We start from the raw sequence: 68,407 nt of genomic DNA on the forward strand, positions 1-68,407 counted from the left end.
CGGAAAAGGAGGATGAGCAAGATTTTCGAGTTTTTCAACGCTTCAAAATCGCTTCCAAAGCCAAACAGGGGACGATTTGAGCGGAGTTCAGTCCCTGCGGTTGACCCCTGGCGGTTTATGATAATAAATTCTGTATTCTTGTTTCTTTTGTTGATCCCAGGAGCAGCTGGAAAAACTCGCCATACTGGACCCGGTGCAATCCAATCAATGAGGGTGGCATTTTATTCCTTTTTATCCGGTGGGTTTATTTAACTTGTGTTTTTTTTTACACGCTAAGATTGCGTAACAATTGTGAAAATTTGGAAGTTAAAAATTAGATTGCATTGGTAGGGTAAAAAAAAACAGAAAATAAAACCGTTTGTCGTAATGAACCTTAGAAATGGTGGCAAACCGTCCGGTGGATTTGAAGAGGTAAAAATGGCACATTTCCACTCGACACAATTTAAGGGATGATTTTCGTACGATGCTTGATCGCATTTCACTTCGTGGAAAAGTTCACAATAAATCAACCACAACGAAAGCACACACGCACACACAATCTGGGTAGAATCACGAGCGGAGAGTTCCAAATTAATCTAACCCAAATCACTTTTTCATTAAGCGGGTAAAAAGGGACGCTGGGTAACTTCATTCCGGACCGATGGCCACTTATGGAAAAAAAACCGACACACACTCACACTCACTATTCGATTTGGTGGAGCATTTTCATTTGTCGTCTTTTTTTTTGGGGTGAGGAGGGGGTGGCCAATCAGTGGCGAAAAAAAAAGCCTCGGGACTTTATCAATCGCCATCCGCTCGAATGTCCAATTTCAAATTCAGCTATTAGCACAGGTATTGGCTTCAAATAGCGAAGAATTGCTGTCCTACCGGTCGGTCCCACATTTCACATCCTTAGCGCACAAGTGATTTTTCCCATTTCGACATTTCCTTTCGACGGGGAAAAACTTCGAACGAAAATCCATCACGCTGAACGTGAATTGAACCGTTTTTCGCTCGTTTCGGGTGAAAGCACAGCTGAGGAGTAGCAGAGTAGCGGGCAGCTAAATAAATTTAACTAACATGGATTTTCCTTTCACATTTTCTTTCTTATTAGAAATTCCATTTCAAGCACCATCCTTCATCAACCGGCACGGCCATGTTCCATTTCCTGCCAGCGAGCACCCGTCGGACGGCATCGCGCTGGCCGTCGTCCTTCCGCAGGTAAGGAGATTTCCACCGAAAATTCCAAACTGATCTAACATATGGGTGGGTATGGGATGGACATTTCTATCCTCCAATTACGACCCTTCAAAAGGGCTGTCCACTCCAACGGGGGAACGAGGAGTTGGTTTTTTATTCCTTGCCGTTCCACCGTGTTGTCTGTAAAGTACACAACATGCACACAACTACAATAGCAAGCAAAGTAAAGAAACACACTCATGGCCATGCTTGCTACACAGGATCACATTTCTAATTTCCTAATTACGGAACCTCTAACCATGTCCTTTAAACCCACCCTGCCACCCTCGCTGATACCTGATGGGCTTCGGCATCCATTTCAGGCTTGTTAAAAATACGGACATTTTGTGCCCCGAGGAGCACCGGTCATTGTGCTATACGGGTGGGTTTTTTTTTTGCTTTTGCGAACACGATTCGCAGTGATGCCAGTTCAAGTGGACTTCCGAAGCACTCTCTAATGTCTCTCGCCCTCTACTATCCTGTTACCGTAGGACGCCGGTGCCATTTTTCCATCACTAAGAAATTCACTATCGGCGATTTGGCTCTGATACGATGCCAATTTGTCCACCTCCTCAAGCTCCGTTTCACCGTTTTTTTTCCACGCTTTCCAATGTGAGAAGTGATGGCTATTTGGCTTTTTTGTTTGAGATTTTCTTCGTCTTTTTATTTATTGAGGGGGTGGAGAGGGAGAAATTTAATTTCGATTTCGAGTGCAAAATTCCTGCTTTACAATGATTACCTTTTTGAATGATCAAAGCTTAATTAAATTCTTGTACGAAATGATACCATCTTGGTGGCAGAATGTCCTTAGGATGTGCTCTTGTTTACCCGAGGAGGTTTTAAACTGAAATGATCACCAATATTCGGTGGCCCTGCCGACACGGCACACCGTAGAGCGCTTTGGAGCAGCTCTTGGCAGCTGTTTTGCATAGAAAACATTCTCAAACATGCGCATTTTGAATGCGGGATGTACACAGTTACAAAGAACATACGCGAAAACCAACTCACCTTCAAAAGTGCCAAACCGTACCGTCGTCTCTACTCGCCGATATCCAATCACTACTCCGGTTCGGACGGAACTAAATCAATCGCTGGGACGGTAGAACGGCCTAACCCCTTCATTCTGGACAGCTTGGGTGATTGTTAAAAAACCTACCACCGGCCAACCCCCTCAACAAGGATACTCGCCGCACGTTATGTACACCCAACGCAGTACACATCGTTCAAAACCTAAAAAAAACACAACAAGGGTAACCCTACCACGGATTCCGTATGTTACAGCTAACCCCTTTAGCAAAGTATGTAAAAGGATTGGAAAGTTTTAGCATAACACAAACACACCCTACGCTGAACCGGGCGAGTGGGAAAAAGGGGGCGAAACGATATAATCGAAAGTGAAAAAAAAGGACACAGCGGGGATTGTGTTTTTATCCCTCGGAAAGCTTCCGGAGAGAGACAAACGTTATCTACTGCTCCGCTTATGTATTTCCCGTACTTATGTAGAGTTCAATTTTTTTTTTCTTTAAAATTCCACCACGTGCACAATTTAAATATGGAATCGCGCCTGTTGAATTCTCCCCTTTCGGTTGAGGAAAAATAGGAAGTCATAGCAGGCATTGCTGGAAATTCAAAACACCACGTGCATCCAACCGTTAAATTGCCTTTCTGTTATTGGGGGAAACGTTGTTACTCCCTTGCTAGTGGAGTAGTTGTGTGTTTTATGGTATTTAATCGTTAACATAAACGATTGTCACCTTCTGATTAGTACGATAAGCAAGCGTTTGACACGCAGAAAAGGTGTGATGAATAGAGTTGTACATTAATTTCCTACACTGTTGATATGCTAATCGTGCCAGAGTGACAATAATTGGGGGCGGTAAACTTCGTTTTAACAGCCCCTCGAAATGTAAATTGGACCGGATGACAATAGCAAAACAAACTTACCAACCCTTATTGCAGGCACGCACCTGATAATATGGTGACGAGGGCGCGAAACGTGAGTGACATCGCGTTTAAAGTTGGAATCAGGTGAATGCAATTGGTGTGTAAATAGCCACGATGCGCACAAAGTTATTCACACTGCTTGACTCATCGTCTCAACAGCTGGACAATTTAAACAATCTCTGTACGCAAACGATGCTCGTATGATTAAGCGCGCGTTCTGTGAAGCGGAGATTAATCATCCACAACCGCACTTCATCGGTTCGCAATCAGTTGGAAATGCCACCTGCCAGCCGTTGTTTTTTTTTGTGATGATGTCATCAGGAAATCACCTTTCGTAAGGCAAATTAAGTTATGTTTTGCCACAATATTTATTAAAGCGACATAAATGCAATATCAACAACATTGTTGCCCTATTACTTTTCTTGTAGAGACGGTCGAAATATCGGGCACACACCAAAACCGGGCAGTGATACGGCACCACTTTTGGCCCAGCTGTGTAGTTGTAACACCCAACGCTAATTTGCTAATCACGAATAAATGCATATCTGGACAACAATGTTACCTGCGGGAATGGTTAGTTTGAATAAGAGTAGTAGAAACATTAGAACTACGGTTACGGTTTAATCCTTTCAATATTGAACCGGTCTGTCTACAATTACGGATCACGCATAGGTTTTTCTTGTTGATATTTTATCCCATAACCCTCCCTAGCCTAGTTTTGCTATTTCTGGTAATGAGCGTGAGAGTGGCTAAACTTGGTTAAAAGAAAACAACAGCAACGTCTAGTGCATCTAGTTCCTAATGGACAGCGAAAACGGTGGCCGTTCTATATATCGCAACTATATAATAAAAGCTATAAATACGAGAGACACGACAAACAGTGGAATGCATTCGTGCTAGTGTGGAATGTGAAAAGTTCATGAACCTGTCGATGATGATGCGCTTTGTGCTAATTCGTTTGGTGTGTACCACCCAAAATTTGACTAAAACGTTCTTCTCGCTTTTGTTTTTCAGTTTTTCGTTGCATCTGTTAACGCACCGGCCTAGTTTCCCCGCGGTTTAACTATCTCTACTTAGCCCTGCTTAAGTACAAAGAGTTTGTTTTTTTTTGCGATGCGACGAGTTCTTCGGTTTTTGCGCGAAGACGCACTTAGCGAACAAGTGTTTTTTGTTGTTATTGTTTGAAATCTGTTCTACAGCTCGGTCGTCATATGGCTGGTGAGGGTTTGCACCCGTTTGGCGTTACAGCTCTTGCAGAGTATGTGATCGTCCAGTGGATAGCAACCGCGGCCTTCCGCCTCGGACGAGAGCACCAACCCACAGTCCTCGCATTTGTAGCAGTTAATGTGGAAGCTGCGATCAAGCGCCACCACCCGTACCGTTTCGTCCTCGCCCGGACCGGGCATGATCGGCAGCTTGCAGACACAGCAACGGGGCGCAAACTTTTTGTGGAAATCATCGATACAGTGTATCTGGTTGGTGGCATCCACCGTGAACGGGATGCCGTCGAGCGATTTACCGCAGACGATGCACGTGAAGCATTGCGGATGGTACGGTTTGCCCGTGGCGCGCAGTATACGCTCCAGTATCGGTTTCAAGCAGACGGAACACTTTTCTAGCGTGTTCAGATAGTCCTCCTTGCAGTACGGTTTCCCATCCAGCCCGTAGAAAGGTTTGCCCTGCAAATTGATCTGACACTGGTGACACGTGAAGCACGTGATGTGATAGATCTTGTCCATCGCGGTACAGCCCGTCTTTTCACCGACGACACGCTCACCGCACTTTACGCACGTGCCGAACGACTCCTGGTCCTGGATCGATTGCACCAGCAGATCGGTGAGCGTGTCCACTTCGGCTCCCTTGGACATCGTGTTACCGCCATGGCCACGGTGTTGTTGCTGGGAGGCGCTCGTTATGATGCTATCGTTCGGGCTGTTGATACCGTGCGAGTTGACGTACGGTGCGTACAGCGAGTAGTTCGATCGACCCGACATCTGACTCGGCGGGCGTGGATTGATCGGTTCGTAGATCGATTCGTAAGTGGTCGAACCCTGCGAACTCATGCCGTACGTACCGTACAGTGACTGATGGTGCATATTGTTGGCGTAAATCTGACTTCCCGGAGCCATATTACTGTACGTTTGGCCTCCCGGTGCACCAACACCCACTGCACCGGGACCCACCAGCGTGTAGGTCGGTTGCGATTGACGGCCCATGTGCGGCAGATCGGTAGCTCGCCTTAGCTCACTGTACGATGAACTGACAGGACTCGGAGGTGGCGGGAACTCATCATCATTATCCTCCAAGTTCAGTGCAGTCAGGGTCAGCTGCAGCGGCATATCCTGTGGTGGCGGTGGTGGCAATTCCTCCGATATTTGTCGCTGAGGAAACGGTTTCGATGGGTTTGTGTTGTGCATTATGTTGCTATAGATCAGTCCTTCGTTGTTCTTCCCTCCCTGTTGGCCGGGATGTGGTGCTCCGGGAAGATTCGAGTACGTTGCTTCCGATGCGTAACTACCTGCGTACGATGCTGGTTGTGTATTTTCGTACACCGTGTTTCCATGCTCCGGACCTTGGCCCTGGAGTGACTTTGAGCGGTTTGCTTCCAGCGTACGTTTGTGATGTTCCAGCGCTTCTTTGACGTGCTGTAGCTCGAGGGCATCATCAAGGGTAACCTTACGGGCAACAAGCTTACCAGTCCGGGCAGTGGTCGCCGCACCATTCGCTGCGTTCGTAACGTTTGTATATGCATGCTCATCAAGGTTGGTGGATTGGCCTTCGAGAACGGTAGAGAACGATGGTTCACAGTATTGCTTCACGTTGGAGCTTTTCGGGACCTGCGGCGGAACTTGCTGTTGGCCATTTTTGCGCGGTTTCGGCGGCACAGCTGGACCACTCTTGCGCCCAATCATTACCATGCCCGGTATGCCCGCCCCGTTGGGTGGACAGTCCGGAAGGCCGGTGCTGTGGTACGGTCTCTGCTGTCCGTTCGATTGTCGCAGCACCGAGTTGTAAGCAGGAAACTGTTCCTTCAAGTCTTCCATCTTCACTTTCTCGTTTGCTTGTGGTGTTTTAATTGCGATAACCACCGATTTTGCACTACGTGCCGCACCCCAAACTTTTTTTTCTCCTCGAACTCTACACTTACGGGGCTGGTGTTTGCTGTTTCATGCACGAAACGGGGGTCCTCTGCCTATCGACAAGCGCTACAAAGTCGTGTGTGACCTCAGCGGATGATTAATGGCACTTCCGCACACGCAGATAAAGCGCTCGGCTTGGACGGCTACGAAGAAAGAAAATGTTTAGCAAAGTTTTTGTCTGTATTTATCAATAAATGTACAATTTGCTTTATTTTTTTTACCTCTGCGTCAAGTGCCAAAATGACACCTGATCTACGTACCGAGGTGATTAGAGTCGGGTGTATTTTTATAGCAACTGGATTCGGGCTGAAATGACAGCAAAGGTGACAACAAACACATGTTTTGGATTGTTGGTACAGCGCATTTCGTAGTCGAACATCGCTCGGTTGGACAAATTTTGCTATTCTTTCGTTTCCTAACTAAAAGAGAAAACAATGGTAAGTATTCTTGTGTTAATTCAATTTCATTCGTTCACTCACAACCAGGGCTGTTTTCAGGGCAATAAGAATCAGGTGAAAAGATTACAGCAGCAACGCTCGGGACTGCTGAGGCGAATGATCAAATCCACGGACAGCCGGCTGAAACCTGCGGACCGTTCCGCAGCGAAACCGAAGAAAAAGCGCGACAGCGATGAACCAAAGCTAATCGAACGTCCACAAGGCAGTTCGGCAATGTTCTTCCAATACAACACACAGCTAGGACCACCGTACCACGTACTGGTTGACACGAATTTCGTCAACTTCAGCATCAAGAACAAGCTGGACATTATCAAAACCATGATGGACTGTCTGTACGCGAAATGTATACCATACATTACGGACTGTGTGGTGGCCGAGTTGGAGAAGCTGGGACAGAAGTACAAGCTAGCTCTCCGGATCATAAAAGATCCACGCTTCGAGCGGCTGCACTGTTTGCACCGGGGTACGTACGCCGATGACTGCCTAGTACAGCGAGTCACCCAGCACAAATGCTACATAGTGGCCACAAACGATAAGGACCTGAAACGTCGCATTCGTAAAATTCCCGGTGTGCCGATCATGAACGTGGCCGTAAATCGGTACGTTATCGAACGAATGCCGGACGCTTTCGAGCCGATGACGTCAAAGAAGTGATCCCGAAACGCTGGTTTTACTTTAAGAGTTTTGTTTATTAAGAGAAAGATGCGAATACGATCATTACAAACAAACGATTAATGTGTGTGTAGGTATTTTAAATGATTCCGAATCGTATCCGAAAGGAAATTGTTCAGCAAGGCGACTTAACAAGCGTGTGTAAGAAGGTGCACAGAAATGCGTGTTGGGTGAGGTTAAGAATGAACGCATTCGTTGGTTAGTGATGCGGGTGGAGTGACCGCGACCTGACGTGTAACTGATAATCACGGTACTGCTGCTGCTTATTGCATGGTGTTCACGATGTCATCTATCTTCAGGATCGAACGCACCGTCTCTGATGCGAGCGTTATCGACGAGATGGACACCAGCAGTGGCTGTACGACGTTCTCCGTCAGGATGTCTGTAATCGCACCCTTGCGCACATTAATGCCTGCATTCTTCTCACCCTGTGCGTGACGATTGCGCAGCTCCGTCACGGTCGCAATCGGGTTCAGTCCAGCATTTTCCGCTAACGTAGAAGGAATCACTTCCAGAGCGTTCGCAAATGCACGGAAACAGTACGCATCGACGCCCTGTAGCGTTTGAGCATAGGCTGCCAACTGTAGAGCCATCTCGATCTCGGGTGCTCCTCCACCAGCGATCAGGGCACGCTTCTTCACCAAACAACGCACCACACACAGCGCATCGTGAAGGGAACGGTCCGCCTCCTCGAGAACCAGTTTGTTCGATCCACGTACAACAATCGACACGGTTTGTCCCATGTTCTGAATACCGGTCACTTTCACGAACTTAGTCGATCCACTGGCCACTTCCTCAACCAAATCGGCGTTCACCATGTTCTCTGCGAGGAAATGATCGAGCGAAGCGATCGGCCGACAACGCAGCGTTTTGCACACAAACTCAATGTCCTCTCGCTCGACATCCTTTACAACCATGACCTTAATTTTGTCCAGGAAATGTTGGGCCAAATCCGAGACGGCATCGCGTAGAATCGATTTCTGCACCAGCAGCACATTGCAGCCAGACTTTTTAATTTGCTTTACAATGTTCAGGATGTACGCTCGTTCCTCCTTCAATACGCGATCCATCGCAGCATAGTCAGACACAATCACGCTATGATCCATCTAAAAAAAGGAGGACAAACGATGATACATTGTTTGTCTACTGTTTTGAACTCATCGCAGTACTTACATCTGTCTTTGGTGCTGAGATACAGAACTGAATCAACCCAATCTTTGCCTTTTCCACGCGCTTCGGTCCATTAATACCCGACGAACGTTGTGTGAACACGAGCCCATCAATCAGCTCCGTGTCCTCAATAGTACCTCCGAGGCTGCGGATGATTTTGATGTTCTTCAAATCTACCGATGCTTGGTCGTGTGATTCGGTCACCTTCAGCACAGCATCGACCGCAATCGGTGCCAACATGCTGCTGTGCTGCGAGACCACCTTCGAGTTCAACGAAGTGGATGCACTCTTGATCAGCGATTCGCGGTCGTTCAGTTCAACTGGGCGGGACATTTCGGTCAAAATTTCCACCGCCTTTGCGGAACAACGCTGGAACGCTTCCGAGATGGCTGTCGGATGGATGCCCATCTGCAGCAGCTTTTCAACCGCTTCTAGCAGGGCACCTGCCACTACGACAACCGACGTCGTACCGTCTCCGGCTTCCACGTCTTGTGCACGGGACAGTTCCACCAACATCTTGGCGGCCGGATGAATGACATTCATCTGTTTCAAGATCGTTGCTCCATCATTTGTGATGGTAACTTCTCCGTTCGATGCTTGGATCTGTAAAACGGATGAATTGTTGACCAATTAATCAATGGAATCTGAACGGCAGGGTGGTCTGGCACGTGCTACTCACCATCTTATCCATACCACGCGGTCCCAAGCTGGTGCGAATAGCATCCGAAACGGCTGCAGGAAGTTGGAAACATTAATGAACGATATGCTACCGGCGCCCCATCGACAATACGTATCATATGACTCACAACATTGAGGTTATGTTGCCATAAAACAGTAAAATAGTTAAAGCAAGCCTTGGTTTCCAGCAATGCCTAGAGACATGGGCCATAGAAGTATTGCCATCCGTAAACTATCCGAAATCTTATTTAATACAATTTTTAAGTGGATTCGACGAATAAATAGCATCGCACTGATGCAATGAACATGCACTATATTAGCGAACAAAGCAAATGTTCTCGAACAAATGTCCAAAAATTAAGATATAGTACTTCTTTAACACTTCCATAAAATCCCAATTTGTTACATTCAATTGTACCTCTCAAAAGAACAGCACGTGAGCATTTGCCGTACTTTCGCAGTGTCCCATTTGCTTATTTCCACAGATTCTCATTACACCCACCTTTGGCAGCATTGATGTTGCTCAGACGGATGTCAGCCGGTTTGCTTTTATCCTTGTAAGCCTGCCCTTGCGGCTTCATCGCGGTCATACCCGGTTTCACAACCATCTTCTTGCAGTTAATTTCCCGTTCAACAGCCAATTACAACACGAAACGCAAGAATTCAGCGATTAATTCACTGATCAAAATGCACTGCTCTACGCCGTCTCGATTCACCAAACGCGTGCGGAACAAAATCTTCCTCGTTTCATTCCCATTGCGTTCCTATAAACGGTCCGGCTGTCATCCAACAATCGAGGCACAGTGTCATTTCCAATCAAAGTGGAAATGAATTGGGTTTAAAAAGATTTTTAATTGATACTGGCATGGCAAGAGCTTTTTCCAAATAAGCAACATTAATAATAAAAATCTAAATTACACAAATAAAACATAAAAATAGTGGGAACTATTCAATTGTCGGATACGATTTCGTGGGAGCTCATTTTTATAGCACAACGTATTGTCATTTCGTTGTCGCTGTCACAACAAAGCAAGGACGCTGTTTGGCCGGAAAAAGTAGTGAAAACGTTCGGTTCTATCTTGTGAAAATTTAGTAATTTAAGCTTAAACAACTAACATGAATACCGCTGCAATAAAACGTCCATCGGACGCGTTAGTTCCGGTGACAAATGCGAAGAAATCACGTACAGATATAGTAGCGTACACGGCCAAAGACAAACAACTACTCGAACAGGTACGGTCGTTCGTCTCGAGTGTTTTGGCCAAATGATTTTCTAATCTAATTGTATTCTCCTCATCCCAGAATGTTGAGCGTACATCCGGATTGTTGGGACCGATTATGCTCCTAGAAGGTCATGGTGGGGAAATATTTTCCACAGAATTTCATCCGGAAGGAGAGCACCTATTGTCTACCGGTTTTGATCGGCAAATCTGTAAGTGTAAGCCGAAATCGGCAGAAAATTATGTTTGTTAACCCGATTGCTACTTCTCTGCCAGTTCTATGGAAAGTGTACGACGAATGCGATAATGTCGGTGTGCTGAGTGGTCACTCGGGAGCAGTAATGGAGGCACATTTTTCACCGGACGGTTCCAACATCTATACGTGTGCCACGGACAAAGTGGTTGGCGTGTGGGACGTACCAACGTGCACCCGTATACGCAAACTGAAGGGCCATACACACTTCGTCAACAGCTGCTGTGGTGCGCGTCGCGGACCGACATTGATCGTTTCTGGATCGGATGATGCGTCGATCAAGATTTGGGATGCACGGAAAAGACACGTCGTCAGCACGTTCGATAACACGTACCAGGTGACCGCGGTGTGTTTCAACGATACAGCCGAGCAGGTTGTTTCGGGTGGGATCGATAATGAGATTAAGGTGTGGGATATTCGCAAAAAGGAGATCGTATATCGTTTGCGGGGTCATACGGACACGGTAACTGGTCTTTCACTATCGCCCGATGGTTCGTACGTGCTTAGCAACTCCATGGACAACACTTTGCGCATCTGGGACATTCGTCCTTATGTACCAGGCGAACGGTGTGTAAAGGTGTTTACGGGCCATCAGCACAACTTCGAGAAGAATTTGCTTCGTTGCGCTTGGTCGCCGGATGGATTGAAAATTAGCGCCGGTTCGGCAGATAGATTCGTGTACATATGGGACACGACATCGCGTCGCATTCTGTACAAATTGCCAGGACATAATGGTAGTGTTAATGATATCGATTTTCATCCCACCGAACCAATCATTGTGTCGGGATCGAGCGATAAAACGTTGTATCTCGGTGAGATAGAAGCCTAATCAGGTGCACACACTAACATGCCGACAATTAAATAAATACGTACGAAGCGTTTTTCTCACTGAAAAATGGATCAGGAGTTGTGGTTGGATTTATTACGATTCTTCCGTACATTGTATTTATATTGAGTAGCTTGCTAGTATCGACGAAGTAGTATAGTACTGAATGATCCAAGGTTGGATTTGCAGGAATCAAAGACGATAGGACATCATAGTAGACACGTTTCGTTGGTAAGCATCCAAGGATTTTAATACGCCCTAACTTATGCACCGAACTACCCGGTACAAGGGATCCCCGAGTAGATGCGCACACCTTACACCTGCTGACTGTTGGGGTACAAAATATCGTAGTGCCCCGGACGGTACAACAGATAGACGTTCGGTTTGATACCGTCCGGAAAATCGTGAGCAATCACCTGATCACCATCGCCCCGATCCATGTACTCGACCCGTACCCCGGCATCCAGTGCGGAGCAGATAGCGATAATGTGAATGTGATCCGATTCCTTGTACATGGGTTCCACCTCCTGGTGGCAAAACTCCACAATCGTGATGTTACCGTCGATAAAGTTCTGGTAAAAGTCGGCCTTCTCCTGCAGGTGGCTCGAGGTAATTAGTCGCAGATACACGACGACATAATCCGAATAGCCTTGCTCGTTGAATAGCTTGTGCAGCTCGTTGAGGGCAGTGGCGGTGTCGTCCCCTTCCGGCTTTACCTTGTTAATCACCTCCATGAACGTTTCATAAAAGTCTTCGATCGTAAATGGCGGAAAGCCGGCTTCGGTTAACCGTTCCCGGGATTTGGACGCATATTCGTAGAACTTTTGAAATTCGTCCTTGTTCCGCACCAAATATTCCAGGTAAGCGTAGGCGAATGCTCGGAAAAAGCAGTTCCCATCTGGACGGCTGCGCCGAATCGCGCGGTACTTGGAGGAGAGATCTTTAATTTTTGATATGTAGACAGGATCGTCCAGGTACTCCTGGTTGAGGCTGGAGATCGGCTGCGACTCACTGACTAGCGGATTGGAATGAGCAATCTAAAAAAACAGTCATAGAAACATTAGCTATCGGCTCAGCATTGGCACCGGGTTGTAGATGTCACATACCTCCTGTTCAATTTCGCGCTGTTGTTTTATAATCAGCTCGTCTTGATTTTCTTCTGATTTCGCATTTTTGCTGCCGCTGCTGCTGCTGCTGCTACTCTCCGAGTTGCTCATGGCGTGTAAAGTCTGTGGGGAATCTCCCCTCGTTTGCACGGAAGCCTAAATAATATTCCTCCTCCGGAATGAACAGCGCTACGTTGCGCTTATCCCCGTGCAGTGGCGAACCAGCAATTACGTGTTACAATACCGGACAATTACACAGATAACAAACTTGCGCAAATATTTCGGGCCTCAAGCGGCGGACATTTTACCAACAAATACACAGTCCCGCAAAATGGTTGTAGAAGAGGTTGGTTGACAGCGAAATTGACAGCACCGGACCGGTTCGGCCATGACGTATGTTTGCCGGCTTTGACCAAGTTGTGTTGAAAATTTAGGACAGTTTCGTCATAACTTACGTTTTGCTATCTTTCGCAAACTCGAGAATAATTCATGAGTGTGAAAATCATAGTTTTATGTTAATTGTATGTCACCGGAGTTGATGAACCCAACGGTAGCAATTATATTTATTCTGTATTCAAAAATGGTATCCTGCACAAGATTCTCTATTGTGTTTTCGAGGTAAACATGCATTTGGAATTCTAATCATGGTCCAAAAGCATAATACGATACTAATGAGACTAAGATAATAGCAACCTACAGCGACTTTTTTAAAAAGTCTGCGTTTTCGAAACGCACACTTTTGACATTTGCAAAATGACCGCCACAGGAAAACAAGCAAACGTCACCGATGCGCAGGGTTGAAGACAGACCGAACTGTCATGTTCTTTTCCGGTTTGATTCTCAAACGTGTAAGTAGTGTTATTGCCGTGTCGGTTGTTACTTTTTAGAAAATATCGTATTAAATAGGTAAACATGACCGGGAATCATCGCTGAAACCAAACTCGCACTTGTTGGCTACGTAATGAAGCTAGAAACGTGATCCGTGTGCTCGAGCAGACGACCGTCGCAGCTGAATCAAAAATCGGTTTACACCACTGAACGCGATAGGTGTTGAAGCAGACGGTGCGAAGGTGACGAGCGGCGAGGCGTACCTGTCAAACCAGGATACCCGGAGTCCCTGGTCGTTGGGTTTGGTTTCAGCGGTGATACTCAATAATGTTACCATTATGAAATATTTTGCGCAAGCTGACAGCTTTCGATCACTAATTGGTTTTGTGGATATGTTTTGCTTTACAGATTAGCTTACAATGAGAACCATCAACTCTAACCAGTCGGTGATCATCCCGAAGGGTGTATCCCTGAAAGTGCATGCCCGTGTTGTGACGGTGAAAGGGCCGCGCGGGCAGCTCATCAAGAACTTCCGCCATCTGCCCATCGATGTCTACAAGGTGCACCGCAAGAAGGTGACGGTGGAAAAGTGGTTCGGTTCCAAGAAAGAGCTGGCCGCTGTCCGCACCGTTTGCTCGCATATCGAGAACATGATCAAGGGTATGTGTGTATAGTGAATGAAAATCCTTACGTAGAAGCGTCGTGTCATTAATGCGTCGTGTTGGTTTCGTTTCGTTCGTTCCCGCTCGCAGGTGTCACCAAGGGATTCCAGTACAAGATGCGTGCTGTACATGCTCACTTCCCGATCAATTGTGTGATCAGTGAGAACAACTCGTTGGTGGAAATCCGTAACTTCCTGGGCGAGAAGCACATCCGTCGCGTGAAGATGCAGTCCGGCGTGACCGTGGTGAACTCCGCCAAGCAGAAGGACGAGCTGATCCTGGAAGGCAATGATATCGAAGCGGTTTCGCTGTCGGCCGCCCTCATTCAGCAGTCGACCACCGTCCACAACAAGGATATCCGTAAGTTCTTGGACGGTCTGTACGTTTCCGAGAAGACCACCGTGGTACAGGACGAGGAATAATTTGTAACATTGTTGTAAGCATACGGAATGAAGCAGAAAACAAAGCGCGTGGTGTGAACGATGGAAACTAATCGTACCGTGTTTGTGATGTTTTTTTTTCTCTCCCTGAGGTTTTGTTTACGTCGAGTGAATTGATCGAAAGATGTCGGTGTGAAATGTGGTTCTTGGTAATATCGATTGATTCTGGTTTAAAGTAGTAGTTTATTGAATTTTAGTGCAGTTTTTACTGGTCCCTTGTTGTCAACATTGACGACGTACAGCTTGCACCTCACCGGAATTATTCGGTTTTAAATTTCAGATCAGCTGGACGTTTGTAAAGCGGGCAGAATATCTAGGAATGGCTAGACGTTTTTGGGTAGAAAGAAAGCAGATGAATTGAAGATCTTTTAAATCAAATCTAACACGAAGAATCAAATAGCGAAATTCGAGATAAAAATATGGCTGTTCAACATAATTCTTCTGAGACAATCCACAGAGGGATTTATTTTTCTCTTCATTTCTTCCTACAGATATCTGAATGCAATGGTACCATAGGAATTAATGATATTTTCCAATGTCTCATTTGTTATAAGAAGGAACAAATATTTTTCGTACCGAATGTCGCTTTTAGCATAAACAGCAGAACATGCCGTCTCGCGCCGTGTGCTTTGAGCTAGACATAAGTCTATCAATATTTTCCTACCCAACAGAACTGTTTTGAGCGCCAATTCATTAAAGGAACCCGGCATTGCTATCAATCTGGTTTTTTTCATATGGCTAGGCGGCACAGTGTGGTGCGTTCATTTTTGAACGGTTCGCTCGAAAGACCAGGCTGGTGTATTTATGCAATTATTCGGCAGCCATATTGAAAACATTGGTTTGACATTTCACAATGCAAAATTTGTTTGTTTTTGTAGCGATAATTCCGAAATATGCTTTTTTCCACAGCCAAATATCGATTCATAATTACTAAATTGATCAAATGCTTCAAACTAACAACGAAATTGGGAAAACATGTCGTCCTTTATCTTCACGTTCGAGCGAAGTAAAATAATCCCGAACATAAACGTCGCCCGTTTGTCACCCTGTACAGCTTGCTAGATGTGTGTATGCGTGTAGGTAGGCGACATTTATCGCTGGACATATTTGACAACTGGCACGCGGCTTCGGCGAAAAATGCTAGGCGGCACAAAATATCGCAATTAGACGCTGTTTGCTGAAAAGTTAACTTTCCGGTGTATGCTGTTCCATCGAAACATATTAGCAGTGGCAAAAACATTGTTTGTGTGACGCAAGAAAATTTAACAAGGGACAAAGCGCGCAGCGCTAAATTAGTGATAATAGCAAACTGTACGAAATAGGGCTTAGTTGAAAAGGCGAAGAATTGCGGCAGGTAAGAATAGTGCAGCGGTGTTATTGTTCCCAATTCATTTACCATTCCCAGAATATGCAAAATGGCTTGCCGCGTACAAATTGCTACCGCTAGCAGTTTCGTACAAGGTGTTTGTAATTCGATGCTTGCTTGCTAGGGTTGATGGCTTTTTGTCAACGTATGAATTAGAATCATTGTGTGTTTGGTTTAACAGGCCGCTAAATATGGCGGATGGCAGACGAGATCCTCCACCGTATGGGCGGGATCGAGTGCGCGGTGCGATCGGTTCACACTCACCGTACGAAGCTGGTCCCGGTCGTGGTGGTGGTCATCCATCCACTCGAGGGGGTTATCCACCCCAAGGTGCAACATATCATACGCAAGAGGTAATTTTCCTATTGAAGCGAGCAATATTTGCGTACTGTGATTAATGTGGATTTTTGTTTGTTTTTAGCGGCGCCCGGCATGGCGCAATCCATCGCCCGGTCCCCCGGATGGACCACCGCTACCAAGCACTTCGGCGGCTGTGTCAACGCCAGCATTTAGTACAAACGTCCACGAACCACCGCCTCAACCGGCAGCAGCAGTAGCACCAAGTACCAGCGGTTTGCCATTGAGTCGAATAAATCGTCCGACCGGCCGGGGACGTCGTCCGCTAGCAGATACACTGCGAACCCGTGGTCCTGATGCACCATCGAAGCATGGTACCACTGGACAACCGCTGTTACTGCAATCGAATTATTTCAAGCTGTTGAAACGGGTCGACTGGACACTGTACCACTATCAGGTGGAGTTTGTACCCAACTGTCCAAGTCCCCGTTTGACACAATCGCTCGTTAACGAGCACAAAAAGCTTCTGGGCGGGTTCGTCTTTGACGGTGTTCAGCTCTTTACCGCCTGCAAGCTGTCGAGCGATGAGCTTGTGCTGCACTCGCAGCACGATCGTACCGGCGATAAGTACGAGCTACACATTCAGCGTGTCGCCGTCGTAGACATGACGGACGAAACCGGTCTCCAGGTGCTGAATCTGATTTTGCGCCGAGCGATGAACGGGTTGAATCTGCAGCTGGTCGGTCGCAATCTGTACGATGCGGCTGCCAAAATACCGATCCGCGAGTACCACATCGAACTGTGGCCCGGCTATATGACAAGCATCCGGCAGCACGAAAACGAAGTGCTGGTGTGCTGCGAAATTGCTCACAAAACGATGCGCATGCAGACTTGTTACGATATTTTGCGTGAATGTCAACGGCATGACCGGAATTTTAAGGATGCTTTTAGGCGGGCCGTACTCGGATGTGTGGTGCTGACTGGTTATAACAACAAAACGTACACGATTCATGATGTGACATTTGAAACGACACCGGAGAGCACGTTCGATACGAAAAATGGCAAGATTTCATTCTTGGATTATTACAAAAACAAGTACAACCTGCGCATTCGCGACGCTTATCAACCGATGTTGCTTTCGCGTGCGAAAAAGAAGGACACACGATCGGGTGATAGCGAACTGATGGCTCTCGTACCGGAACTTTGCCAAATGACTGGACTAACGGATTCAATGCGTTCGGATTTCAAGTAATGTGTTCCTGTGCTCCCCCATATTATTGATTAGAAGAGACTAATGTTTTTTTTTTGTCCTATAGGATGATGCGAGCGATGGCTGATCATACGCGTTTGAATCCGGATCGACGTATTGAGCGGTTGGAAACATTCAATCGACGCCTGCAAACCTCACCCGAAAGCCAGGAAGTGTTAAAAGTTTGGCAGATGGAACTCGACCGTCGTCTCGTCGAGTTGCCAGGGCGGTTGCTTCCACAAGAGATGATATTCTTTTCCACTACCTCCAAGTAAGTGCCGACAGCCGAGCTCTCGAAGATCGTTACTAATTGTTATTTTTTTCTCTATTTCAGTGGTGTACAGGCCGGTGAAAATGCCGACTGGACAGCACACTTCCGCGACAATCCCATGTTTGCAACGGTTCGGTTGAGCCGCTGGTATCTGGTTGTGCCTGGGCGGTGCCAGCGTGAGGCAGGCGATTTCCTGAACTGCATGATAACGGCGGCCCGTGGCATGCGGTTCGAAATCAGTAACTGCGAGATGGTCCCCATGCCGGACGATAATACGAACACATACATACGCACACTGGACGCGATCATCAACAAAGACCCGCAGATGATCATGTGCGTGGTGTCGAACAACAAATCCGATCGGTACACTGCCATAAAGAAGAAGTGTTGCGTTGAACGTGCAATCCCGACGCAAGTGATGGTACAGAAGACGATCACGCCAAAGAGTGGCAATGTGCGCACGCTAATGTCCGTGGCGACAAAGGTGGTCATACAGATGAACTGCAAGCTGGGCGGTGTACCGTGGAAGGTGAAGATTCCGCTGAACGGTTTGATGACGATCGGGTTCGATGTGTGTCACGATTCGAAGGATAAGAGCAAATCGTTCGGTGCGATGGTGGCGACGCTCGATCACGATAACCGTGGTACGCCGAAATTCTTCTCCACCGTAAGCCACCATTCGAATGGGGAGGAAATTTCCAACTACTTACCATTGAACACGGTCAAGGCGCTGAACGAGTATCGGCGCGAGTTCGGCGAGCTGCCGAAGCGTATTATCTTCTACCGTGATGGTGTTAGCGACGGGCAGCTGCAGTACATCTACGATCATGAGGTGCGCTCACTGGTAGAGAAGCTGGGACAAATCTATAAATCGGCCGGTGTCGAACAGGACGTGCTGTTGACGTTCTTCATCGTTAACAAGCGCATCAATACTCGGTTCTTTGACCATCGGCTTAATCCACGTCCTGGTACGGTGGTGGATAATGTTGTGACCCTTCCTCAACGGTAAGTGCTCAAAAGGGGGATGATCCATGTAGGCCGAGTTATACAAGTAAACGTTACCATATCAACAGCATTTTCAAATCGAAACCGAAGGGTTAATTACAATTTGAATTAGTTCGCTAAAGAATTGAAAAATGGTTTTGGTATTTGAAAATGATCTATTAACTGCTGTAGTAAATGCCGTCCTTGCGTTGTGTGACAATTACTAATCATTATTTCTTTGTTTTTCCTTCCAACAGTACCGATTTCTACCTCGTGTCACAGTCGGTTAAACAAGGTACCGTTTCGCCTACTGCGTACAACGTCATCTACGACACATCCGGGTTGAAGATAGACCACCTGCAGATGCTGTCGTACAAACAGTGCCACCTGTACTATAATTGGTCTGGGACGACCCGCGTGCCGGCCGTGTGCCAGTACGCGCACAAGCTATCTTTCCTAGTAGGCCAATATCTGCACCAGTCGCCTTGCAACATGCTAGAAAAGAAATTATACTTCCTGTAACGAACGAATGCGCGCGTTTTTGTTCAGTCAGCTACCTTTGTGCTGCCGAAAAAGAATGTTTATCAGCCAATTGCTTATTTTCAGTTCTTTACTTTCCCAACCCCCGATTTTTTTTTTAAATTTTCCCATCAAGATTGTTTGCTCCCTTTTATACTTATGTTTCATATTCGGAGAAATATCGAACTATCCAATCGAAACCAAGAAAAGTTAGTAATCCTGCTTAGTGTTAGTGAATGCATATTGCTCATTTTTCATATTACAAAATGCTATCGCGTTTTGCAATAGAACTATTATTTTTAAGAATCTATATGCGTAGCACATGTACAGAAGAAATGTTTTGAGACAGTTCGATTAAAATAAAAGTCGAATGATGTGGACAGGTAGTTTAGAATTAGTTAGTTTGCTCGCAAAGGCAAAGGATATTTGACACACATTCGCGCAAATAACGAGAAATACTCCTAAGAGAGAGAGAGATGATTTATTGGATTACAATATTTTTATTTCGCTTTGAATTGATTTCTTATCTTTATTTTGTTTTTTTTTTTCTGTTCGCTTCTCTATCGTTTAACAAATTGGTTTGTTGGCGCCTAAACACGGTGTGTGGTGTATAATTTCCTAAATTGTTGCAAACTTTTTCTTTCTAAATGCGCTACCACCGGTGCACAGTTATAGGCCAACTCTATATTACCATTAGTAGAAGCAACTCTTTATATCAGGTGTGCAGACAATGGTGCGCGGATGCATTTAACGTCCCCCGATTAACGAGTACTGTAAAACAAAACTTTGAACAATGAAAAAAAACCCTGCAGGAAACGGAAATCAAACTTTTTGGTGCCTTTTTTTAACTCTATCTCATCTCGTTGATGGACAAAAAGAAAAAAAAACGGGAAAAGGGACACAATTCAACACTCTCTACTCGTGCGTTACATATGTTCTTCTGTTTCGAGTTCCTCCGGGTGCGTGATGTATATGTATCAGTAAACAGCAGGAATAGGGTGTTTTGGTTCGTACAAAATTTTGCTTTACAGTTTAACTAGTCAATCCGCAGCACACACCGCCATCGCTTCCTCCTTCTCCTCGAGCAGTTCCTTCGCCGTCACGTCCAGCTTGCTGCGCGTGAACTCATCCACCGACAAACCCTGCACGATCTTCCACTGCCGGTTCTGGATCTGGACCGGGAAGGAAAACACAATATCCTTCGGTGCACCGTAGCTACCGTCGGAAATCACACCCATCGACACGTACTCTCCGTCGCGTGTACCCGCAAACCAATCGCGCATGTGATCGCTGGCCGCCTTTGCCGCGGACATTGCCGAAGACATCTTCCGGGCGGCAATGACTGCCGCACCACGCTTCTGCACCGTCTCAAGGAATTGTTGCTTCAGAAACTCGTCGTCCGCGACTGCTTCCGGTACCGTCTTGACCGTACCGTTCACCTCCACCGAAGCGTTCCGTGCGTCCGGTACCTGGGTGGCCGAATGGTTACCCCAGATGATGACGTTCTTCACCTTCATGATGCGGACGCCGAGCCGACCGGCAATCTGGGCCTGGGCACGGTTCTGATCCAACCGCGTCATGGCGGTAAAGTTTTCCTTCGGGATGGAAGGGGCATAGTGCGAGCAGACTAGAGCGTTCGTGTTGGCCGGGTTACCCACCACCAGTACCTTCACGTCCTGCAAACGAAGTGAGAAAAAGAGTCTTAAAGATTCGAAGCAAACGGATCCAGAGCCGCACGAATACGTACCTTCTTGGCGTACTTATCCAGTGCTTCGCCCTGCACCTTGAAGATCTTCACGTTCGCCGACAGCAGATCCTTGCGCTCCATGCCCTGTTTGCGGGGCATCGCACCGACCAGGAAGGCCGCATCGACATCCTTGAAGGCGACGGCCGGATCGGCGGTCGGGACGACGCTGACGAGCAGTGGCAGGGCACAGTCGTCCAGCTCCATCACGACACCCTCCAGCACGCCCATCATCGGTGGAATGTCCAGTAAATGCAGGATCAGCGGTTGTTCCGGTCCAAACACATCGCCCTTCGCTACCATGTACAGCAGCGAGTAAGCGATCTGACCGGCGGCTCCCGTAACGACAACGCGGATCGGTTCGGCAGACTGGAAAGACATGCGAAAACGGGGCACCGGATTAGCTAGTGAACGTGGCGTTAAAATCAATACGTTCGAATAATGGAACCTCCTTTCCGGACGCTTCTTGAACTTCACCGTCACAGGACATCTTGTTAGGGGAGGGATTTTGTTTGTTTATCTGTCATTTTAACACCCAGCCCGCTTTGTTCGCGCGAGAGGTGTAAATTTGGTGTTCCAACAGCTTCATCCCATCAAAGCACACCTCCTAATTATCGTTTGCCCTTGAAAACATTGAACCCATTCGAGTCACATATTCCGGAAGACAAAAAGAGACAAAATAAAATGGTGGTTCCTGTGTGGCCAGATTCGTTGCTTGATTAGCGAATCAAAAACGAAAAATAAAAGTTGAATGGAGCGGTACTTCGTAGGTCGTAAAAATAACAGCAATAAATACGACACACCACCGACGGCGTTTGTGGAAGGTGTGCGGCATTCAATGACGACAATGACATATCGCGAAATTTCTTGGAGAAAGAGAGAAAGAACGAGCGGGTGTGTGCGAGCAGGACAAAAAAAAAAAGGTCAATTCAAAGACTCTCTCCCGTGTATTACATAAAGTAATTATTTTCATTCTTTCTACATTCAACACAGAACGAACGCCGGCGCGCGTACTTGGGGGTTGATGATAAGTGGATTTTAGAGCGTTTTAATCTCTGCACCCGCCATCAGCGCAGCGAAATGGTGATGAAACAAACAGCTTCCAACGATTATCGGAGCAAAATGTTGTTGACAGGTTAGTGCGTTGTTTTGTTGGCACTGCCACAGGGGCCAAAGGGTACCCAAACGGATCAACGAAATTTGACAGATAATGCTCCAACCGTAGAAGAACAGCGGGTACGTGTCTGTTGGGGGAAGCGGAATGAACCAGAGATTGCCGGCTGTGTCTCCATTTACACGGTACACACCATCTAATCAGAACCGACCAACCACGGTTCCTGTCCGAAGGTGACCGTGGACAGGGCGTGATTTACATCCTTCCGAAAAGGGAATTTTCCACACCAAACGGTTCAGTCACAACGCAATGGACGGTAATGGATGCATCGTCATCTTCTCGCAGGAGGCCATGAAGGGTTTCGTTTCTTTTTGCTCAGTTTCCATCACTACGCCAACAAAATCCGGACGGTACACTTTCACAATACGAGCTCTCCCCATTGTGACTAACTTTTCCGACGTGTTATTCAATTCCGTGCTTTCGATTTTTGCTCCGTGTGTTTTAAATAGTACGCCATATTTTTCATTCGACCAATTCTCCCTGCCTTATCACATTCGGTCGGGACGGAAATTCACGCGGTTGTTAATATTACAGCGAAGGGCTTACCATTTTTTCTACGATTACACAGCAACTGACTTTTAAAAGGAAATGATAAACACACACACAGATACACACAAACGGAACGAAATGCCGGATAATAAACGGAACGTTCCTTATTGCAGGTGGAAAATATTATGCACAAAAAAGGCAAAAACTTCCTAATCGTAGTAAATGCAGCACACCACCATCCGCTTGAAGGAACGCGAAATACTTAATTGAGTGTACGGCGTGAAGAGATCTAGTGGCAGGCGGCGCTCTCGTTTTTTCGTGCGAATTCGTATACCCCCACCGTCGTTTCTCTTTCGTATGCTCTCTCTCTCTCTCTCTCTCTCTCTCGCCCGCTCTTGCGTTCCAGTTACAGTGCTGCATACCAAAAAAGCTACACTGGCAGTTTATGATATTAAACAACTACTGACAGTTATCTAGTTTGCTGTGGGCTAATAGTTGAATTTTGTAGTGTTGAATTTGTATTTATGGCGCTATTTTAAGCTTAATTTAAGAGGAGTGATTATTACACTTTAATGGTAGTAAATTTGGAATTTACAGAGGTCTACGGACAGCTTACATACAGTACAATCCCGTTCCAATGCTGGTCAGTCCGACCCAATGCTCCACATGTCTACTGAACTAAACGCTAACTGCGAAGCGTTTGACTTTCGGGATATCATCACAACGCTTCAAGCACAAACTAATTTCCACCTGCGTCAACTACTGGCAGACAAACTGTTGAGACACTAAACGAACTATTTCATTTTTGGGTTATGAATTGAATGACTTTTCTCAAAAGATTTATATGAATGACTCTTCTCAAAACATTCATTAAGCATATTCCTAAGCATATTCTTTGGGCCCGGTGGTGTGTTTGGTAGCGGCGTCGATCTTCAGACGACAGGACCGGTCCAAAATCCCAACCGGGCCAATCCTCCGTACGCAGAACTGGCTATCCGGCTACGGGTGAAAAAAACCCTCTTGAGATTGTTGTTCTGCCGATAAACTGATGCTTAAATCTAAAGTAAACTCTGAAAGAAACGTTCCGACCCAGGTTCAGCATCGGAAAGGAGAAGTGGAAAAGATGCTTTTGTAAAAAAAGCTATTGAAGCAAACATCACCATATCGAAACATATTCACCTCGTAATGTCCACTATTTATGCACTTCACTGTATTTTACTCTCCACTTGTGAACGCGCGTATACTCACCGTTAGTTTGTTCGTGAGCAAGAGTAAATATTTTTCACGTTCGCCAATCGATGTAATAATGAAAAAAGAAAAATAAATTATGAAACAAGGTGGAAACACGGCAACGCATTGTGTTCGTGTGTCGGTATCGCAAGTATGTCCATGTAACGATTCGAAATCTAATTGTTCGTACGGATCGCATGTTATCTCCGTTGAAGGTAATAAATGTTTAACCTCTTTTAGTACCGTAGCAACCACTCAGCGAACAAAGAAGAAGCCGAAGGGAAAAGGTTAAAAAATCATAAGCCATTTTCCCACTACTGTGTTGGGGTTGAGTAGTGTGGAGTAAAATCGGAACGGGAAAACTTGGCGACGGTTTATTTTTAAACAACGAGAAGAAAACCGGCCACACCGCGAAGCCGGTCGGGCACCCGCAGTCCATTTTCTCTCGACCATTTCGTCGTTAAGAAACACAGCGGGTTTTAAAAATATGTTTCAAAAGTCAATAATGCGTTCAATTATGATGTGACACTGATGTGCCAAAAACAAGAGCAACACTAGAGTTTGGATGTATTTTACTAGTTTTTTTTTTTAATTTTATTGTTGCCTTACTATCCTCGCATATAATTCGTGTATTATAGGAGCTTTTTAAGTATGTTGTGGGGCTGTATGTCTGTAGAATCTTGAATTCACGCAACAAGACTGAGTGTATGTGTGTGTGTGTGTGTGTGTGTGTGGTTAAAGATTTTAGTGTGTAGAGCATCTGCATTAATGAATTGTGTTTCATCTTCTGTGAATAGTTTTATAATCAATATTCTGTTCCTTTCCTTTAATGTGTTCCTCACAATCATCTCTATAACATTTTTCTCCTTTTCTTTCACTCTTTGTCGCATTGTGGTTCTATTCTTTCCTAAACAGTCCTACTTACTATGAAACGTTCCATTCTATTTCTTGCGTACTAGATTTGTATTTGCTCATTTGCTACGCCACTCACTCGCCATTTTTGCCCACTGTGAACCATATCCATCCAAGGAATACTAATATATATATATATATATATTAATTTATATAGGGTATATTATATTTCTTCTTTTAATGAAAACTTCAATTCCACACACACACACACACCCGCCCCCTTTTCGGGCGGGACAAACGGACACGTGTCACGTGTGCACGGAAAAAAACGCGTGATTTAGTGTACATTTTGCACTAACTTTTGCTAAATGGTTTCAAATTTTTAAAGGGGGGCAAAGGCAAATAATTCCTCCCTCCCCGCAGCACATAAGAATGAGTTTGGTTATATACAGAGTTGGGGACACCGTACGCAGTAACAGAGTGCCGGAACTAGCTACATATTCGTTACTTATGAATTTAGTCAATGGTGTCTCAGGGGAGCGCACTCACACACACACACACATGAAACCAAACCGATGTGCCCTTTTTTCCCATTTTCTGCACACATACAACACAGGCGTGCACCTCTAATAACGCCTTGGTCAAACAGCTCACATACAACACCACTACACAAGCACTCGGGAGGGTTTTTTTATATCCATCGTAAACTCGCATTCCGGTGTTGTAACATTTTATGTAATAATCAATCACAAACAGAAAAACTCATAGTTAGTACCATATTCTTTGCCCTCTCCCCATTCCACCGTCCATTTACTCCTTCGTACCTATCATCCCCTATCATCCACCACTTACAGATCTTCACACCGTAAAGTTATTATCGCTTTATAGGGTTTTGTTAGTTGGTTGCGTTTGTTTTCTATCTATTCACGGGCGTAGAATCCGGCAGAGATGAAAAAGCTTTCAGTTTTCCATCCATCCGAAACTAACTATAATTTCATCACATCCATACGCTTTCAACACAGGCACGCACAACCTTAACACACTACAGAAACATACACGCATTCATACAGAAAACTACGTTTTTTTTGTTAGAAGATAGCAAGAAGGTAGCATTGTGTGTGGGCAGTAGATAAGATAGTGCCGAAGGACCTTATATGGTGTGTATAACGCAAAGAGGAACGGATTTGCATCTCTGATGGATTTTTTGTTCTCTAGCCTTTTAACCTAATATTATTTTTATCCTACCGTGGTTGAAATAATTGTATCATATCGTCCTTTTGAATCGGTACGCGGTTTGCATGGGGCGTGCAAATATCTTCACGAACAAAAGAACTAGTTGTTTCTTCTTTTTTTTCGTACAATATTTATCGCTTTCGAATTTGCTTAAACGACACAAGCTACTACCGTGAGAGAGGGATTAATGGTGAACTGCTGTTGGGTATGTGTGTGTGTGCATGACTACTAATATTATAACATCTTTAGCCGGATCAGGCGGAACGAAGTGTTGTGAGTTAAAATATTGAATTGAATTCCTTTGCATCTAACCATTTCTGTCTGATCGTTGCTTATATCTTCATATTCGCTCTTATGCTAAAAATACACACACGCAACTTTCCTTAACACACTCACCCATTTCCCTTTTACTCCTCCTCTTTTATCCGATCAGTCATTTTCGCAACCTAGCTCTGTTTCGCAAAACACTACAAACAACATTTCATAACAACACAGATTTGATTTAGTTTAGATGGAACCCTTTCTCCTTGGTGGCCGTCAGCAGACGCTCGCGAAGGATCTGCTCGTTCGGGTAGTCCGGCAGCTTAAGATAGTGTACGCAGGTGTTGACCGACGGATAGGAACCCTCGCCAGCATCCACCTTGCGCACCACCGTGAGACGTGGATGCAGATTTGCCAAACCACCGGGCGGTAGACTGCTGCAACCGGTGGTAAACTGAAGGAACGCTTTCCTTTCCGATCCATTCATGCCCATCAGCACGTTGACAAAGCGCAGGAAACCAGGACTATGCACCGAAAAACGGAAATGCAAACAATATTACTGATAAAGTTCCAAAGGGTAAATAAAAACCAATTCTTACCTTTCCTTGGTATATCCTAGCTTCGGTTCGGTGTAGGTCATGATGTCTTCGCGCGTCCATTCAGGATTCTGTTCACCGCACAGCATCTTGCGTATCTCATCCGGCGTGAATGCGGCCAGCTTGTTCAACGAAAATACCTCACAGAACCCGCGATGGAATGCGGCAAGTTGGCGGGCGATGCCTTCCTGCAGGCAGAACGCAATCGTCAGATTGCAGTACTCCTCCACGTTGTTAATCGTCACATCAATGTTCGACCCGTTCGGTATCAGATCGGCCGACGCATAGTCGTAGTTCTTCGAGCTCGGCAGATAGGTAAAGGTAAGCGCCAGATCCTCCAGCGCCACACAGCCCGTTTTGGTGTTTAGCTTCAACTCACTGATCTGCTGGAGCTTTTCCTCCGAGCTGAGCATATCGTTCTGCTCGATGTTTTGCTTCTGCTGCACCAGCTCCTGCAGCTCCCGCAGGAATTGGTACCGTATCGGGTCAATCTCCTGCAGGTTCTCCTGCGACAGTATACCATCGTACCACGCACCATCACTGGTCGCCATCTTGGACTGGTACGAGTCCACCAGCAGATCACGGTCGCGATCGCTTTCCTCCGACATGATGGACGAGATCATAATGTCATCGCTTACGCCCGATTTAACACCGCCAAACAGCGAATGGCTGGAGGCACCGCGAGATATCGAGCGACTGTGGCTGAGCAGCTGCAGGAAACTGTTGGACAAGGGCAAATCGACCAACCGGTTGTCCTGCAACACTTTCGCCAAAAACACGCCTAGGAACCAGAAGTAGTTGGACACATATTCGCAGATATCCGAATCCTGTGGTAACGGTGCCGGAAAGAGACCGGTCGAACGCCGCACATAATACCCGACCGGTTTGCTACCCTCGCCAAGGTCGATCTCGTCCTCGATCAGTTTCGGTTCTTCGTCGTCGCACAGCCACATGCCGAGATCGCTGCGTTGCAGCTCAGCCGCCACGAGCGCGTAGAATTCGAGCGTCGGTCCCAAACCGGTACCTTCCTCTCCGACAAACTCCACCTCTAGCACTGACTTTCGATTGCAGTGCACCCGCATCACCTGCTGGGCCCAGTCGAGCAGATTCTCTCCCCGTGGTACCTTCACACGTTCATGCTTTAGCCGTCCGACACGGAACTCCTGTTGGTCGGCATGCCGTGGACTAAGACCCGGCGCTCGCTGACGCTCCAGACTAACGTCACGCTGCGATTGCAACCATACGATACTGCGCGACGCACCGAACGCCGTGCAGCTAAAGTACAGTTGGCGTGTCTCGAACGGAAACAGGAACGGACAGCTCTGGTTGTATTCTTCGCACCACTTTGGCAAGCTACCGCTGGAAAGGACGAGCGGATCCTGGATCTGCTGCTGCAGCTTGTTCGTAATCTTCTTGCTCATAAATACCTCTGGGTTTAGGTAATGGGATTCCACGTCCGGTATCAAATTTTTGTCGTTGTTGGTCGGCGCGGAGGCTAGCGATTGGTTGATGCTGTTCAGCTGCGACAGTAGCTGTAGTACGTCCTCCACCGAACAGTACTGCTGATTGCCGCACGATGCCGGTGCGGACAAAGCTCCACCGCTGCTGGGACCTGCAGCACCGGTAATGGACGGTGTTCCGGGAATGGGTGAGCTCGGAGATAATGTCGAACCGTGGCTGCGCTGGGAATAGAGCGAGATGATCGGTGTAGCACGACCTTCTTCTCCGCTACTGAAGTCTTCCTTTCCGCCAGCTAACAGCGAAGAAGACGACCCGGGGGTAGCCTCTCGGTAGATGATCGTGTACGTTGGTTGCCAGATTTTGCGGAACTTATCCTGCTTGGGCATAGACGTCTGTAGCATCAGCTCCTGTACGGCGCGGAAAATCGTCCAGTCCGAGTGTGTCAGATCAACCTCAACATCGTTCACTCCATTAATGTTTGGACCGCGCAAAATCAGTGACAGCGTTGGCTGCGGTAATGACGACATCGTCGCATGGCTTTCCTGCTGTTCCAGCACATTAGCACCCTTGCCAGATGAAGAAGGTTCCGTTGGATCTACCGCATCCTGGGCAGCTCGTCCACCGCTGGTTCCCGGTGCCGGAATATCGAGATCGCTCGTCTGATTGACATTGGTCTTGCCGGGACGTGGGTCAAACGCAGGTATGAGTGCGGAAAACTGACGTTTCAGCACAAACTCATCATCCCAGGATTTTCGTTTCCCTGCCGTCGGTAGCCGACTCTCGAAAGTTCTCTCTTCCATGAACGAAAGCAGATTGCGAGATACCATCACCTGCAGCAACGTGTTGCCAACCTCCTCATATTCGTCTTCGTTTTCATCGTCATCATTCTCATCCTCGATGTCTTCGTCGTCTTCCAGATCGCCGAGCAGTGTCGGTGCGCGGCATTGCTCCAAAAAGTCCTCCAACGACACCTGCTCACTATCGCTTGAGGTTGAGGTTAAGCTCATGGTCAGGGCAGGGTTCAGTGGATTAACCTGACCAACTCCAACCATATTGTTGGTGTTGTTGTTGTTCCCACCGCCACTATTACCGCCTCCGCCCGGTCCGGACGATGTGTTGTTGTTCGAGGTGGAACTGAACAGGCTCGGGTAACTTTGGGCCGTGCTAAGCAGCCCGGTGTGCGTGGATAAAGCCAACTTCACGAGGCTCGTAACCGAATTTGGACCCCGCGGGAAAAAGTTGCTATTGTTTTGCATTACACCGCCAACGAGCGCTCCACTGCCACCGCTGCTGATCAGCTGATTATTGATCGGCACTGTCTGCTGTGAAGAGGTGGACGATGACGACGGATTTGATGAGGCGTTGTTGTTCTCATTGTTATTATTGGCGTTGGTTACGGAATTCGAACCACTTCCAGACGTTCGACGACGTGCAATAGCGGCGAAAGTTTCCAACAGTCCCGGTGGTGGTGTTTGGACTTCGTTCTGCATCGTTGATGCACTGTCCGGATGATGATGGTGGTGGTGATGGTGATGCGTGTGGTGATGATGCTGATGGTTGTTGCTGCCATTGCCGCTACTCGTCAGATTCGGTACGCTCACGCTCATCGGATTCGAAGAGGGCACCACTACGGGGACCACATTTACGCCATCGCTACCGGACACGGATCCCAGCAGACAGTCTGCATTAGGATCATCCTGGGAAGCTCCCAGAACCGTTTCCGTTGATCCAACCACCACTATGTTGTTCTTCAAATTATTCGTCGCATCACGTCCTCCGGTAGATGATGAATCGGTCGCAGACGAGAACTGCTTTGCTTCGTTCAGAACCTTCTTAAACGTGTTCACAGAAACATTCGAACCATTCGACGAGGCGGTATTGTTGAACTTCACATCGAACTTATCCGAAGGTGTTTTAGCGCCCGTTGAAGCCATCGCTGATGGTGCCGCCGAGTTTGTGCCGGTGCTTGTACTTGCCACAAAAATGCTATTTCCGTACGATGCTCCTCCACTAACCCCGCTCCCCGCGGAGCCGGTAGTCGGCGGAATTGGTGGAAACGCAATCTTGACGGACGAAAGCAGATTCGTTTGGGTGAGCAGCTCCGAGGAGAGAAAATTGTTCGTGTTGTTTCGAAGCATGTCTACACCTTCGCGCATTTTCCCCATCATGTCCAACCTTGTCTGTAGGTAGGATAGACCGGTCTTTCCGCTGGATGCACTACTGCCGCTGGCAACACTGCTGCCGCCACTGCCGCTGGTTAAATTGATTTTATTATTCGTTTCGTTGATGTTGTTCGTTTTGTTATTTTCCTCCGTTGACGAAGATGAGGAGGATGAGGACGAGGATCCCATCAGAACGGGAACACCGGATCCACTGTTGCCGCTAATGTTGCTCACAAACTGCTGACCGGTGCCAGTAGACGACGTTGCTGCAGCACTCTGTTTTGTCGGACCATCCGACAGAGACAGATTCTCCGTAATGGTGGCCAAGTCCGATACCAACATCGACGTGCTGCTGTTAATTTGGGACAGATCGGGAATATTGTTACCACGTTCGCTCAACGATGAATGTACCGTGACGGATACTTCTTGATTGTTGCCACCACCGGCGCCGGAAGTTACCACCGATGAGGACAGATCATTGCTGCTACCGCCACTACCGACCGTAGCTAGATCTGAGCGAGCCGAAGAAAGAACATTCTCCGTGATCACTTCTACCGCCTGCTTCCAGGACAGGTTGTCGGCTGACGTTGCCTGTTCGGTAGAGGCAACGGACGATCGGTTTTCGGTTGTCGCATCCGGCAGACTAGGTGTCGAACTTGATTTCCGGCTGGTCAACACATTCAGCGACTTGTCGTAGATCTTCTTCTTGCCGGATACAGCACCATCCACCTCACATTGCACGTTGGCGGAAGATGAAAACTGATTATTGTTTCCACTGCCGCCAACCGTCGTTACGGAAATGCCGCTGTTGTGCAAATCGTACCCTCCACCTACCAGTCCATCGACATTGGCCAGCTTCAAATCGTACTTGCCCTCAGCTCCCATACGGTAAGAATTGCGCATACCATGGTCCCACTTCACGTCTATCCAACCATTATGGATCTCCGCGATAACCGTACCCTCCCCGGGAGGATTTCCGTCCTGATCGTCCCAGTGCCAGTCGACACCGCGAATTACACGCGCTCCATCGGTGATGTACTTGAGCTGCGAACGAACTTGACGTCGCTCTTTGCGCAACTTGGCCTCGTTCTCTTTGGCTGCCGTTTTATCCATGTCCTCGCACACCGACATCACCTTGCCGTAGATTTCGAACCCACTGAGGCTCAGATAATGTGTCTGGCCGGATGCGTTGCGCCCGTTTTGATGAATGCGTACATGCCGGTAGCCTTGCTGCTCGTCGGCGGAACAGTCGATTGGCCATGTACACGTGCTGCCTGGTTCTGCGAGACTTTTGTCGTCCGTGTGAGTTAGCATTGTGACCCAGTTGACGCCATCCTTCGACATCTGGAACAGCCAGTTTCGCAGCGCTGAACGACCGTAGCCACGGGCATGCCGAAGCGTGTACGCCGTCGGAATAATGAATATTCCCAGATCGATCGCGAACCACGACTTCTTGTTGTCCTTCGTGTGACAATTTACACTGACACTGTCGCGCGACAAGATATCCTCTAGCTTACCGTACGGCAGCTGTTTGCCTTCGCTGCTCGTCACGGTCACCAGACCGTACTGAGCCGGATTGACCCACTCGAGCGTCTTTCCATTCGTACCGATGTAGTAGATGATACCGTTTTCATCGAAATCATGACGATGCCGGAACTGCATCGTACCCGATTTCGCTTCCTTCATCTTGCGTAGATATAGAAACGATGAACGCTCCATATCGTACCACTGCTTAGCGACCATCTTCAGCAGATACTTATTCAAATGTCCCACGGTTGCCAACGGTTCCATCTTAAGGTTACGACCAGTCCGATCGAACAGTGTCTGTTCGCAGGTCGCCCGCTCCAACCGGAAGCTAAGCTTCTTCGTCAATATTTGCAGTCCATAACTACCGCCCGGGGAATCGTACATATACACCGGCAGCTTCTCGATGCTTTCCAGCACCGCAACCAGCTTCTGCACCAGAATAGCTGCCGTGTTTTGGCCTGTTTTAATTTCTCCTCCGTACATACACTTCTTGAAGATCGATAGTCGTTGCTTTTGATATTTGTTTGCTTTGTTGCGGTTCATGCCCAAGTCCCAGTAGTTGGGAGAAAGCACTGCCACCAACGCCTGCACCAAACCGGAACTGTACATCTCGTACGCACTAATCACACCGTCTTCATTCAGCAGATGTACCAGTTCGTTTAAAGCGTTGTAAAGCTTCTCCTGCCAGCTTACACTGACACTACTGGGAGTGATCTGCTGCGTTGAGCAAGAGATGAGTGCGGCCTTCGGCGATGATTGCTGCTCCTCTAAGGCGATCTCGATCTGGTGCACAATCTTCGACAGCTTCGCTACGGCTCCTCGTGGTATAGCTTGTGCAGCCTTGAAATAACGGTTGTATAAATCACGAGCCAATTTATTAAGCTGAAATGATCAGAAGAACAAAAAGGTTCATTGTAACTACATATTCTTACGCATTTGTTCCTTAATTCTGCCACATACCTGATATTTCTGTGCCTCGGCCTTGCAGCGCATTTTCTTCTTCTTCGTGTTTATCCAGCCGGCTGCAAAGTCTGGTCCCAGCGTTGTTTCTGCAGTGAATGTATGCTTTGTGCCCCGGTTGCTCTCGAAGATGAAGCCGGGCAGTTCGTCTTGCAGGATCGTTACCTGATGGCCCTCGGAATTGTTGATATGTAGTTGATGTTCTTTCTGACTTTGCAACACCCAATTGCCGACCGCTATGCGTGCCAAGCTGGGCGCCGACAAGATCGGTTGCGACACGGTACCCTGACGAACGGCAGCACGGGCACGCTGAAGTTTTTCGAGAAATTCTCCACGATTTTCTAGCAAAAACATAGAAGGGAATTTATATAAGCTTCACCAAGGCACGAACTTTCTTTGGCGTGAATATTTCTTTTCACATTCTAGCTCAAAACTACATGTGCTATTCTCTTTCATCTGTTGCTTTCTGTTAATATATAAGATATGTTTGTCCTTTCCTTTGTAAATATTGTTCCAGATAACGAATTCTCACCTTCATTAGGGACGTTGGGATCGGAGGCTTTTTCCTTGCCTAAAAGTGTGGAAAACCATGTGATGCATCATAACACGGTTTGGTAAAAAGTAGAAGAACAAATTTAACCGAAATATAAGGCCAAATAAGGTCTAGTGGGATCACAAGCGTACACGCGTATTAATTTCTTTATTGCGTATGTTTATAATGAAAGCGTGCACATTTAGGCAATTGTAACCGTTGCGTTAACATGAAGCGTATGTGTAAGAAATATATAAGATGTCCAAATTGTAGTGATAGCACTGCAACAATGATGCAAATTAATAGCTAATGCATCATCTTTATGTGAGATGACCTTTCACACTGCAGCTGGAGGCCGGAAAGCAACGATTAGTAAGAGAACAGCGCCATTTGTTAGAATGTGACCGATTTCATTTTAATATCATGCCCCAATAGCTTCGTCATTATGTTTGAGCATTTACGCCATAGTGCTAGCAGTTCGAAATTACGTCTATTGGTACTTACCCGTACTATCACTGCCATTCTCGGGACTTCCACTAGAGTACATTGTCGCCAGTTTGCCGTCAAGTATGAACCGGAACCAACCGTTCGATCCATTCGAAAGCTCTAACGCAGCCGAATCCGACCACACGTACAAGCAATCGCGCCCACGGCAAATGCTCCAATCGTGCCAATGGTAAGCTTTTCCGTGAAGTATCTCCTTAGCGTCCTCGACAGGTACCGTCGTACCGGTGGCAGATGCGGTTACTACTACTGGACCACTGGATCCACCCGGTGTTACCGTTACGGTGGCGGAACCGGAAGCTTCGGTAGCCGAAGATTTCGCGTCGTCAGATGTCGATTTGATCACATCATTATTGTCGTTACCGTCGAAGCTCGGTTCACCCATCAGCGCTTGAACCTTCGTGTAAACGCCCAACCGCGCGAAGTGATCGAGGAAATCGTTTTGCGTTTTTGACATAAGCTCTTGCACTATCGTTAGCACCACCAGATGGCCATCTTCATCATCCTGCGGGATTCAAAATTATCAAACAGACAAGAAGTACGGAATTAGCAAACCAGCAACGCTTCGGAGCGTGTAACGAACATTTGGTACACGAAAGCAATAAAAAAACGGTCAAAAAAACACACACGCAGCAACATCAACATGCACACGCGCGTGACAGATAGTGGTGGGCCAACCACTTCTGGCAATACTATATCTTTGCAGAAGAAGGAAAGCAATAACAACAGAGAATCAATTTCACCGATCATCGCATGTTTAAAGCAACTGGTCTGATCCATCGTTGGGATCCTTACGCCGAAAGGAGAGCGGTAAAAAGTTAAAGCATAGCCAGATTTTTCTTAAAGACAAGGGATGCTGCATAATTTTTGAGTTCGATATATTGCCAATCGCTCGGTACAAACTGTGCACAAACACAAGCGTTTCTAATTCAATTTTTTTTACGCTTTTGTTACCAAAGAGAAAAGGGGACATTTGTGAATATCTAAACAGAAGCAACTATAAATCACAAAGTTATTATTAGAAAATGCTATTCGAAGCGTATTAATGGTAACTTCTGGCTGAAACAAAACGTGCATTACGTTGGTATTAGCCAGCAGAAAGAACTGTAACCGGTTGACTATACAGAGGAGGGTTTTATCATGAAATGTTGATTTTTTTTCGAATATAGACATGGCTATGAAATGTTGTATTAATTTACAGATGGCAGATCGAATTGATTATTATATTAAAAAAGCAGCGCACTAGTGAAATATTTCCAATCCATCTTAGTTTGATTATTGCAATCAAATCGTTAAGTAACATAAAACGGAATAACTGTAAAATAGCGGTCGACTATACTGGGGGATATATATGTGGGTAATATGTAAGTAAAAGGATAATAAACACAATTCGGGGACTTTATCATTACCGCAATGCTAAGATCTGACCAATTGCTTTGGGTGCGATTACGAGAATTGGTGGTGTCGTTACTATTGTTATTGCTTTTGGAACCGATCCGCTCTTCATCCGCGTCTTCGTCCGAGTCGGGATTTGCCCTTGCCGAGATTGGTGGTGGTGTCAACGGTAGCAACGGTGGCGGCGGTGGTATTATGTAGCTGCTAGAATTGCGCCTCTGTCGCTTGGCTTGCACAAACTTGCTCAACCGCTCAGCGCAGCTGTGTTTGGTTAGGATATTATTGCTACCACTACTAGAACTAATACGCGGCACGGTTAGGATCGGCGGAGGAGGCGGATACGACGACGTTGATGGTTGGGTCAACGGTGGCCAGCTGTAGCTAATCTGTGGAAGCCAACAATGGAAAATGTTAACCCCTTTTTAGTATCGCATTACGGTTCAACGAAATGGAAATGGATTCGAACACTGCGAAGCGAACTCTACGGGCGACGATAACGGAGCCCCGAGATATGGTGGTGCACGATTCAGCGATGTATAATTTCGAATAATTTCACCACACAGCGATCCGGACATTGTTATTAACCGATTTAAAAAGCGCGCCATATGTTGGTAAAGATGAGGCAGAATCTGTTGATACGGAACTTAGAAACGAGCGTGAATTAGATGACTTTCCATCAAAGCTCATACCTCATTGTCCAGTACGCTCGCGATGACTTCGACTAGAAGCGTGCCTAAGCTTTGCTCGTAGCTTTGCAGTCCCTCCGAGGAGCATAGCTTCGAAAGAACCTCTGGTTGAACATACTGGATCATTTTCTTGATCAGTCCTACAAAAAAAAACAACACAGAAATAAGTTATAAAAAATATCATTCCTACTAAGCTGGGGCATGCACTTGCTGCACTACTTACCTAAGCTAGATCTACGCACGCTAGCAAGCATTGTGCTTTGGAAAGTTTTACAGAACGTCGGTAGGAAAAACTTCAGATATACCGGTGCCATCTCGGGATCGCCGCGGGGTTCTCCCAAACCCGCCTCGTCACCACTGTCACCACACTTCACATCCGACCTTGTAGCCGCCATCATCCATTCACCCGGTGATTGCAAGATCGAGGCCACCTCTCTATGGCCTTCATCCGGCCGTTCACGCGCCTTATCGAGCGGTGTTTTACCGTCCTCGTCGCGCAGGTCCGGATTTGCACCATGCTTAAGCAGCACCTTCGCAATACCGGGTCGCCCGAAGCAGGCCGCATAGTGAAGGGACGAGCTGCGCTGTCCCTTGTTTACGTCCGCTCCCTTATCACACAGAAACTCCACCATCTCTAGGGTGCCGAAGGCGGACGCCCAGTTTAACAACGTTTGCCCCACATCATCCATGCAATTGACATCGATACCACCGGACTCGATCGATTCGATCAGTGCCTCGGTGTCCTTGCTGCGGATGCAATCGATCAGCTGACGGTGGGTACGCTCCGTGCTGGAATCGGCCCGCCTTACCCGCGGCGCTATCTGACCTTGTGATCCACCGACACGTCCCAGTGCCTGCCGGCCCTCGAACAGCAACAGCAGAATTAGGTCAGCTAATCGCATACAGTCCAGCACGCACCGTTCGTCCCCTTTGAACGCGCGTTCCATCGCCTCGAGCAAGTTTGAACGCAGCAGATCGTGCGTGATGGAGGGCGAACCGCGGCACAAGGTTGACAGCAGCGATATGGTAGTTGCGATCGATTGGCTCGATCTGCCAGCTTCCATTGCACCTTGCGCCGTTTTCGGTGCGGACGACGACAGCTGTGCGGTTGACGGTGATGATTCCGGGTGTGATGAAGAGTTTGTTCCCAGGCTGGAGGAGATCGCTGCCGTGCCACCGCCGGATGAAATCTGTGGACCACCGGCAGCATTGCTTAGCCGATTCAGCAGTTCCTTTACCAGCCCATACTCAGCCAACGGCGCTGGATCGACACCCTTGCGTGTGAATCGATCCGCAACCGAGGCGAAGCACTTCAAGGCGCCATCCGCTACCAGCGGATCCTCATGCTGCAGCAGCGTGCTCAGGCTCTCCACGCACGTTTGCACATTCGCTCCCTGTGGTTCGACCTTCGTGCACAGTCGCGATACGACCGCCATGGCCGAATGCAGCGTGTCCTTGTGGATCTGCGAACCGCTGTCACGGATGAAGGTGAGCACACAGTTTAGGCCACCGCCCTCAAACACGGCACCCGCTTCCCGGGTGCAAATCAGCTCCAGCACCTTGATGCACTGTTCGGCGAGATCGCGACTAGTTCGGCTTTCGAGGTCGGCCACCTCGAGCCGGTTGCAGATTGCACGGATCGCGCCATCGATTGCGACGATGCGGCGGGTGCATTCGGAGGACACGTCCAGATAGTACGTGATGGCTCGGGCAGTCACCTCCAGCACATTTTCCGGAGCAAGCTCGTCAAGGAATATTTTACATAGCGCGGGCAGGAACGTTCTCGGTGGACAACTGCAATGTAAAGGAAGGAATGATGAGTTTGGATTTGTCCAACACGCACCAGCATGTTATATCTGCTGTTACATACCTTTCAAAACATCTATCTACATTATCGGACATGAGCAGGAGCATGCAAAGCTGCTCTAAAGCAATCAGTTGCATGTCACGCTCGTCGCCCTGTCCCATCGAGAGCCATTCCAAAAGCGTTTCCGGATCGACGTCTCCCATCTGGAAAGAAAGACGATTACAAAAACAGGGATTCATTAATGTATGCCGTCACGGCGTATAGTTGCAGTGTATTAAATAAAAAAAGAATGCGTAGTTTGAAAATCACTTAAACCGTTCATGCGTGCAGTGCAACGTGGTGTGTGCCAGCAATAATCGCTCCTTCCCCCCGTAAGCCACATGGCAGCCATTTATTATTATCCACGAAATGCAACCATTTTCCACACGGCCCGAACGATGACGAAAAGCCGAAGCATGCAGAGGATTTTCGGTGCTAAGTGAAACGATCAAGCGCGCGTTGTGTAACCGATCAAAGTCAGACAGCAGTGTGCTCCAGTGTGGCCACCACAGCTAGGTACCCACACACACACACACGAAGCTGATGTTGGCAGCTAGTGGAGTGGCAAAACATAACCGACCGAGCCCTGACTTCCCTTTTGCATACAGGGCACGCTATATTCAAGTGATTGTTGCCGTCTTGGTTGATGGTGGTGGTGGTTGAGCGTTGATGTTGCAACAACAAATATGTGCTGCTGCACAACACGAACGCACCATGCATCGTTCCGTGCGCCAGGGGCAGGCCTGCTGCCCGGGGGCGCCATTAAGACACGTTCCAATACTACGCTTCCCTGTGTCTGTGTGTGTCGGTACCGTGTGTGAGAAGCGGCCAAAGCTATTTATATGACAAATATAATCAATATCAACTTGAATGCTTCCTCATTGGATCGCAGCACGACAGCATCACCACAGCCCATCAACTCCCTATAGGAATATACATTGTCAAAAAAAAAAGAAATCTCACTGATGGAATCAGAGAAATCAGCTTTACGTACATCTTTCTTTACTCTCTCTTATAAGCGTTAGAAGAAGCTGCGCTATAGCAAAAAAAAAACTCGGCTCGCGAGGTCCAGATCTTCGCGCCGGTTATCAGCAACAGCATATGCTCCGAAGGTCAACTGTTTCAGGTTCACAGCTCGTGTGCTCGCGAAGAGAACCTTCTGTCGATTAAAAGTTATATTGATTTATCACCTACATGAATCACGAACGACCTACTGGCACAGCGAGTACCGTGTACACAACGCGACGTTGTCCAGCAAGCTTACGAACCGTACTGCACACAGTACTGGGACAGTTTGTAAGTCAAACAATCAAGCACCCGGCTCCGCTGGGACACCCCCGGTAGAGTCTTTGTTTGTCCAATTCCAGTGGTAGGAAAACTTTTCGACCGAAGGGAATGGATTGGATAAGGATTTTTTTTATAATTCGTAACTACGATACATTAATGAAAAGCTTAGTAAAAGATCCGGGAACATTTTTGAGCGATTTTTTGTATTTGCTGCTTGCTGTAAGAGCCGTTTAAGGAATTACTTTTCTAGCTGTTGAAGCTTTATTTTTATTTGTTAAGGTTCATTACTTTTAATAAAGTTATACTGAGATTTTTGATAGCAATTGTAAAAAATCTGAAGTATTGGAAGAAAAATAAATTGGAATTTGTTGAATATGTTTGAATATGTTGAAGCATAGAATACTAGAGAGAGAGAAGGTAGTTGTCCAGAAGAGTATTTCTTTCTTTATCGGCACAACAACCTCAAGAGGTCTAGGCCTGCCATTTCTAGCTTTCTTTGACTTTATTTACACGCAGGAGGGATAGTCAATCCTGCGCGTACGGAGGATTAATCCGGATGGTATTTTGAACCGGCAATGCCGTGTAAAAACCGGCGCCTAAACCAATCTACCCACCCCCTAGAAGAGGACAGAGTTTTACAAAATGGAGGTTAATAAATAACTGTGTTGATCAAACTCTTTGTTCGGCCCTCATTTTGAAGTGGGGTGATGATCGTACCTGTCAATAAAAACCTTTGTCGAACCCTGGCTTCTACGCCAACCCGCTAATGGGGATGTGCTGTGTTTGCCTTCATTCTGTACTTTCGCAACGAAAACAAATCGGCACTTGGAAAATCTTCGCTTGATATGCCGCGTCTTCTTTGCCGTTCTTTTTTGTTTGTTGGCACTCTCTGTGTTGGTGGTTAATAAAATTGCAGTTGAATAAGCGCTCTTTGCAACCCTCGGTTCCCTCCTTCCGCAACGGATAGTAAATGCCCAGTCGGGCGCATGTACGTAACCTCCGCTTGTCGATAGCAGTGGGTAAACTACGTAACTTCAAGTCTTAACGCGAGTATTAGCACTGGATCCAAGATAGTCACATACAGAAAACAAGGCATCTTGAAATGAAGATATGCTTTAGCAAAAACACGAAAATGGCAAGAAAACGCACCGAACAATAATTAGCAGATGCATTAATTGCTACTTTCTTGGCTACCACCTCTTACCGGTCTGGCTGTTATGTGTGATTGTGCAGAAAAAAACAACAGCTTTTCCGACCAAAGTTGGCAACTGGCTTCTCCTGGTGTGTGTCAATTTAACAAGAATCAACTTATCATTTTATTGATGGCCATATCGTATACGATATCATGCACCACTGGAGATTGATTTATTATTCCATCAGAACATGGCAAACCTGGGAGAATATTACGTTTGGAGCGTTTCGAACAATTCAATGTGTTTAATATGTATTGCTTATTATTTTACTTCATACGAAAAGGGAATACATTTTCTATCGTTGTAAATCGGTGAATCAAATCAGGACAGAAAACTCTCATAACGATCGGCCTTGATTAGAGCGGGCGGGGGGGTGGATGATGATGGAGGGGGCTTGAGAATAAAATTAGCAAACCAAAAGCAAAAACAAAAAAACTAAATCGTCGGTCAACAACCAGTAGCGCCAGGTTTGTTCCACCGCAGAGAGAGCCAGGGTCACGACGACGACCGGTGCCCAAAACTATTGGACCCAGATAGGGCCGTAATGGTTTGGTTGGTTCGTTTCCATTTCGTTTGATCAATACAACGACAAAACCCCGTCAAGGATGAGTATGATGATGGGCCTCCTGTTGGCCCGAAGACGGACGGATGGGGTTGAAAGATGGAACCAACGTAAAACTTCACGTAACTGTCATTGGTATTTTATTTCCTTGCTGTTCCTTCTCCATCTACCTATCGAATTGCCGAGAAAGGACCACCAGCGTTAACAAGGATCACGTTTGCTTGGCAGGGAAGAGAGCGAAGGAGAAGTGTTTATGTATCGATTTTTTTCCACCCTCAATGCTTTATTAAATCAATGAAATGCGGTGTCACTGCGAATGTAATCGAGGCCGGTGTCCGGGATCCGCGGTACAGCAATTGGTTCGGTTTGATCGTTGGTGGAGCGGGCTTTACACCGTCAACTTGGATGGAATAAAATACAGGGTTCCTCAAGAGATTGGACAGAATGATCACACTTTATTGGATCATGAAAGCATACACATGAAGAAAAAAGGATCGAGGCGATTGATACGTTAATTTATAGTCTTGCAACAGAAATAACTTAACTGAATGTTCAAAGTTAAATAGTAAAAGTTTTGTAAAGTTTGATTCAAAAATTGTCACTCAAATGATATCGGCGATATGGAGATTATATAGATGTATTGTAGAATATTAATACATTATCTAAATTACATCAATTCTAATTCAAAAGCAAAAAAATTATCAGCCTAGCCAACACAATTACACAATTACAACAATCGTTTGATTATTTATCATTCACTTTAAACTGTGCACGCAATTCATTATCTTTTTTTTTGGCAAATGGACAAATTGACCGGTTCACATACATAGAAAACTTTTATAGGCACTTTCGAGAAGTGATCAACTTCATTGTGAGGCTCGGATTACGCCGGGGTTCATCAAACTTCCGCATCCGATCCGAATTCGTCTTTGGAAACAAAGAAAACCAATAATGTATTTCTTTTTATAGCGCCTTGGCGGAATCTGTATTCTTGCTTTGGCTACCAATATCCTATCCCAACTCAGAACTCAAACGATCTAAGATTTCAGATTGAATCTAGATTGCAAAGATCAAGCATCGAATCTCAGAATCCAATCCGGTTCGGAATATCCAACATTAAAAACTAACACAGGAAGGCTCAGGTCGCAGAATTCTAGCAGCGAATCGTTGTAGCCTCGCCAAGAAAAAGAAAATCCAACTTTACGGAGTCAGTAAGGTGGGGTTGTATTTCAGTATCAATTGCAGCGGTCTATTCTATTGGGGAACTCTGTATTTTACCCAGTGTTCCATAAGGTGAAGTTGTCTTTATTTCCACCAATGCAATTATCTAGTGATCTTTATTCTATATAATACTCATTCACTGTCCTCGGTGATTCAGCGTCAGAAGTCTGAATCGATTAAAATATATTTCAAAATTGTCCGCTCGGCGAGTTAGTTTGTGCTACTCGGCCATTACTCGGGCTGTTGTGCAGCAGCATGTGCTTTGCAGCTCCAAATGAATATTTAATACAACAAAAGTCATCAAAGCACAATGGAAGTGCCGGCGAAGCTTGCCAACAGTGTTTAGTAGGTTACGGAAGCGTCTCCGACGGTCTGGGAAATGAGGTCCATCTCCACCAGCATCATCCTAATGTCCCTCCGCTCTTCTGTTTACAAAGAAGATCACTTCCGCGTTTGTGTCTGTCTAGTGGCCCGTTTCATCATCCCCTTTGCTCAGCACCGGCTACCGGTTCGCAAGCAGCACGCGAAAAGAAGAGCTGAAGCAGCGATTTCATCAACCGCTCACACTTCATCAAGCCACAAGCGGTAGTAGTCTTAGTCGTAAAGCTCGTTTCCCTCTCGTGCGTAGTCAACTGCAACAACCAGACCACGAATGAATGCATATTTCGTGATCATGAATAGGGAGGGGGTAATCGGGCCAAACAGGGGAGGGGTTGCGAGTCACACTGAGCGAAGTTCCCTTTCTTTACTTTAGCCAGCCAGGGTGCAAAGGTAAACATCAACATGGGGTCTGCCACTTCGCTGGTGAAATGGATGCACTCCACAGAAGACGGCCATCTTCTTTACCTCGCAGAGATGCCCGCATCAGCAAACCACACTTCCGGGATCTCTAGCTAAAGTCGGTTTGCCACCAAGAACTGTACAACAAGCCAGATTGACAAAGCGCAACAGACAGAATATGATCAAGCAGCGGCGTCCCACACACCCGGCCTATGGCCAGCAGAAAACCGGCCAAAAGCTCAACGCTTCTTTGTGCTTGAATGATCTCATAATTTGGGGGGTAACATCGTTTTTCGAGTGCGCCACACGCTTGAGAGGCGATGCCAAGATGGACGGGCTAAAAAAAAAAAAAAAAAGCAAAAGCTAGCCCGGGCTACAGCTGGTTGCGCTCGAGAGAGAGATAGAAAGGTTGATGTACACAAAATGCCAGATGGAACAAGGGTAATTTATTAATTCAAACCGCGTCGAGTCACGTTGTTTTGTGGGTTTTTTCACTCCTTCTTTTTTGCTACGCATCATCATTACGCGCGTATGAGTGGGGGGACGAGAAGGTATGAAGGGGGGGCCTTATTCCCCACGTTTCCAACGGCTAGCACCATATGAACATGACAGAAAACCATCGGTGGTGACTAACAACCTTCAATCGTCCACCTTGGAGAAAGAGCTAACAAATCTGCACAAACTGACCAGAGCTCCATCCCCCTCCCCCCAGGGGGAAAACGCCATAATGAAATAGAATGGAGCCCTTTTGCACCGACCTTCGCAGGGAATCTCCGAGAAAAACAAAACCATAACAAGCGCGAGAAGGGAAAAATAGTTATTGCTACACAATAAGGGAGAGCATATGACGGAAAAGAAAGTTGTCCCGGATGAAGTAAGCATCGGCGAAAGAGTGAGAGTCACAACAAAGGTAAAACAAGACCCTTGGATGGGAATCCAGCATGTGGGAGAGCTTACGTTGTTCATTTTTTTTTTCCAGCGCCTCATTACAAACTCGTACTACCCCGACGGGAAGAAGGTCGTTATTGTGCAAGTAGACCACTCACTCATCAACCACGAGGGATTGCATGTTGTTACATTAACACAACGGCCCAAGTTCAGTCCACTCTTACTAAACAGTCTCCAACAGTCCAGCAGTCGTCCACCAACTAAGCGCCAACCGGTCCACCCGGACGGTACACCAAAAACCCCGCTGGTGGTGAACGTGGGGTCTGGTGGTTGCTGTCGTTGGGGTTTTCTACACTTCTTTGAGGTCACAAAAGTATGCCGCAGCAGCAAAACTAAAAGACACACACAAAAAAAATGTTAGTCTTGCGGTTGGTTCCACACCGCTTGACACTGTACGGGGCTTGAGGTGGCTCACCCCCCCTCCTCCACCGGGAGGGGGAGTTAGGTCTTAAATTCATGGCCGACTACAGAAAAGGGTAAAGTTTTGCATTCGTTGATCGCGATTAAGGGTCACGGAAACGCGTACGCAAAGAGGATCGTGTGTGCCGTCAGGGTGGGGGGGAGGTATAGCAGAAGGCGCGAAAAAAAAAGGCAAACAAAACGAGTTCTCAGAGACACAAAATACCGGTGGTGTGTGCGTGCGGCTACTTCTCCGTTGCAAAATAAAACAACACGGTACGGTACAGCGCGCAGTAAATGCGCGAATGCGACCAATAAATAATCCGCCTTCTTCAAACTTTAGGCCGCCACTGCACGGCCTGAGAAGGAGGTACGACCGGTTATGACCTTCTCTCCTCGTCTCGTCAGCCAACTGGCGGTGTATAGTTCTACTATTTTACGGCAGCGAGTTCCCCGCGCTCTGTAGTAGTGACCGTGGCAAGTCTTATGAGAACCATTGCGCCATCGGCGAACTACGAATTAACGGTTAGAACCGGTGTGTAAGAAGCTAAGCGTCTTAAAAACGGCCGAAAACCCCACGCACTATACACCCCCGAGGGGTAACTCGCCGCGTGTTTTATTGTTTTACGTAAAAAAAAACAAAGAACAGTTACATACTGGCCTACCCTTCCCACGGAAGTACGGACAGACAACGCAAATTGTCGGCTTATTGTCTTTCAGCGTCCAAGCGTCATCGTGTAGTAGCTGCTGCACACATTGTGTCGCCATTGTGAGTTTGAAAAATTGTAGCCACGCTCGAACTTGTTCTCCCCCGTGTACTGCACCAAGTAGTGCGCCGGGGAGAGGATTGCGAGAACTGGTGGAAGTAAGTGTTTTGACATTGAATTCTTCAGGACATTCCACCCCGGACACGAAGAAACGCAGCTGCGCGACCACAATTTCAAACACGTGCGTCGTCAAATGCGCAATGGATCGTCTCGCCTTCTGCCTTTCTAACGTGCCTGTGTTCGGCGATATGGTTTGCGCGAATTAGAATGGTAGAATACTCCTTTAGGGATGCCGCCAAACACGCCATTCTTAGCCGATACCGTATGGACTTAGCTGATTACAAGATCATCTATCAAAAACTGGTGGGTACACCGTTTCATTATCCCCACGGAAGGGCGAGAGAGAGAGATCGCGTAGTAGTGTGTTAAAATTCGACGCAATCATTCAGACGAAAAGGCCGCCACACATCAGATGGAACTTATATGCTTGCTCGCATGCTAATGTGCTTCACATGCGGTAGAGTTTTGGAATTCAAAACTCGCTACCCCCCGTTTCTGGACTCTCGTCTATTTTTTTCCGGCGGCCGTGTGTAACCACCATCATTCTCAACGGTGCCGTTAATAAACTGTGCTTTACATGCAAGAAGCAACGCCACAAACCGCCGCACTCTCCCGAGCTGCATATTGCGAACGGTGGTTGGATGATGATTGCGCATATACAAATATATATTTACTCTTCGACCGCGTGTGTACGGATGCATGCGCTGCTGCGTGATTTCGGTATAAGTAACGTTCGAATCGCAACCTTGTACTTGTGCGCTACTACGGTTGTCTCTCTCGAAAGCGGACCAGCCAGCAGGCAAACCGTATAATACGGTGAGCACACACACGCTTTTTGATATAGTTAGCTAAATTGTTAGCGCACTGATGCAACGGTGCATCCAACACACCTCGAGAACCGAACGAAAGGCAGTGGAGATTGTTGTTTTCTTAAATTTCAGCGACTTTGCGACAGAAGCTAAGTACGTTCTACGGGTGAGTGTTAGAAGCGATATATCCAATTTTCAAACGCAAAGCATTACAGCGCCGCACATGTTTCTAAGGAGAATGTTAAAATAATATTAATTCAGCTCTGCGAATAATATTAACTTACCTTTTAAACCGCTTCTTGCTGCAACTAGCAGCAACCAACTTTCAAAGATGATCTTCGTGTTTCTGGATTGATCTCTGTTGATGTTGAGGTTGTTTTCCAAAAATTTCTACGTCTGCCACACCAATTTACTACCGGGCAGGTTCTGGCCCTATGTCATTTCGCCGATGATGAGTATGGAGACGATTTCCCCTCGATCGACCACCTTCAGAGGCAGAAAGCGGGAGATTCTGTTGTTTGGCTTCTCCTTCTTCTACTTTCTGCTATGAATGCGCAAGAGCTTTTACTTCCGTTTTACATTCAATTTATGCTGTGTAAAACACGACCGATCACCGCTCGCACTATATATTATTTTCACTAAATTTCCACCATAAAGTGTTTCTTTCCTTTTCTGCAACACTGCGAACACAATCAACACTCACTTCACTCGACACATGCGGCTCTTTCTCGCTGTGTGTATTGTTGGAGGGTGGCTATCTGCTATCTTCGGTAACAGACACACGGAATGAAACGAAAACATTAACTAGCACTCCAACGAAAACACGCTGCTGTTCATCGCACGATGAGCTCGTAGAAGGGTGGATACGTTTTTAACGCTTCCTTCTGGTACTCTGCAACACTCGACAGTGACGTGTTCCACGGATCTGCTAAAAAAGAACCAAACAATATCAAATTAGTAAAGAACAGTTACAAAGTTACAGTTAATATAGATGAACGGTACAAAATGGAAAAAAATGGTTTGAAAATTTTGCTAATTACTTCGCCACAACACAGAAAAATGATTTTTGACGTGCAGGAATCTGTCCTTCAGCAAAACTGTCAAACGCTCCATCCAACGGGGAATACGCGCCCGTAATAAATGTGTATCGTTCTTATTTTTGGGATAATCTCAAAATAGCCTGCTTGGACGATCGTTCACTGAGCGCGCAAACGTCCCTTTTGATGTGCGAACATATTAGTTTTGTGTGAGTGTGTATGTGTGTTTGATTTCATACGGCGATCACTTTACACCTTTTTTCTGAAGGAACTCTACAAGAGCGCACATTTATTGCGGTAAAGCAATCTGCACAGCGACGTGAAGCAATTGATGAAAATGTTTATTTTCGTCGTTTCGATATAAACAATAAACAGTGTGTTGGTTGGTGATTTTTTTGCCTTTGCGTAGACAACAATCAATAAACCGGCCCAACCAACAAACAATGACAGTAATGCCTATGATGTACCTGTGAGCATCATCTTTCTTTTCCCCATGGGCGCGGGATTTGTTGTTTGCTCTCATGATACGATGTGAGGGGCATAAGTAGGTCAGACACGACACGCGTGGAAAAAGAAATGATGCTCGGGATGTTGGTTCTACTATGTTTAACCACTCATAAACCGATGTTATAGTGGCGCCAGCTCACCACCACCCCCGATTGGACCTATTGCTCTGTATAATCCAAATATGTCCGATGTGCTAAACAATGGAAAATATATGATTAAAGCAAACATCGTGAGATGTATGCATGAGATTTTATGCTTCCTTCATTTAGAGCTTTACAGTATTAAATGACAATTGAATAAATCTCAAAAAACTATTACCATTAATGGAATGCAATAAAGCTCGGTTATGTATACAAAGCCTTCAGGAAAATGCGTTAACACCCTATCGACGTGCCATGCCCCAACTGGCCAGAAACTTAGCTAATGCCACCCATTTTTGTTAAAGATTTTTTTTAGAGATTTAAATTAGATTAAAGATTTTTCATAGCCTTTACCAAAATCTTCAGTGGCTCTTTCTGGGAGATTGTCTGCTAGTCAGATGCTGCCTGCTGGTCTCGACAAACACTTTCACATAGCATAGTCCATCTTGTACAGGTACTTCTTCACTGTTGGGCCGACCGTTCGAACTTCTAGTGAGAACCCAAAGAAACCTCACAAGGTAAACCTTCTTCTCTCCAGTGTGAACAAAGCTTTAAAAGCAGTTGGCTTACTGTTGGCCTGGCAAATTTGCTGATAAAGTTGCCAAATTAGGCCTGTGCCTTGGATAGGATAGCTACAAAACACGAAACAGTGCTGGAGTCTTCAAGTTAGTCTAAAGTGTCCATCCTTTCGATAACCATTGTCTATTTAGTATTAGCTTTTTCGAGAGTGTTTCCAATCTAAAGCGATTTGATTGGTTATGGAGCAGTAAAACTCAACCTTCTCAACGGTTTGGCCTCCCCCAAAACCAAAATGCAGTGGGCCATCATCAAGCAAAAGGTTAACTTTCATTTTTTTTCTTCTCACGTGGCGTATTTCGTTTCATTTCACTGCTAGACAATCGACACCGCGAGCAGCCAACAAAAACCGAACCGATGTCCCGGTGGTGCGGCATGTACCGAAGCCTTTTTTCCTTCCAATTCCAATTTTCGGTGCTTTCGGAACCGACAAATCGGTAGACCTCTAATAATCGAAACCAAGCCACGGGCATCGACGTTCATGCTGAGATGGATGGAGTGGGACCGCTGGCCTGGCAAATGAATGAATGAAGGTTCGTGAAATATAATTGCATTGTGCGCGGCCATAAATTGCGGCGGCAGTGACGTTACGCAATTGGAAACGTATTTCTCCAAGCGTGTGTGTAAGCCCCTTCTCGGTGGTAACCAACTTCTTTTTCGGCCACTTCGGGCCGATTGGGTAGGTTGGGAAACGGTGTACCCCGAGAGTTTAGATGTTTCCTATAACAGCTCATACACACGCACGACCGGAAGCAGAAGCGGCTCTTGGCTGGTGTGTGGTGAGGTTTATTAATTCCTTCTGCACCACTCACAGCCACACGGTTTCGTTCGGTCGTGCGTGATTTCTTTCCTTTCCTTTCCTTTCGGCACATTCGCCTAACCACTTTCGCGAAACCGTAACCATCCGGTAACCGTATGTAGTGTGGTGGCTCCATCTCTCAATCCCGCATCATCCGCCCGGGTTTTGGACCACAATCGGTCTACATAGCAGCAACAGCAGCAGGGGTTTCCACCGTAAACAACGGCGATGTGTGCGTCGGACATGAATATTTTGTTCAATTCACGGTACATTGATTCCAGCAGTGAAAAGATTGTACATATGCCCATGATGGGGAGGTGTGTAGCGTATGCTGACTGCTGTCGGAAGGGTTTTGCAACACACCACCATGCAATGTTTTGAAAGATTCGCGCTATCGCGTGCGATTTTTGTGCTGCTGCTACTGTTGTTGTTTGTGTTCATTCGCAGCACACAACGCGACATGTGAATCATTGACGTGGGAGAGGAGAGATAAAAACACATCATCATCATTTCGTCACAAATGTTGAACATTTCATCATAATTAGTGCTTTAGGCAATTATCTCCTCCATGTTTTCACGCTTTGACGTTGTTATAACTTTCATCCTGGTATGTTTCCTATGACGACCAGATACGAGGTATCGACAGCAACAACCAACTAAACCTCATACCGTGCGTTTCGAGCGTGTATTTGGTGTCTGTAACCGTTGCTAAGGATCCGTTTAGAACACATTGATTTTTTCACCTACAATCGAGACAAAAATATTACAGGGTATGGGACAACACGTATCGATTTTTCCAACTGTTCCTGTGCTGGTCAAATTGCTGCAGCGGATGCGTTTGGTACGGGTGGAAAATCAATAATCTATTGTGTGTCAAATCACTTCCAACGGCAGCAGCAGACACATTTGCGAATAATCGTAGCAACTGAGTGTTTACGAGCAAACACAATCTGCACCAATACCACCTGAGCGCAGCGAGCACAGGACCACTTTCGTGTCGTGCCGTGTGTGTGTGTGTTCGCCCTTTTGTGTTCTTTTCTTGTTGTTGGCTATTTTCGAAGTAGAAGTTTTCTTTCTATTTTTTCTGCACAAGAGCGCTGTTTTTTTTCGCACGCTTCTGCTGTTGGTTTGGTTTTTCGCCATTTTGACGGCGACTCTGGCGCTACAGTGTTTCACATATGGGGGAGGGGGGAGGAATTGGAAGAAAGAATTTCGGGAACGACGGGCTGTACTGTGCAGCTGAGTTACAATTGGAAGATCTGTTTTGCACACACCATTTTGCCTCCCTGTTTCGACAACAATGACTCAGTGAAAACACGGCACACTCTCCATGGCATTTGCGCATGAAATGACACACAGTTGCGGAACGCAAAGTGGGACTCGCAAATCACTTTGGAGGGGCCGACAATTTACTTTTCCTGAGAGCACACTTACACACGCAACACAGTTCACTGCTTTATGGCTTTTCAATCACCGTATAACCCGCGGGATAGATTAGTTGCAGATAACGAAACGAGAATGCAACCACAATCGTCACTTTGATACTGTGTTGTCCCTTTGTATCGTTTCTCACCAACGAAGGGCCGAGCAGATGGGGAGCTTGACGTTTCTTTGCAGAATTTGACGTGCGCAGCAATAGGCATAAAACGATAGGAAATGTGACTTTTTTTTTATAAAAAAAAACAGGTATACTAGAGCAGGCTCGCCCCATCTAATCAGCACACTACACACACGCACACACACGGAGATGGATGGATTTAACTAATCTTCTTCTTTCTCTTTGCACCAATCCTACCACTCCGCGATGTGTGTTCCTGCTTTTTCCTCGACCGCAGAAAGGGGCGATAAAATTAGATCCTGCTTAGAAAAACGCTCACACCAGTCGAAGCACACACACACGTCGGGAAATTATGCAAGCTTTTCACACACTTTCTGTGTGTGTTTCCATTCGAGAAAACGCACAGAAAACGCTCGGTGTTACCTTTCCCTTTTTTCGTCGGAAATTCGATTCGCACCTTTGGCTTCCCAAGCACGACACAATTTTCTAGTCAGTACGGTACGGTGTTGCACGACGTATTCGGACGCAGCGCGGATGCAGCATTGAACGTACAGTTCGCTATTAGCGCGTTTTGTGTGTGAATTAGAAATAAAAGAACCCCATCCGCGATGTGCCTCCCACTTCGGTAGGAAAAGGAATTATGAAGCATTTTCTACTGTTCAATGATGGTTTATAAGCATGGGTTGAAAGACGCACATAAGGTTGCTACATACAGTGGTGTGCAAAATTGTGTACCAGCTGCAGCTCTTACTTTTGGTTGATGATGATGCCAACAGAAAAGGAATGTTTCCATTTGCTTAGGTAATAGCAAATAAATTAACTTAAAAAGGTACGATTAATGCGAAAATATGCTTTTTAAAATGGTGGGTATTCTCCTACTTTGTGAACAGCAGCTGCAGATATCAATTGTTAGAATAGCTTAGCAACCTTGTGCTTTTCTAAGCAACGGTTTTTCGATTCGGAAAAAAGATGGTTTGGCAGGTGTCAGTTTCGGATGTTTGGCGCTTGCGGTTTATAATTTCGCGGAAACCTTGTCTGGCAAAGTTGTGTTTGTAGATCATCTGGAACAGGAAGGACTAAGAAGAATCCTGACGAAAATTTGTGAAGATTGTACAATTCCAGTAGTGTGAACGATTGTATTATACGTACATTCCCTTAACTGTAAAAGGTATGACGTTTTCAATAAGTTTAAGCTTGAAGCTTTCTAATAATACGATTGTATTTGTTCATAACAGCTACTCAAGCAAGATGGAGCAAAAGGCGGACCAGGATACATCGTACGTTACCATGGCAGATATCTTACAAGAACAGGAAGAGCTGGAAGAAACGTCACGAGCGGTTCTCGGTGGGTCAGACGAAAAGAATTGTACCTACTCCAAGGTATGCATGCAACGGCACAATAATATCCGACAACAAAACCTGAACTCCATTTACGTATTTCGCTTTCCAGGGATACGTTGGTCGTCAAGCGCTGTACGCTTGTTTGACCTGCGTGCCAGAAGCGCGAGGCGTTGAATCGAAACGCAGTGGCATTTGTTTGGCCTGTTCGTTGCAGTGTCATGATAATCATGAACTGTTAGAGTTGTACACCAAGCGGAACTTTCGTTGCGACTGCGGTGGCAAACGTATGCCGGATGTGAAATGCAAGCTGGAACCACGGAAGGAGGAAGAAAACGAGCGCAATCGCTATAATCAAAACTTCTCCGGACTGTACTGCGTCTGTCACCGGCCGTATCCGGACCCGGAAGATGATGTGGATGATGAGATGATTCAGTGCATCGTCTGCGAGGATTGGTACCACATGAGACATCTGGATGTGGATAAACCAAAAAGTGCGAAGGATTATGCGGAAATGGTTTGTGGCGGTTGTATGGAGGCGAATCCATTTCTGAAGAATTACTTCGGTAAGATAAACGACGCTTACAAAACGGTGCTGGATGATACGGTTCAGGTAGATGTAACTGGTTTGGATGAGTCAAATGCGGCTGCCGAAGCAGATCCAGATGTTGCAGGACCGAGCGAACCTAAACAACGCCGATTGAACGATTCAAAGGTCCCGGAGGAAGAACTAAAAAAAGTGGCATCATTAATTTCGTTGGATATTTGCACCATGCCACCAATCGTCACCGGTGACGAGTGCAAACCGTCGTACAAGAAAGGCGCATCGTTTTGGGTTGAAGGTTGGCGTAAGTTCCTTTGCCAGTGTAAGGCATGCGTGGAGCTATACAAGCAGCATGGCGTTGAGTATTTACTGAACGAAAAGGACACGGTGAAACATTATGAAGAAGTTGGCAAGCAAAGGCACGGCACGGATGGAACGTCGTACGAACAGGGCATGCAAATGTTGGGTCAACTGGATCGTGGCACGCAGGTTGATATGCTCACCGAGTACAACCGCATGACCAGCAGGTTGCGCGAGTTCCTTGATCAGTTCGTGGCGAACCAGCAGGTGGTGACGCGTGACGACATCAATGAGTTCTTCGCCAAACTGAACAAGGAGCGCCGTGAAACTGCCACCAGTGGTCCTCCACCTTATTTCTGTCGTTAAACATTGGTTTGCCAACCCACAGGCAAAATCAAAATTTCGAAATAATTCCACCCACATGTATTAGCACGCTCTCAATGGCCAACTAAAACGGCCATCTACTTACGAATAAAGGTCATAGTTTGTACAAACAAGAAGGCAATGATGCATTAATACACCTGGACACGATGGTAAGCTGTTAAATAGTCTTTATTGCTTTTCATTCAGTAAAACAAATCCATCCCCGGGATAGACGGTCACGGCCAAGAAAGTTCCTCTTCGGCTAGCGGTTGTTTGAGCAAAACTTTTGTTAGATTGTTGGGCCTTTAGACCACGCTTCAAGAAGCATCAGTCGCGCCGGTTTCAACCACTTTGGTTATACACCACCGTTGAGCTCCCGTTGAAGTAAGGATTCCGATCGACGTCATCGGTTACATCGCTTCCAACGAGCTGTCCACCACCGGTTGGACCCGCGTTGTGACAGTTGGGCGAAGACGAGGACGTCCCATTCGGGCCACCATGATGGGCACCGTGTGGCAATCCACCATCCATTCCGGTGCCACCACCGTTACAGGATTGGTTTGCCTGCGCACCGGAAGTCCCGTACGCCATGTTGAACAGTGCCTCTGGATCGCACACGAACTTGTACACGTACCGCTCGCCGGCCACCTTCTGCATGATACCCTTCTCGTAGTAGTAGCGAAGACTTCGCGAAAGCTTATCATAGTTCATGGCGGGTCGGTTCTTCTGTATGCCCCACCGGCGGGCAACTTCCTCCGGTTCGACCAGCTTGAATTCCATCCCACGACCCGTCCAGGCAATGCACCCGGCACTGGACGAAGGTTCATCGAGCAGGGCCACCAAGAACTGCCATAGCTGTAGCGATCCTCGGCGCTGGTGGAGCGCTCCATTGGAACCATTTTGCTGCAGCGCACTCAACGGGGAAGGATTCGTTGTCGTGGTAATGCTAGCGATGGAAGCGGCCGTTCCACCGGCACCGGCACAGTAGTCGGTTTCACTCGACGTCACAATGTCCGCCGGTTGACGGTACGGGTAACCACCTCCAATCGAGGGCTGGTGCAGGAACGGATCGGTCGCGTGTGAACCATCGCCCGAACCCTGCTGTACACCGTGCGTCCCAATGGTCAGCGAGTGTTGGTGATGTTCGAGGGATGCGGCCGCCGCCACTGCTGCCGATGCCAGATGGGACGTGGAGTCGGGAAAGATCGAATGCTGCGGTACCAGCTGTGGCGGTGAAGATTGCTGTGACTGTAGCTTGAGCGACGTGTACAGCGGGTCGGAAAACATACGCTCCGAGTAGGAATGCCAGGCAGCGGCTGCCGACACTGAAAACGAAATGGATGAATGGGGATGTTGGCCAGAAGGAGAAGAAGAAGAAGAAGAAAAAAAAATCAGTTACAGATATTCCAAGGCATGCGGAAGGCGGAACTTTCAGCAAGCAATCCGTTGCGAAATGGTTGAATGACGACAACGTCGACGACGGCTAAAAGCAGTCGTTCCATGCATATTTAATGTCGCTAATAGAGCTGGTTCCATCCCTCGAGCCATGGCTTCAATGGTCTCCTTTTTGTTTTGGTCTTTTCTGGCGTATCTTAACCAACCAGCTTAACCTCGGGAATCACGGGATACGGCGGTAATCGGATTTTCGGTACCTTGGCCCAGGTAAAGGTGGCTACTCTGCACTCGAAAATTCCGTCGGGATTTACGGTACGCGAACGGGAATGCAAAGCCATTGTTCGTGTTTATGCAATTTTAATACGTCGAGAGTCTTTTCGGTGAAATAGCATCGAACGGCGGGCCCGTGATTCTTCTTTTTCCCCCCCGTTAAAGCGGGGGTTGAAGAAACTGCCCCCGAAATCGTCACGACGAATGAATGGACGGGGATGACTTCAATTAGAAGCTTCATTTCATTTATATCAATTATGTAGACAAACAATTAGCTGCTCGTTTTGTGGCGATTCATTCCACTACGCCCCCTTTTGGGCCATTAACGTGGCTTACATCGTTTGGACACGGGGTGGCTTGTTGCAAATTTAATCTCTCCATTGTTTTTCCCTTCGACTCCTAACCCTTTGGCAGCAAAGGTGTGTGTGGCTACTGCTACTGTGGCAGGTTCGTTGTGTTCCCTAGGGTGCTTACACAGAAGGTTAGCTCATTGTTAACAGGGTGCTCCGATGCTCCGATGGGCACGATTAAATGTGTTTGTTGCGTAAACAAGTGGCTCATAAGCGGTGTGTGTACGACGGGCCAGAAGGTTTTAATCGAAAGGCAGCAGTTTACGTGTGGACCACGATGGACCTATACCCGACCCCGGAAAACGGTATACAGCTATTTTATGCTTCACTGTACGCGGTACGAACTGCTCGGTCGCTCGGGAAAAAGGGGTTTTTCCCGAAAGGATAAATTTTACCTTGAAGGAATTTGAACGTTCCAGAGGGGGTTGAGGAGAGAGTGCACGAAGGGTGCTAATGCTAATGAAATGTTTGGCCACGCGTACGGCACCCTGCCGCCTAGGGTGGTGAGAAAATCGGGAAAACATAACGGGGGAAAACCCTCCCGGTGCACGCTTCGTCGTTTGTCTGTTGGTTGACTGTAAAGCGGGGGCAAAGGTTTAATGTAAAATTATTAATAATAAATGGATCGTAATGCCTGATACTTTCCAGTCAAACAAACTTAGTCGGTTCAGTCAATTTCTCTACGGGGAGGTCCTCTGTGTTTTGGAAGCAGAGCGGTTGGGAAATGTTTAACACTAGAAACTACACTAAATAAAGAAAATATAGGTTGTTAATTTCCACCGATGAAGACAATTTGAAATTAATTCTAATGGGTTAAATTAAACAAGTGAGCAGTAGTGTCGGCAGCTCACAGTAAATTCCTCTATAATGGTCCCACTTTCCCAATTTGTAATAAAGTTTTTAGTTTTTAATAAAGATTTGCCTTAAGCTGAGGATTCTTTTGGCTTACAGTAAATGACTCTACTGAAGCCCCTAAAAATTCACCCAACAAATTGTTTCTGAAGGTCGATAAAGGTTTGAAGTTCTATGGTGGGATGTTCCATTATTTTAGCAAAAATAGCTTTGTTATAGTGCCTACCAAAAGTCACCCAAATTGCTTCACACGTTCTGTTTCTCCATTACACAGGCTAATTTAAACGGTTACCAAGGTTTGTCTAAAAATCCAAATTAAATCAATAAGCAATTTCACGATAATATCATCGGCTCACAATACATTATTCTATTGTGGTCCCACTGGTGTCATCTGGTGTTGCTGTAGTTGCACTATAAGTGGAAAAAATATATTCTTGCACGTGTTTACGCTTATGGCTTTATTAACTGTGTCTGCCTCACGGGATAACAACATTTCCTTTATTGCCAAAACCTAAACTAACATTGAAAGGTAGCTTTGGGACGGGTAGACTTAGGGGTTAATGGACATTGAGAAGGAGGTCTTAGATTAGTGGAAACGGAAAGACGAATGGTACACGAAGTTCGGTATGAATCGAATTGAATCAAAGTTCGATAAGTTGGAAAGGCTTACACAGTCCGACCAATTCCTCATCAAATAACCTCAGACGCGCACAATCTTTCGACACTGTCTAACTCCACTCTCACAGGCTATTTTAATCTCTTTTAAAACTTCTCTTAAAGTCCAGCTTCGAAACAGAAACTCGAACAGAATAAAAGGCCTGAAGTAGTATAATCTTTCAACACCTTCTCAATCTTAGTTTATTTTAATGTTTTTTAAGATTTTTTAAAAAGGTCAAAACTAGAATTAACCTATTAAGCAATTATATCGGCAGCTCACAGTAAAGTATTCTATAGGTGGTCCCACCAATCAATAGGTAATGCTGTAGTTTCACTAAAAGTGGAAAAAACATTCCTAGTAAAAATAGCTTTAGTTTTTGTTGTGGAATGCTTGGAAAGGGAAGCTTCAGTCTGTCACGTTCTCGCAGCTCACAGTGTATGACTTCTCAGCGATCCCACGCAGCGAAGTCCCATCATGTCCCCATTGTGATGCAAGTAATCTTTTTCCCACTTAACACCAGCACTATACCGCCATTTCACTCAAATCGAATCACCTTCCGTACGATCAGAAGAATGACAAAAATCCCAAACTTACAAGTATGCAAATACGACTGTTGCCTTTCAATAACCTCTAATCTGGAAAGTCAATCAGATTAATCAAAACGGCAACCGATGGTGGTGCATTAAAGATTATTCTTCTCGCGATTAGAGTGAGTGTACTTCGCAATGGAATTAGACGTTCCGTTTTCGGTGATAAATTTTCACCACGTCCCGGTATGGGTGGCGCTGGGTTGGTTTCACCTTTTTTTCACAAACAAATAAACCGTGTGGCGGCGGTGGGGTGAGAAGTGAAGAAATCACCACTCGGCTCTCTATAGCAACGGCAGCAGGATGACACGATCAGGCAATGAATATTAATTCACAATTCATTCTCCCTTCAGGCGTGTCAATTTTCCGACGGTATGCAGCCCGATATTATGGCGTATTGCGTTTTGGGAAAGGGGAAATAAAAATTACCATTTTTTTTCCACCACTCGCGCACGGATTTCGCGGATAAGAACGCGAATACGGTGACGAAAACGAAATCCAATTTGTGCGAATAGGTAAAGGTGGCGGTGTGTGCGTGCGTAAACATCGCTCCTGAATGAACCATTAACAATACACACCTTTCATTGAGTGATCGAAGTGTGCGGCGATGTTGAACATATTTTGTTTTCTCATCCTCTTTTTCACCTTTTGCATCATTTTTCCACCCATTTTGGGGTGCGGGATGGGTGGGTTTGTTTGCGTTTTTACGGTGTTGGATGCAGGTGGATTAAGGAAGATGTCGCTTTCATGCCATATTTGTCACGCGTCCGGTTCCTCCAAAAATGAGGAAGGGTGTATGAACAGCCCAAGTCGAGTGTCGTTCAAGTGTGGTGTATATTTGTGAAATTTAACCTGCCGGATTTCTTCGGGAAATCACCTCCCTTTACAAGAATGTTGTTTTTTTTTTACCCCCATTTTTATCCACTTCCTTTCGTGCGTCAGTTTCCGTCGGTGAGAAATTTTACCGCCGAGCTGGTAAGAAATTAAATTACGTGGCAATTTTGATTCGCGATTATTCATCTGTTGATTTGTACAGCGCGAATAGTGTGGGAAAAAGATGGTACCGGCCGCGGTACAAATTCAAACCAATTCGGTAGTCAATTTTGGTTACATTTCCGCTTTTTGCGTCAGCAAGACCGCGGGGACTGCGTCGGTTCGGTAAGCTGGACGTAATTTTTAAGAACATGTTCTTACTTACCGTCGTTCGGTTCGCGCTTGACTAGTTGGGGAGGTGTAGACAGCCGGTAGCAGTAGGCGGCGGCAGCAGCAGCCGGATGTGCGGTGGCGGGAGTAGTCGCGAAATCGAAAAATGCCGACCGTTCATTCCGTATGGCTTTTGTCCCTGGGATGAGCGTACGCGAATCGGAGTCACAAAGCGGGATGATGACCAAAGGTGTGTTATGCAGAATGTAAAAAAAAATAGAAGCATAAGTTCCTTTTGGATAAGAAAACGCTAACAGATAGCACACAGGGTGATTTTCTCATGAAGATGACAACGGGAATAAAAAAAAAACCCAGGGATGGCTGGCGAGATTGCGACAAGATTGAACTTCCGTTTTCATTTTAAGGAGGCGGTTTTTTGTTGTCCCAAGAACCGTGTTTTGTTCGCGCTGTTTGTGAGCAAGAAGGACAAGAGATTTGCGACCAGCTCAAAAACAAGGACAGCATCACGATGCTCAAGAAGTGGAAGATGACACACTTACAGTGTGCATGCGGCACATACATGCGCCCTTCCTTGTCGTGCTAGCGAACCCCTGCAAAACCGTACCCAGGGCCCGTAGAACCGCCCGCTGTGCCCGAATATTAAAGTCCTTTTGTGTAATTTATTCTTTGATTATCTTGCCTGACGGGAAAAGTCAACCGAAAAGTTGGCGACGTCGATGCGCGACAGTTTCAATGGAAAACTGTTTAAGTTTTCTTTTTCATCTCAGCAAGCGGCAACTGACAGGTGGGACAATCTCTGCGTCTTTCGAAACGGTGATCTGCTGGTGAAAGGTCGAAACCGTGCAGATCGGTTTAATGTGGGAAAAATCTTCATTGTTATGTCATACGGCGAAAAAACATGGTTGAGAAAAAAAAATTTAAGTTTCTGTTGTATTTCTAAGAATTGGATGATTTTCCACGTTTCACACAAGATTTTATGGTTCAGAAATAAATGTGCATTAAAAGTGAGCTTTTGTTGTACGAATTGCAGCCATTTAGGCGCTACTTTTCGTTAGTGAAGCAATTCGTTGGTATTTGGTTACTCATCGGTATGAGCTCAACGCGAATAACGCCTAAAGTTATGCAATGTTAATGGCTGAGTTTGTGTCTTGGATGCTCACTGTTTAAACTCCTGAAAGTATGCAATTGATAATTTGAACATCAAGACCGATCATTGTTAACCCAGATCGAGCGCAGATTTTGTAAGTACTTTATTTTAAAAGGGGAAAAAGATGTTTTGATATTGACGTTCGACATTATTTATTCTTCCAAAACATCCTTCTTCCGATACTTGCACTTGACTTTTGGCATGATAGCCTTCTATTTAACGATTACAATGAAATCCCATAGATCAATACCGACTCGTTCCCAACAATGTGCCCGACGTATCCTTTTTCAATAACATTTTATTTATTATTAAGTTTAAAATAGCTGAGCAAACCCGTAAGCATATGCTTGGCCGATAGTTGATTTAATATGTCCATAGCCCTAGGGCAGCAACCGTACCGAAGCGTTTCGCTACACACCAGCCCACGGTTTTGTTTGACTGTTACTGTTGCTGTTAATTGAATTTGTTTTCGAATAAAATATCGAGCACGTGGGCAAGTCGAGGGATTCGGAGCACAGGGCGGGCTAGAGGGCTTTACGCTGTACTCGACCAGGATGGCTCATTCGCGGCAAAATGGTTAGAGAAAGAAGGGATGCAAGTATTTGCGTTACGCGGCACGGCATACACCCGTGCCTTTGCCTGTCGAACTGACTCAGGAACAGCCAACAGCACAACATTACCAACATTAACTCCGTGCGTTCCGTGTCAATATTTGTACGCTCTCAAACTCCAAAAAGCCAGCCAGCAAACGCACCACGGACGCACGGAACGAGTAATGTAAATAATTTTGCTCTAAAATGGAGCAAAATTTGCTAACTTTGGCCGGGTTTGTTCAGGGTGGAGCGGTGCATGACGGGACTGCGCTGTGGAACTCGCTGGAACTTTCGGGTTCCTTCGGTACTTACCGTGTTCGTGGCGCAAGCTGTAACTATCACAACTTTCCTGTATGAAGGTACCGGCCGCTGCTGCCGCCGGTGTCCACGGGAGATGGCCGGTAATGGCGGGCGGTGATGCGGTCAGGTCCCGTGGATGTGGCCCATGATGGTGCGGATGGTGGTGATGATGGTGATGGTGATGGTGGTGCGAATTGAGCCGATACCCGGAACTGATCCGATAGTCCGGATAAAAATCTACAAGCATGATGAGTTTTTTTTTTTACAAATAAAGTTACAGAAATTAAGTTAGCCATTGCCGAGGTCAGAGCGCATGGAATCTTCCAGGAACGTGCGCTTACCATTTGTGAGGGCCGTGGACGAGGCATTGTTCGTGTGGAATGGATTCACATGCGCTAGCGATGCGTTTGCGAGCGAACCCGCCGGTTCCGGTGAGGATGGAATGGCCGGATTGCTACTGCTGCTGCTGCTACCATTGCGCTGGTGCGGCTTACCCGCACCCGAACCGTTCGGGACGGCACTGTTACTACCGGTGGTAGCACCCGCGACACTTGTCACTGCCACTGCCGATGCGCCACGGTTGTCCAGATTGTGCTGCTGCGAATGCAGCGGATGGTGGTGTTCGAGCTGATGCTGCTGCTGCTGCTGCTGGTGAAGGTGGTGCTGGTGGAGTAGATAATTGGCGGCCACCGAGGAGGCTACCGGTGAGGATAGGGAGGTGGACAGGAAGTCGTTCGTGTGCTGTGTGTCCCCGACGGTGGCCGTGCCGACGACGAGCGTTGTACTGGCGCTCGTCCGATTGTCACCCCCGCTGACAGAGAGAATCAGTGCGGCCGCTGTTGAGGTTGAGGCCGCACCAACCGTGGCTCTTGTCGAGGTGGATGAAGACGCGCCTGAATCGAGGTCCTGCTGTGAGCATAATGTAGAGTCCCATGGCAGCAACGGGAAAACGAACCGTTTGGGGAGGGTGAAGAAAGTGGCATGTAAGAAAGCGAAGAATATTTTAGTCAAACAGTTCAATCAAGGTTATCATTTATCAAAATCTATTCACTCGCAGCGCCCTGACCGGAGCGGGCGAGGGTTTTTCCTTTCACCTGTTACCGTCATTTGTTGGAATTATGTCAAGTTTTTTGCGTTGCTCCGGTCGCCGTAATAATGATTATAATATCGTTTGTTTATCCCAGGTCGTGGCTGGTTTGGTGAAATACGCGATACTTGCCCCGTCAGTCGGTAGTCCTACCGGTCCCTGCGTACACTGTTATTGCTTTTACCATTAGCGCCACGCCGCGGGAAGGATCTAGACCGTCTTCTGTTCTACGCGGCGGGCGGTCCCTGCTTGACATGGCGTTGGTACAGCGCAGCGCAATAACCATCGACAAAGAATCAACCGTACAACAATAAGCTTATCTAACAGGCGTACCAAAACACGAGACTTATCAGCAGACAACAACAACAGCGGGAGGAAAAGACAACCTCCAACCGCAACATTAGGTTAATCAAATATCAGCCCGATGACATTGCAAACGTTCAATTGTGCTAATCGATCTATTTGCTTGCTGAAACGGACGGACCGACCAGTTACGGTGACAGTTCCCAACCACAAAACCGTCCCAACAAGGAATGGTTCATGAAAAGTTGATTAGTTGAAAAGGGACGTCCAGAAGTCCTGCAAGCGGGCCACACACCGTCGGCAAATGGGGCGAGATTCCCTGTTTTCGGATCGGTAAACAATGACGTTGTCACGGGTTTGTTGTTGCAAGCCCAGTCCAGGCCCGGGGGCCCGTTGTAACACACACCTTAAGACAATTGTTCTTGCTCGAGGTGTTAACAACGGTGCTTCAAACGATGCCAGCCAAGGTGCAGGTGGTCCCTTATGGGTTCGCTGACAAACACATCGCCACCGTGCAAACTGAGGGCGTTCATGATGGTGATGGTCAGCGACACTCTCATTAAGTAATTGGCTTTCGATTGAGAAGGGCAAAACGTCACCGCAACCTGATGGAGACGCCTGGTGGGTGTGTGTGTTTGTGTGTGTGGAGCGAAGGTGTTTTGTGTCCTTAGGGTACAATAAACACCACCGATAAGGACATTTCTCACACTCTTGGTGGAAAATCTTGCAAACGTGCGAGAGGGGGGGGGGGGGGGAAAAAAGAAAATCCGTAAGAAATTGCACTTGCGGAAAATTGAAAATAGAATTTCCCGTGCTGCCGTGCTCGCGAGATTGTGATATCCGCCGCGAGATTGTTTTTGTTTCCGGATCAACCTCTCGGATGTTGGAGTTGGTTGGTGTACGGGGCGAAAAAACCCGCTGGTTGTGGTGGGTCACATTTTTACACCCCATGCCAGGAATTTTGCCCACCGTGAAACCGTGTTGCTACATTCGCTTTTGTTTGTGCGATTTTTATTTCAAGCGATTGAAACGCAAAGGCGCGCGATGGATTTCTTGAAGGAAATGCAATTAGTTTTAGTGTCAGGGAATAGTTTGCAGTAAACTATAGGTAAGGGTTTATAGTTGTGTTCAAGGCGTTGCGCAGGCAGTTGGCGCAACTGTTGGTTCATTTCTGATATGCTCGCCGGGAAATGGAAATGTTTAGATTGCATAAAAGAGGAAATAACTAGCTTCCAACATACGATCTTTAGAAGCAAATTGTCCGTAGTTCGAGAAGGAAGGAAAGGCCTTTTTTATTTATAGCGAAAGTCCTGGCCGCATAGCTTATAATTGTTGGCAACTTTATTGAGGTCCCAATTGGGAGGTATTTACTGTTCCGAACCATGAAAGGGGACTATAACCCGAGTGTACACGGCCGCATTGCTGCGTGCCCATCCTTCATTTAATTGAGAACTCCTTTTCTCTAGCGACAGTTTAAGCTGTCTTTATAGAGTTTTGGGTCCGATTTTAGGGCTTTGGATTGATATCGGTGATAGCGATCGTCCTTCATCTAGACACCATTGTCGAAACAGTCTATTCACCATTACCTGAAATCCAATGAAATTCAAGACATCAAGAAAACTTGCTGTTGCTGGTTCCAAAAATTCACCATACAAATAGCTTATATTTATGGAAAAACATGATTAATTTTTCAGTATAAAGTAAATTGTGGTTTTATTGAGTGAGAAGGAAATTGGGACTATATAGAATTTATATAGTTCCAGTATTCACATATCCCTGGGAGACATGTACTTTGTCTGGCAAAATCCTTTAAGCTGCATTCGAGAGGAAGATGCTCAGAAAGGGTTTTGGCCCCGTAAGTATGGATGGACAATGGGCGAAATCTAGGAGCTGAACAAAGAATGGGCTGATCACGTCATGAGAATGACACTGGACGACCCAGCCCGTAACATCCTTTTAGGTACTCCACCAGGACAGAGAAGGCGTTGTAGGCACAAATTGAGATGGAGTGATGGCGTTGATGTGGATTAGAGGTCTCCTGCAGCAGGCCAGTAAGGAAGTAAGTAAGGAAATGCGTTCAATAGGTAAAGAAAAAAATCTTTTCAATTGTCTACTGAATTTGATAAATATTGTATAACCATAGAAGGATGATAAAACACACTATGAGTTTGTTACTTATTTGCTTGAATATCGATAAGAAAAATTACACGATTTTTTATTGTAAATAAAATAATTCTTCCTGTTATAGCTGAACTAGGTCTGTTAAAGTCGAGAGCAAGTCGAGAGGTTTGCTCATTATGTTACTTCAACTTTTTTACTTTTAATTTATCAGAAATCAAACTGATGTGATATAATTATGCTTTGTTCGAGAATATGTTAAAGTCATTTTTGATGTTTTTCTTTTTTCTAGCGTTTTCTATTTAAAACATTGATAGTTTCTAGATTATCAAAAATTAGGTTTGGAATAGTCATCTTTGAACTAACTGTTGACTTATTTATTTACTATATTTTTGAACTCTTTAAATATAATAACAATAAACATGTTATAACACACATGTAACAGAAACACAAAAAAGCTATGAAAATAATTGTAAACAAATGCTCACAAAGAACTGCAAACGCTAAATGGTAAATTGATATTGCCTTGAATGTGTTTTGTATTGCTACTTTGCTGCATAATTTCAATGTTGTTGGTATGCAACATTCTACTCCTTTGTCAAAGTTATATTATCATATTGTTTAATTATGCTGCCTATTGCTAATTACTGTTGATGTTTTTTCTCCGTACTGTTGTTAATTAATGGCAATTTTAAAGCTATTGTCTTCTACAGCATCTTTTAGAGAACACATTTAAATTAATTTTAATTTTATAAACCGAAACCTGAACCGAAGCCTGTATAAATATCTAAAAGCTCTAGGGCAAAGCAGTATACTATAGATGTAAAAGTAAGCTAAAAACAACTACTTATCAAAAAAGTAATAAGTAAAGCGTTTAACAGTTGCTAACTAAAGCTGATAAATCATAAGGTAAGAAATCAACCAACACTTTAAGCATCCGTCTTGCGGCCTTCAAATAACGAACGGCAGGGATGAAATTAAAACCAGAAAAATCGACACAATCCGGTCGATATCATTACCAATGCTCGTTCATCGACTTTCAACTCATCAAACCGGAAGAATACTGGGACTCTTGGATGATGTACATGTGCATGTGTGAGTGTGTGTATGTGTCTTAGTATGTGCGTGTACAGAAAGGATGATGATGACGTTGACGAGGACAGGACCGGTAAGCCATTGCAGCCTCGTCTGGAAATCGATAAATTTGCAACATTTTGTCTACATACTGATTCCGTCGATACGCAAAGGTGTGCCATTTTCGCTATTTTGGGTGCACTTTTTTGGGGCTTATGTGTGCGTGTGTGTATGCGGTCGCCTAGGAGATTGGCAACATGAGCGAGGGACACACCAATACACGCGATGTGTCACTGTCATCGGAAGAAGATCTACCACTTCCGTTGGACTTTTGTACGTGAAAGTGAATTTAGGCTCTGGAGCAATTGGGTGGCTGTGTTTGGGTGTGTGTGTGGGTAGTGCCAAAGTACAAAGTGTGGGCTTAACAAACCACTTATGAAATATAGTTTAAGTAAGCAACTTACCAAACGACCAAGCGTCGAATGTATTGGACTAATGCTTTGCGTCAATGCGTTCATTTTCACCTTGTCTTGGAGCAGCGAACCAAATATATTTTGCTGTGTTCTTTGTCACACTTAGAAAAGCATTTCACTTTGCCTCCATAAAATGGCTCCCAGTATGGATTCCACTTATATGTTGATAATCTTTACGCTAGCGACACATTTTAGCACTCACAGGTGGATGTTTTCGAAAAACTTGGTTTAAATTGCACGTGCCAGACGCTTCCGTCACATTAACTCCAACAACGCTTTGCTCAATTCTTCACTGCAAAAAGGCCAATAGCGTTGCACCCATCGCGAGACACCATGTTCCCGTAGCACAAGATTTACTATCAACACACACTGCAGCAAACCACCAATCCACTCAACGGTAAGCGATGAAATACTACGAGCAGTAGCCTGGTAACACCGAGCAACGCCATGCTTGCTTCAATCACTATTCTGCAGGGTATGCAAATTTTCCTAGCCTGTGTGCTCCCATGGTTGCACGATAAGGATAAAACGCTTGCGTATCGAGCGTGCGAGCAGGTGAACAGCAGCACACGCATAAAATGCTTGGGAAAAGTAGGCGGTTCCAGTATCTATCGCGTTGAGCGTGAGCAAAAACGGTTTGCGCAACCGTTTCTGGTCGAAGGTCCACCTACTTGTCTTCTCGTTTGCTTGCTCTCGCTGTAAAGCGTGCGATGATGGTGATGGTCCTTACCGTGCTGTGGAGAAAGTTTTCCCACACACCGCAGATTCCTACTTCGCCGATTGCTTTAGTGTGTTTCGGGTGAAAGCACTGTGGTGCTGGGTGATAATGCGAAGGTATGCTATTTGTTTTATTGGCGTATCTATAAACAACAACCACTATTCAGCACGTTGACTGCACTGACTCTCGTGTTTAAGGAGACAAACAAGCTGTTATTAATGTAAACGAGAAGTTATTTTTGTCATGCGGGTTATGCGTCACAAATGCTTTGATTCGCTCTGCCGATTGCATACTTTGCTCTAGCATCGCGTTAGCTAATACGCCAGAAAGTATGCAATAGGCAAAGCATTTTGTACATAAAATTACCTTCTTAGGGATTTTGTTTAAAGAAATATTATCTTTATGTAAGTTATAATTAACATTAGATAATTTACTAATATTTGAGCACTCTGAACTGAACGTTAAGTGATTATAAAATTAATTCCTTCGTATCCGTAACAAATAAATTTTGGCAACTAATTATTTAAGTACTGCAACCCTGCGTAGAAATGATGCCACAAAAGCCCCCACCCTTACCTCACCAAATGAGACGTACGGAGCTGGACGGCAAACCAGCGAGAGTAAAACATTTTAAATAATTTAGCATTAAAAGGCAGCAAAATTCATTCCAATTTGATGCATAAAATATTAACGCATAAACCGTGAGGCTATTATTTTATTTACCTTTCATGTAGCACCGGGCACCGGGTTGTGTTAGGAGCGTACCGTTTCATTATCCCATTTCATTTCACCGGCTCCTCTCGGGGTCCTCCTGGTGTGGTACCGGTATGGAGGTCACCATCACCTGACCGCAGGGATCTGTTGGTGTAGAAACGTTGAGGTTTTTGCTGAGAAAGGCAAATGTGTTTGCTGGGATTTTTAACTACATGTTTTTTTAGTTCCATCCCCATTCCCGCCGTGTTTGAAAATGGTTTGAATATGCACATTCCTTCTGTACTTACTCTCCACTATCCAACCTAACCGCTAACTCCACCGTACTGTATGATGCTAATTTTTATTACCATTATGTCACGTCGGCGTCCGTTTAGTGCGGGTGATAATTTTTATGTAATAATGGTTTTAAATGAGCCTCGATGAAATTAATCTCATGCACTATGCAGCAGGTCAGCGGTTAGGTCCGGCTCCGGTTGGTTGGTGAATAATTAAGGCCGGTGATCTAAATTTATGTCCTCGGGCTAAGGCACCACATGGAGCGCAGCACGAGCCGTTCATGGGTCACTGACGATTTTGTGTTCAATCGATCGATTTGTGAGGAGCGAACCGATGGGGGGTTGGACACATAAGCCAGAAAATTAAATTTGGACAGATGGGCACCGAGTGGACGGTAGATTCATGGTCACCGGTTCCTTCCTCACTGAGATTCGTTTTGGAGTTCTCATATGCTTATGTTGAGATAGCTGATGAATGAAAGATTTATGTGTGACCTTGGTTTGGTGTAGTTCGACATAACAGTCTTTCATTATTTCTATCATTATTTTTTATGTCTTTATTATGTTATAATATTCTTATTTCATTGAAAATTATCGAGTTTCCGAGTATTTTTTTTCTAGTATTTAAACATTATTATTCTCCTTCCAAACATATTTTGAAACAACACACTTGTAATGAATTTGAATCAGTTATTGACTGTTTATGTAAGATATTTAAGTAATTATTTGAGTTATTTCAACCCAAAAAATATTAGCCTATAGGTAATATGAAAAAAATTAAATGTCATTAATTATTTAGATATTGAAATATATAATACATTAAATTAATAAACAAATCAAAAACAAGTATGTCAAGTCAATTAAAAACAATATCTTCATAAAAAACCTATTAAAGTTAATCAATCGCAGTAAAGTTTGCTTAAATTATATGCTTATTAAGCACCTAATATACCGGAAAAATGCTGTGAAGCCTTATTGAGCGGTCAATCACCCACTGACCAGAACCTTTTCCAGTTTATTACCAAAAAAATTGAAGGTTTTGAGTGAACGGTGGTCTTCGCTAAAACTAAATAATTAACCACTTGTGAAGCAATTTTTACAAGTCGGTCTATCTGGGCGATTTCCTGATGGCCACACCTGACCTTGTGACACACCTGCACAAAACAGAAAAACTTTTGTCCAGGACCT

General features: G+C 45.9%; 11 protein-coding genes across 11 annotated transcripts; 5 read left to right on the forward strand and 6 right to left on the reverse strand.

Annotated features, from left to right (window-relative positions):
• Positions 1–4,347: 4,347 nt before the first annotated feature.
• Positions 4,348–6,206, reverse strand: LOC128711595 (lipoma-preferred partner homolog). Its single transcript, XM_053806477.1, has one exon. It carries the CDS (start codon positions 6,204–6,206, stop codon positions 4,356–4,358), a length of 1,851 nt encoding a protein of 616 aa, XP_053662452.1. The 3' UTR covers positions 4,348–4,355.
• Positions 6,207–6,542: 336 nt separating this feature from the next.
• Positions 6,543–7,414, forward strand: LOC128710771 (rRNA-processing protein FCF1 homolog). Its single transcript, XM_053805624.1, has 2 exons — positions 6,543–6,566; positions 6,788–7,414. Exons 1-2 carry the CDS (start codon positions 6,543–6,545, stop codon positions 7,412–7,414), a joined length of 651 nt encoding a protein of 216 aa, XP_053661599.1.
• Positions 7,415–7,691: 277 nt separating this feature from the next.
• Positions 7,692–9,888, reverse strand: LOC128711329 (T-complex protein 1 subunit delta). Its single transcript, XM_053806198.1, has 4 exons — positions 9,783–9,888; positions 9,282–9,334; positions 8,606–9,205; positions 7,692–8,538 (listed from the first exon to the last, which is right to left on the reverse strand). Exons 1-4 carry the CDS (start codon positions 9,886–9,888, stop codon positions 7,696–7,698), a joined length of 1,602 nt encoding a protein of 533 aa, XP_053662173.1. The 3' UTR covers positions 7,692–7,695.
• A 508-nt stretch (positions 9,889–10,396) lies between these two features.
• On the forward strand, positions 10,397–11,582 carry LOC128712013 (U5 small nuclear ribonucleoprotein 40 kDa protein). The gene is made up of 3 exons (XM_053806907.1): positions 10,397–10,513; positions 10,583–10,712; positions 10,777–11,582. The coding sequence occupies exons 1-3, from the start codon at positions 10,397–10,399 to the stop codon at positions 11,580–11,582; spliced, it is 1,053 nt and encodes a 350-aa protein (XP_053662882.1).
• A 311-nt stretch (positions 11,583–11,893) lies between these two features.
• LOC128710773 (ubiquitin thioesterase otubain-like) lies at positions 11,894–12,796 on the reverse strand. Its single transcript, XM_053805626.1, has 2 exons — positions 12,686–12,796; positions 11,894–12,616 (listed from the first exon to the last, which is right to left on the reverse strand). Exons 1-2 carry the CDS (start codon positions 12,794–12,796, stop codon positions 11,894–11,896), a joined length of 834 nt encoding a protein of 277 aa, XP_053661601.1.
• A 1,125-nt stretch (positions 12,797–13,921) lies between these two features.
• On the forward strand, positions 13,922–14,662 carry LOC128715513 (60S ribosomal protein L9). Its single transcript, XM_053810420.1, has 2 exons — positions 13,922–14,173; positions 14,266–14,662. Exons 1-2 carry the CDS (start codon positions 13,933–13,935, stop codon positions 14,595–14,597), a joined length of 573 nt encoding a protein of 190 aa, XP_053666395.1. The 5' UTR covers positions 13,922–13,932; the 3' UTR covers positions 14,598–14,662.
• A 1,510-nt stretch (positions 14,663–16,172) lies between these two features.
• Positions 16,173–19,304, forward strand: LOC128716080 (protein aubergine). Its single transcript, XM_053811001.1, has 5 exons — positions 16,173–16,334; positions 16,403–17,526; positions 17,595–17,798; positions 17,862–18,803; positions 19,040–19,304. Exons 1-5 carry the CDS (start codon positions 16,173–16,175, stop codon positions 19,302–19,304), a joined length of 2,697 nt encoding a protein of 898 aa, XP_053666976.1.
• A 1,012-nt stretch (positions 19,305–20,316) lies between these two features.
• LOC128710775 (malate dehydrogenase, cytoplasmic) lies at positions 20,317–21,535 on the reverse strand. The gene is made up of 3 exons (XM_053805628.1): positions 21,494–21,535; positions 21,049–21,414; positions 20,317–20,977 (listed from the first exon to the last, which is right to left on the reverse strand). Exons 1-3 carry the CDS (start codon positions 21,533–21,535, stop codon positions 20,342–20,344), a joined length of 1,044 nt encoding a protein of 347 aa, XP_053661603.1. The 3' UTR covers positions 20,317–20,341.
• Positions 21,536–26,525: 4,990 nt separating this feature from the next.
• On the reverse strand, positions 26,526–38,117 carry LOC128710779 (E3 ubiquitin-protein ligase Ufd4). Its single transcript, XM_053805631.1, has 14 exons — positions 37,978–38,117; positions 36,331–37,901; positions 36,111–36,247; positions 34,027–34,531; positions 32,991–33,331; positions 31,327–32,912; positions 31,245–31,278; positions 30,661–31,208; positions 29,921–30,588; positions 29,686–29,848; positions 28,941–29,619; positions 28,651–28,850; positions 26,884–28,557; positions 26,526–26,808 (listed from the first exon to the last, which is right to left on the reverse strand). The coding sequence occupies exons 1-14, from the start codon at positions 38,115–38,117 to the stop codon at positions 26,526–26,528; spliced, it is 8,529 nt and encodes a 2,842-aa protein (XP_053661606.1).
• A 13,727-nt stretch (positions 38,118–51,844) lies between these two features.
• LOC128713869 (putative E3 ubiquitin-protein ligase UBR7) lies at positions 51,845–53,144 on the forward strand. Its single transcript, XM_053808740.1, has 2 exons — positions 51,845–51,976; positions 52,047–53,144. The coding sequence occupies exons 1-2, from the start codon at positions 51,845–51,847 to the stop codon at positions 53,142–53,144; spliced, it is 1,230 nt and encodes a 409-aa protein (XP_053664715.1).
• A 339-nt stretch (positions 53,145–53,483) lies between these two features.
• LOC128713734 (ETV5-related protein Ets96B-like) lies at positions 53,484–65,557 on the reverse strand. Its single transcript, XM_053808601.1, has 5 exons — positions 65,504–65,557; positions 60,799–61,366; positions 60,470–60,694; positions 58,452–58,595; positions 53,484–54,466 (listed from the first exon to the last, which is right to left on the reverse strand). The coding sequence occupies exons 1-5, from the start codon at positions 65,555–65,557 to the stop codon at positions 53,484–53,486; spliced, it is 1,974 nt and encodes a 657-aa protein (XP_053664576.1).
• Positions 65,558–68,407: the final 2,850 nt, after the last annotated feature.

Source organism: Anopheles marshallii, chromosome 3, assembly GCF_943734725.1.
Source record: "Anopheles marshallii chromosome 3, idAnoMarsDA_429_01, whole genome shotgun sequence".
Classification (NCBI taxonomy): domain Eukaryota; kingdom Metazoa; phylum Arthropoda; class Insecta; order Diptera; family Culicidae; genus Anopheles; species Anopheles marshallii.

Excerpts from the sequence above, each read along its gene's own strand:
- LOC128715513 (XM_053810420.1), top strand. The coding sequence starts at position 13,933 with ATGAGAACCATCAACTCTAACCAGTCGGTGATCATCCCGAAGGGTGTA. Across the intron at positions 14,174-14,265 it reads TATCGAGAACATGATCAAGG|GTGTCACCAAGGGATTCCAG; the intron begins GTATGTGTGTAT and ends TCCCGCTCGCAG.
- LOC128710771 (XM_053805624.1), top strand. The coding sequence starts at position 6,543 with ATGACACCTGATCTACGTACCGAG. Across the intron at positions 6,567-6,787 it reads CACCTGATCTACGTACCGAG|GGCTGTTTTCAGGGCAATAA; the intron begins GTGATTAGAGTC and ends ACTCACAACCAG.
- LOC128712013 (XM_053806907.1), top strand. The coding sequence starts at position 10,397 with ATGAATACCGCTGCAATAAAACGTCCATCGGACGCGTTAGTTCCGGTG. Across the intron at positions 10,514-10,582 it reads ACAAACAACTACTCGAACAG|AATGTTGAGCGTACATCCGG; the intron begins GTACGGTCGTTC and ends TCCTCATCCCAG. Across the intron at positions 10,713-10,776 it reads CGGTTTTGATCGGCAAATCT|TTCTATGGAAAGTGTACGAC; the intron begins GTAAGTGTAAGC and ends CTTCTCTGCCAG.
- LOC128710779 (XM_053805631.1), bottom strand. The coding sequence starts at position 38,117 with ATGGGAGACGTCGATCCGGAAACGCTTTTGGAATGGCTCTCGATGGGA. Across the intron at positions 34,532-36,110 it reads CGAGCGTACTGGACAATGAG|GATGATGAAGATGGCCATCT; the intron begins GTATGAGCTTTG and ends TGAATCCCGCAG. Across the intron at positions 28,558-28,650 it reads CGAGAGGCTACCCCCGGGTC|CCACGGTTCGACATTATCTC; the intron begins GTCTTCTTCGCT and ends TTCCCAGCGCAG.
- LOC128716080 (XM_053811001.1), top strand. The coding sequence starts at position 16,173 with ATGGCGGATGGCAGACGAGATCCTCCACCGTATGGGCGGGATCGAGTG. Across the intron at positions 16,335-16,402 it reads CAACATATCATACGCAAGAG|CGGCGCCCGGCATGGCGCAA; the intron begins GTAATTTTCCTA and ends GTTTGTTTTTAG. Across the intron at positions 17,527-17,594 it reads TCAATGCGTTCGGATTTCAA|GATGATGCGAGCGATGGCTG; the intron begins GTAATGTGTTCC and ends TTTGTCCTATAG.
- LOC128711595 (XM_053806477.1), bottom strand. The coding sequence starts at position 6,206 with ATGGAAGACTTGAAGGAACAGTTTCCTGCTTACAACTCGGTGCTGCGA.
- LOC128711329 (XM_053806198.1), bottom strand. The coding sequence starts at position 9,888 with ATGGTTGTGAAACCGGGTATGACCGCGATGAAGCCGCAAGGGCAGGCT. Across the intron at positions 9,335-9,782 it reads CAACATCAATGCTGCCAAAG|CCGTTTCGGATGCTATTCGC; the intron begins GTGGGTGTAATG and ends AACTTCCTGCAG. Across the intron at positions 9,206-9,281 it reads CGCGTGGTATGGATAAGATG|ATCCAAGCATCGAACGGAGA; the intron begins GTGAGTAGCACG and ends TCCGTTTTACAG.
- LOC128710775 (XM_053805628.1), bottom strand. The coding sequence starts at position 21,535 with ATGTCCTGTGACGGTGAAGTTCAAGAAGCGTCCGGAAAGGAG. Across the intron at positions 21,415-21,493 it reads AAGAAGCGTCCGGAAAGGAG|TCTGCCGAACCGATCCGCGT; the intron begins GTTCCATTATTC and ends ATGTCTTTCCAG. Across the intron at positions 20,978-21,048 it reads TGGATAAGTACGCCAAGAAG|GACGTGAAGGTACTGGTGGT; the intron begins GTACGTATTCGT and ends CTTCGTTTGCAG.
- LOC128710773 (XM_053805626.1), bottom strand. The coding sequence starts at position 12,796 with ATGAGCAACTCGGAGAGTAGCAGCAGCAGCAGCAGCGGCAGCAAAAAT. Across the intron at positions 12,617-12,685 it reads AGCGCGAAATTGAACAGGAG|ATTGCTCATTCCAATCCGCT; the intron begins GTATGTGACATC and ends CTGTTTTTTTAG.
- LOC128713869 (XM_053808740.1), top strand. The coding sequence starts at position 51,845 with ATGGAGCAAAAGGCGGACCAGGATACATCGTACGTTACCATGGCAGAT. Across the intron at positions 51,977-52,046 it reads AGAATTGTACCTACTCCAAG|GGATACGTTGGTCGTCAAGC; the intron begins GTATGCATGCAA and ends TTCGCTTTCCAG.
- LOC128713734 (XM_053808601.1), bottom strand. The coding sequence starts at position 65,557 with ATGAACGCATTGACGCAAAGCATTAGTCCAATACATTCGACGCTTGGT. Across the intron at positions 60,695-60,798 it reads GTCCACGGCCCTCACAAATG|ATTTTTATCCGGACTATCGG; the intron begins GTAAGCGCACGT and ends TCATGCTTGTAG. Across the intron at positions 54,467-58,451 it reads CAAGCGCGAACCGAACGACG|TGTCGGCAGCCGCTGCCTGG; the intron begins GTAAGTAAGAAC and ends TTTCGTTTTCAG.